Below are 60948 nucleotides of genomic sequence, written 5' to 3' on the forward strand. Positions count from 1 at the left end.
AAGTGATGTGTACTAGGTGTGTTGGAAGTCATTATATATATACTAGGTGTCCTGTAAGTGTTTGTGTAGATACTACCCGAACTTAAACCGTTGGAGGGGCTGGTGATTTTGGGTAGAGGTTGTAAGTTCAAGCATACGAATGACTCCCAAGACACCTAGGTTTAGATATATATATATATATATATATATATATATATATATATATATATATATATATATATATATATGTATATATATATGTATATATATATATGTATGTATGTATAGTCTAGATTCGTTGATATTAGGTGTAAGTTTAAGCACTTACACCAAATTTTATATCTTTAATAACTTTTTTCTACAATGCAAATGTAAAAGATTCAACCATTGAATTATGTTATATTATACTCGAGATCATGTATATCAAATTTTACATGATTTGGACTTTTCTAGATATGTTTTTCTTTCCATATATTTTAAATATCATATTATACATTAAAATAAAACAATGCGATAAACTACTAAATAATTTTAAAATTATGTAAAATTTGATACAGATGATCTTAAATATAATATTATATAATTCAACCATCCAAATATTTAAATTTGCATTACATAAACAATTATTAAAGGTGTAAAATTTAGTGTAAGTGTTTAGACTTAGAGATAAATATATAATATAAATAAATAAATATATATATATATATATATATATATATATATATATATATCAAGAGGACGCAAATCACTGCAAATTAAAGTACCTGATCTGGCTTCAAGTACAAGGCGGATGGTCACAGCATGAGCCCAGTTAATTCCCAAAGCAGCAACGAGATGAGAATCATATGTAGCAGGATTATCTTTTATTATAGAGCGGCTTTGTGCTGCTTAATAAGTACAATGATATGTGAATCTACTAGTTCACAGCTATCCATACCCTTAGGGCTAACTTAAGCAACTAAAAGAGGAAGATTTTTATTGGAAAATAAATTATTTATTACATTTTTGTATTTTCTGTGTAATTAATATTTTCTTCCCAATAATTTTTTTTCTCTTTCAGGTGCTTAAAATCAACAAATACAAAATATAATTTGTTCATCATACCTTGGAAGGAATACATGCGAGATTCATCACCAATTTGAGATCTTACTTGATTTGTTAATACAACTGGAATCCGTGAAAATTCAGCAAGTGACCTACATGCCTTCAAAATCAGTACCTCAATGAAGAAAGTTGAAGTTCTTAATCGCAAATATATCGCAAGTGCAACAGTAAAAATGGTATGTGTTACCACCACGCCATGGTAACGGTATGGTTCATACTTGATAAAAGAAACATGCCAACCCAAAGCTTGTTGTCTAGAAGCCCCACAATCACGTTCACTGAACAGAAAAATTGAACAATTCCTATGCATGAGACATTCATGACCAGGAGGATATTATAAGAATAATCACAATTTTTAAGAACATTTGAAGCGATCATCCTTGATCGTATTATTCACAATCATTGCCCATAAGTTAAGCTTACCCTAAAACTAGAGCAGCCATGCTATCAATGATGAGCAATTTCACTTGTTGCTGGAGAAGTGATACTTTAATCTGGTGCAAACTGGTAGTGTTAACACATCATTAAGTATATTAACAGGAGCTACGAGCCAATGACAGATAGCATAATCTGCAGCATTTTATATGTAATGACACTGATATTTGTAGATTGGTTAAGAATGCCATGAATCAGACGCAACCTTTAACAATATAAACCAATTGGCATATATTACAATTTACTGAAGAGATTTTAAAATTAATGATTTAAATCATATTAAGTTATTCTGTTAACATGCATTTCTTTCGGACCAGGGGCAAAAAGAGGGTCTCAATAGAGTGAGTCTGATGTATCATTAATCCATAGCAACTGGGGTAGAGGACAAAATCATATATAAGGACAATAGAAAAGAAAGGTATTGACTTAAACCGTCTAGTAGCTCTCCAGTCCTTTCTGAAGGCAAATCACGACACCACATGGATACATATGTAATCTAAAATAATTAACAACCATTGAATCCTTTATTATATCAAAATTTTTAATTTATCATGTTTTTCTTGCCATAATTTTGCTCTGTTCTTTTGAATTAAAGCTTCGATATTTTTTATGATCATTCTCTACTGCTAATAATTTTCTCTAAGCTATTGCATCATCTTGTTAGGACTGTGCAGATTTCATAGTACCTGAATAAACATTAGTAAGTTCTTAACTCTTCAACCTATTTAATACAGTACCTAATTCTGTTATAGTTCCTATATATCATTCTGTTGATTCTGTTTACCGTCCTAGCCGTTGCTGAGCATAGCTACAACTAAGTCATGTAGAGATTTGCACCTCTCAGCAAATTCAGAAAGTGATGTAGGGCGCAAAATCAGGATTCGACCAGCCATCTGCAATATGTCAAGAAAAGATAATCATCATCAAGTTCAGATGGGATAGAAAACCCAAACAAGAAAGGAAAAAAGAGAAATAACCTGCATACCTCCTGTGCCATTCCCTTCTTGAGAAATATTTCAGGAAAACTGTTTATTCCTATCTCTATTAATCTTGGGAAAAAAAAAAAAAAAAAAAAAGTAAACTCAATAGTGGAACTGGAAGATACTGTAACTTTTTCTTACACTGAAACATAATAACAGTAAACATTATCATACAATTGAAAAAAGAAATGCATTGCCAGCATGCTTCAACTACCTTTTCGACCTAAATTTGGACTCAACATCAATATATATCACACGGCCATCTAAGCCTCCACAATTAGCCGGCATTGAAGCCAGCAGTGAGAGCTTCAAGCAAAACTGCGACACAAAATTCACCCATCCTAGTTAATGGTTACTGAAAATATACTCAAACAACACCATACTCTAGATCCTAAAGGCGTCCTGGTACGAATTCAAATCTGTTAAATGAAAGCTGTTCATAAATCAAATAAATTCAAACTGAGTTGAACCGATCTATCTGTTAACTGAATTGTTTTATTTATAAAGTGAATCAGTTTGATTTTTTTAAAAATAAATTAGACTTTTTATTAAAAAAAAACAAATATTCATAAGAATTATAATGACAAAGATAGGTTCGGACCTATATTTTTTAAATTAGATCAAGTCAGTGCAGATTAATTACCCACTTTATACTATATGGATCATTTTTTTTAAAATCGAACCAATCCACTTTTAAAAAATGGATCGTTTGAGTTTTCTCTCACAACAGATTGGTTTTTATAAACCAGATGTGATCAGTTTTCGATGGACTCCGATTTTTATATACCCCTAAAATGATACAAAGCCAACATACCTGTGTTTTGCCAATTCCCGCAGGACCAACCAACTCTGTCAAAACACCAAACGGTATGCCACCACACAAGGCTTCATCCAACCCTTTCAAACGAGTGGGAAGATGACCAGCCATACACTCGTTGCGTACTCGCTGCTCCAGCAGAAGTAACGCCTACAAAGTATTACCACAAGATTCAGTAATTTTCCGACCAGATTGGGAAAAAATAACAACAAAATCTAAGAGGATAGAATGTAGAGCTTATAAATATGTACAGTTTGACATGGTGGACACACGACTTCACTAACATGCGCCATTGCGGAAGTTACTTCTTCCTTCCCAACGTCCAACAATTCCATCAACTCAAATTCAGTGTGAGATAATGCATCCTGCGATTTAAGGGGGAAAAAATAAGAAAAATGAAGTTCAGATCCACAATTCTGGTGACAAACGAAGACCCTAGCAATTTAGGTAATGCATATAATGGACAATGGCGATGGAATAGGTGAATGGTTTAAAACTTAAATTGGAAGGGATATAGCAAAGTTTGTGAGAAAAACGAAAAAGGAAGCTAAAGGGGGAGGAAGTGGTTACCTTGGCGGTGATAACGTTGCGAGCAGTGAAGATATTGGCGATGGATTTGGGCAACCCCATCTGGTTGATGAGCTTGTTCGCCATTTTTCCTCTCTTCTATTCCTGGTTGCTTCCCGCCAAAACCAGACGCTATTTTGGGGGCAACCAGCGTTGTGTTGTGTGCAGCTTGCCACTGTAATGTATATTTTGGGTTGCATTTTCGTCTCTGTTTTTTTGGGTAACATGCCCGTGTGGGTGTGAGGTACACTTCTTCCGTAAACCATCATTAAAATGTATTTTTATTTTAAAGGAAAAATTGCATTGTTATATCCGATATTTCTAACTAAATAATTAAATTACTCTCTTAAATTATATCTGGTTATCAATTTACTATCTAATTTAAACAAAACTCAAAACACACTCTAAAATTATAATTTGTCACTCATTTAAGTGTTTTTATTAAATAAATTTCATAAATTATATCCTAAATATTATGTCTATTGTGATTTAAGAAAAAGACCGAAAATTTATTATTTTTCAAAATAAAATATAAAAAAAATTGTAAAATAATTTAACAAATGAATAATAAACACGTATATAATTGATAGAATATAAATTAATTTTTATTTTTTTTCTTTTTATCATTTTAATTAATAATTTTATATCAAGAGAAATTAATGATTTTTCAAAGTTAGAGAGGAGATGTCTGTCATTTAAATAGACTTTAAAAAGGTAAGTGCAATTTTCTTTATTTTAAAACATCGTTAATTAATTAAAAAATTATTATTATGACTTTCAATTATTTTTTATAAAAATTAACAAAATTATTGTTATGTATATAATATGATTTGTAATTAAATAATAATATATTATTATTTTGCAATCTTAATATACAATTTTTTTCTTGAAAATAACAACAATAAAAAAAGTTATCCATCGATCGTGTATGAAATTTTTATATTATTATTTAATCACAGTTATAATAATTTATTTTTAATAATTATCACTAATAATACATAACTGTTAAATTTTAAAAAGTAATAGAAAAACAGTTTCAAAACTAAAAAGGTAAATCTATTATTAATGGAAATATATATATATATATATATATATATAAATGCATAAAAGAAAAAATTTTCTTACTTATATCTACTTATTTTTTTATGATGAATTTAGATGCAAATATTTTATTTTCTTTATTTATGAGAATGTTACTTGATAGTGAGAGATGGTGTACAATAACTAACCTCCTCAACCAACTAAGTTAGGCGGTGAAAAAAATTGGACTTTAATATCTTTTTAGTTAATGTAATTATAATTATTTTGGTGTTTCATCCCAATAAAAATAAATAAAAATTATAGTATGCATTACAAAAATAATGACGTTTTTGCAACTTTTTCCTTTTTATTTCTCTTGTTTATTTTTTTTTTAAATATACTCTATTTTTCATCTATTTCTTATTCTATCTATTATATATAATATTATTTCTCCTCAAAGTTTTTTATTTCTCAAATTAAATAATTAAATTTTATTTTATTATTCACTTTTTTCTGTTATCTATTTAACTCATACAAATAACTAAAAAGAAAGAAAGTAACTTTTTCAAATATTATTTTGATTGACGGATGAAAATTTTCTGTCTCTAATTCCTGTCCTTAAATTCTGTCCCTCCAATTATAAAATGCTATCATATCATTATTTTAAAAGTGTAACTATTACGGTTTTTCACACTTGTTGATTGTTTTTTACTCGCCTCGCCTCCTTCACATATTTGGTAAGGTTTCCACCATTATAGGGGAATCTTAGATTTTACATGTTAACTTGTTGCGTCATGATTATTTTCCAGTAACTGCATCAAAAATTGATGACCATAAAAGAGGAGGGAATAAGACGAAGAATAGTGCGGTGGGAAGGCGTGAGATAAAAGAAAAATTAAGATAGAGTTTGATCTGTACAAAAAAAAGTTAGGAGTTGGAGAGAGAGGAATTTAGAAAAATTAAGATAGAGGTTGATATGGTACAAGAAAGGTAGGAGTTGGAGAAAGTGAAATTTAGAAAAATTAAGATAGAGTTTGATTTGGAGAGAGAGGAATTTGATCCTTGATTGACATAGTCAAATACAATTGATTATGTTTATTATTATTATTATTATTATTATTATTATTATTATTATTATTATTATTATGTTTATTATTATTATTATGTTTATTATTATTATTATTATGTTTATTATTATTATTATTATGTTTATTATTATTATTATTATTATTATTATGTTTATTATAATTATTATTATTATTATGATTATTATTATTATTATTATTATTATTATTATGTTTATTATTATTATTATTATTATTATTATGTTTATTATTATTATTATTATTATTATTATTATGTTTATTATTATTATTATTATTATTATGTTTATTATTATTATTATTATTATTATGTTTATTATTATTATTATTATTATTATGTTTATTATTATTATTATTATTATTATGTTTATTATTATTATTATTATTATTATTATGTTTATTATTATTATTATGTTTATTATTATTATTATTATGTTTATTATTATTATTATTATTATTATGTTTATTATTATGTTTATTATTAATATTATTATTATTATTATGTTTATTATTATTATTATTATTATTATGTTTAGGGTTTAGGATTTTTTAAATCATGCCACTTGTATGAATACACCCATGAGTATGACATCCATTATATATATTTCTCTCTGACCTTCAAGTCTGGTCATCCCAAACTCTTGTTCCTCTTTCCCTCTTACAGGGGCCGTTAAAGTTGTTCTTATCTTCACTACAAAAAATGCCAAACACACCTCAAAGGAACGAGAAAGCGAGCCTTCCCCCAAGAGAGGGAAGATAAGGCTCAAATTTTTAGCTGCCTTCTGAATTCACTTGTTGGAAAATGTGGCCCTTCAGCTTCTGCATCTTCTACTCTAACCCCAAGTGGCTAACCACCTCCTCCCATGCCTCCAAGTATCATCCATTATGAGTTTGTCTTTTATTATGTTTGCAGAAAATAAAAGAACTTCAAATTAGTCATGTTAATTTTTATTATGTCCCTTTCTATTATACTCCACTCACGAATTACAATAATAGAGTGGCTAATGATGATCATAGGTTTTATTAAAGAATAAAAAATTATACATGTATGGCTATTTTTTTTTTATTAATCTATCAGAATAGATAAATGGATTACATATCTTTCGACAATTTTTTTTAACATCCGCTCAATTTTAATATAACACAACACATCGGGTAGGTGAAGGATAAAATGAGAAGAACAAAAAAATGAAAAAATTGACTAATTTTGAGAGTAAAACGCGTTTTATATTAAATTTTAATAATATAATAGTTGAATTAAATATTTTCAATAAATGTATAAGTTTATAAATTTATACAAAATTTTAAATTTATTTTATATATTAATACATTAATTAAAATTATGATATATATTCATAAACGTATATTGTAATATTAAGTGGATGTTTTCTTTTAAAAAAAACTTTGGTAAAAATTTTTATTCAATAATTTATAATTTATATTAAATTTTAAATATAGTCGTTAAATAAAAAAGTTTCAATGAATAGATCATTTCAAAATTATTTTATATTTTGTTATACTAATTCAAATTAACTTATGTTCATAAAAAATGTTATATATTAATTTGATTTTATATAATAAAAGTATCATATAATTTATAAACATTGAAAAAAATTATAAATTTAATCTATTCATTAAAAAAATTTAACTTAGTAATTTTATCTTTATAATTTAATATAAATAATGGGCTATTAAGTAAAATGAATCTATCAAAAATTACTTTTAGAATAAGTGAATATGAATAGCAATGAGATGGATATAAGTTTCGCTATCTTTATCCTCATTCTTACACCTTGTACCCATCCTTGTTCTCATACTTGACAGAAATGAAGTTTGTATTCAATTCCCGTCCACATCTCTATCAGATATCGAATATACACATACTTGTCTTGTACCACCTATAAATTAATTAAATATTTTTTAATATAAAATAAAAATTATAAATTTAAATTAATTAAGTTTCATTTTTCATAAATTTAAAATAGTCTAAGATTAATATGAATGTCAAGTAAATTTTAACAAAAAATAAATAATTTATAAAAATTTAAAGTAGAAATGAATACAAGTAGAGACGAGTTAGAGTAAATATATACTCATCATCCAATCCTTGATCTAATAAATTTGATATTACCCGCATTTGATTAAGTTAAGTATTTTTTTTATTTATCAAAATTGAGACAAATTAAAGTATAATCACGAGTACAAGTTTACTTAATATCCTATAAACAAATATTTATCTATTTTATAATACTTAACTATTTTCACTCTTCCTTTGATTCATCATAATTTATCATCTTAATAAAAAAAAAGGTAAGTTTTACTCTCTTAAAAATCAAGCGTTATTTGTATTTTACATATTAAATAAACAACCTATTATTATCTATCAATATGTAACTAAATATTAAAATAAATATATATTTTATATTCAAAATTTAAATATTATATTTTGCATTATTTTTATTCTTACTACAATATTTTCTAAATCTATTGTCTTTTTGAACATATATTTTAAAATTTATTGCAATGTTCTTTAAACATTTTTAATATATACTTTTATATTTACTGTGTTATTTAATTTCAAAAATCCCTATAGTTAAAAAAAAGATTAAATATATTTTTAATTTATATAAAATGAGTAAATTTTGAATTTAGATCTTGTTAATTTTTTTCTTTGTTTTATGTTATGTTAAAATTTGTAAATATTGTTTTTATCCTTGTAAAATTAGTTAATTTTAATTTTGATCTTTGTAAGATATTTTTTTATTATTATTTTCACCTGTCTAAAATCTAAAATTTAAAATCACTATTTTTGATATCTAATGATGATTTAAAAGTAAATAAATAATATTTATTTTAAAGATTTAAAAAATAAAAAATAAAGGTGTCACACACTAACTAATAGTTATATGGGTAATATAATATCTGAGATGATTACTTAAATTTTTTATAAATGTATAAGTAGTTAAAAATGACTATATAATAATAGAGACTAAAAATATTAACTTTAAATTTTATAAAAATGAAAAAATAACTTTTTACAAGAATCAAAATTATAATTCACTTAATTTATAAGATTAAAAGTATATTTAAATTTAAAAATAAATTTGTATCACAATATTATTTTTTATCATAAATAAAAAATATAGATAATAATTTAATTGTGTAATATACAAGCTAAATATTTATTATATAAAACTAAAATTTATAATAAATTATATATACAAATAAAAGTTATATTTTAATATATAAATTATTGTTAAATTTTATATGAAGTAAACACTTTTAAAAATATATAAATTATATAATCGATTTATGATTTATAATTTATATTATGACATGAGGTGTTTGTTGTGATTGATATTTTATTTTATTAATATTAAACTATAATATATAAAAAATATTATAAATAAAAATTAAACTAGATAATTTAAAAAAAAAACTTTTATAAATTTTCTTAATAAATAAAAATATTAAAAAATAATATTATTAAAGAAAAGTTTCTACAACCTACATCTCTTAATATAATCAATTGTATTTAATATATAAAGGTGAATTTATATGTTTAAAATCATTTATTTATTTACCCTCTAAAAAAAAGTTATTTATTTATTAATATTTTAAATTTCTCATTCTAAATTTTTATTATATAACTAAAATTTACGATATATGTTATATTTGAATATATTTATTATATTAAAAATATTTTTATATTTTTTTTTTCACTTTTTTTTTGTTGTCTTCCTCTTTTTCTATGTCCCCTTTCATATCTTTATTTCTCTTTATTTTATCTCATTATTTATTGACCTTGTCAATTTTAATAATATTATTAAAATTTATTTTATTTCTATATTTAATGATATTTGCTAATATTTTTTAAATTTTTTATTTCAATAAAATAAATTAATATATTTTTATTCTTCTTAATTATAATGTAACATTTTTTTAAAATTTTATATTTGAATAATTTTAATAACTTTATTAAGATTTGAATGAATAAATATATATAATAAATTTATTTTAATAAAAAATATTTTTATAAAAATATTTATAAATCTAATAATATATTATTATAACCAAACATAAAAGCTTTAATTCTCGAGAATCATATATAAATATTTCCAAAATCTTATTATGAGTAAACAAATATATCTTAATTATTTTTCAAAAATCATAATTTTTAAGTATAAAATTTTTTTTTCCCTACCAAATTTGTACAGTGATGGTGATAAAATACTATTTTCAATCAGTAACCTTTGAAATACTTAATTTGAAATTTATTATGAAAATTAAACACTTTTCTGAAACATTAAATTTAATTATTTCCTAAATCGAAGCTTAGTAGAGTTAGTTTGAAAGAGAGCGGTAATGTGAATTGAAAAATCCACAAATACGGTGGCACAAGCCGAGTACAAACGATGAGTCATCACCTAATTAAAAATCAAAACAAAAACAAAAACAAAAACAAAAACGTGAGGTACAAGATTGCCACAGTGACTGTGCCATGGTCCCCTTTGGGTTCGGCTTTATAAAATTCACAGACTAAATTCCTCTTCATTCAGAGTCTCAAAATTCTTCAACCACTCTTAATCCAAACCTCAGACAAAGCTTCTTCTTCTTCGTTGACGATGGATGTAACATACGCGAAGCCCAAGAGTGTGGTTCAACCGAGGAGAGGGCGAATCAAGATCATCATATTCTGGAACCTTTAAAATCGATATCTCACCTAAATAAATCATATCTAAAGTTTTTTTTTCGAGTGATTTTTTCCCAATTGGATACCCAATCTTATTGGTACATTTAATATGTTGTAAATACAATTTTGCAACTCGTTTTGCTTCTATGTTGTATATCCTTGTAAAAATAGGAGTCAGTGCTTGAATTTCCTAGTTTTTTTTTTTTTTATTGCTTTCCTTTAGAAGCTTCTTCAATGATGCAGCTTTGGTGGAATTTCACTTGTTTCTCCTGGATCTTATAATAATACATGAGATTTAAGGTTTTTAATATTCTTTCTCCTAATAGTGTAATTTATAATTCTACAATCTCGGATAAAATACGAAATTAATTCATTAAGGAAATATAAATCAAATATAATATACTATTTCAAGTGAAATTCGATGACGGAAGTCTAAATAATTTGACATCAATTAGATAAGGGAGATCTGAATTAATCCAATCCCAAAAAATCTAAGTCAAATCTTAGGATAGTATGTCAAGATATAATGTAGTATTTTTTTATATTTAAATAATTTTAATAAGATTTGAATAAGTAAATATATAAACTAAGTTTGTCTTAATAAAATATATTTTTGTAAAAAATATTTATAAACTTGATAATATATTAATATAATTAAATATGAAAATTTTTAATTCTTAAAAATTATGTATGAATATTTTTATAAATTTTTATGAGTGATCAAACATATTTTTGTTATTATCAGGAATCATGAATTCTAAGATTTGTAATTTTCAAAAATCATGACTCTTTTGTATGAAAAAATTTTCTTATCAAATGTCTTCTAAAAGTCTCATGATTGAATTAAAATGTTTAAAAATATTATTGTAAAATTAAAAATACTTTCACACGAGATAATTATTTATATTTACTATAAAGAATTAATATTTAATATGTAGAAGTAAATTTATAAACTGACATGATGAATTAAAATTGAGTTATATATGTAGTTAATAAATTTCATATTTAATATATTAAGTTTATAAAGAGATATGATAAATAAAACCTGAGTTATGTATGTACTTAAGAAAGTTCTTAAAAAAGATTGCATTAAAGAAAAACATCTAAAAACACATTAAAGAGAAGACTCCAAAAATGCTTTTGTATAGATAACCATTCATATATATATATATATTGGTTTTAATACATCATTTCGGTCTTTAAATTTTTTTAATTAAATATCTAAAATAAAAAATTATAATTAATTTAATCTTTAATATTTTAGCAATGTGATTCATAGGATTAGGAAGTTGTTTACGATGTATGAGATTTTACAAAATAAATTTGATATATACTTGTTTAGATATGTAAATATTAAAAATATTTGGTAAAATTTCATGGATAATTTATTATTTTTTAGCTATATAAATTCGATTACAAAAATATAAAAAAGATGAATGAATAATCATGATTATTTTTTAATTTAATGGCTTAATTGAAAATTTTCAAAATAATTTAAGAACTAAACGATATATTAAACCTATTCTTTTATAAGATAACTATTCAATATTTAATATATAAAAATCTATTTTAATTATATTTTTTAAAAAAAATTAGTTATATAAGATAATTACTTTGTGCAGTGCTGGTGATAAAATAATATTTTTAATTAATGAGCCTTTAAAATACTTAATTTTAAATTTAGAGGAGAGTTATAATAACACTGGTGTAATTTTTAACAAGTATTACACCACTCAATAACTTTATATTAAATGTAAATTTTGTAAATTCAATCGTTAGATTGAAAGTTTTTTACTCTTAAATTATATATACAGAATTTTATATTAATCTAAGATGATTTGATGTTTCATTCTTATAAAATAAAATTAACGTAATATATTCATTTTAAAATATATTAAAATATGAACATTTTAATTATTTTCAAGTTGTTGTTCAATTTTAATAAAAATTGATATAAACATATAAAGTAATATAAATTTTTAATTTAATAGTTAGATTTATAAAATTCACATTTAATATAAAATTATTGAATGATTTAATACTTATTAAAAATTATACCAATATTATTATAACCTTCGTCTTAAATTTATTATGAAAATTAAAACTTCTTTGAAACATTTAATTTAATTATTTCATAAATTGAAAGTTAGGAGTTACTTTGAAAAAGAGCGCCAATGTGAATCGAAAAATCCTCAAAAGACGCCACCACAAGCCACGTACAAAAGATGAGTCATCACCAAATTTAAAAAGAAAATAAAAACAAAAACAAAAAACGTGGGAGACAAGATTGCTACAGTGACTCACTGACTCTGCCTTTGGGCTTTATAAAATGGACACTGACTAAATTCCTCTTCATTCACAGTCTCAACATTCTTCAACCAATCACAATTCACACCTCAAACAAAGCTTCTTCTTCTTCTTCGTTGGCAATGGATGTAACATACGCGAAGCCCAAGAGTGGAACCATTCAAATGGTTCCACCGAGGAGAGGCCGAATCAAGATCATCATATTCTGGAGCCTCGTGGCCGCGCTCTCGTGTTCGCGTCCTTTCAAGTCCACAGACACCACTGCTCACTCCTCTCTCACCTCCTAACTAAATAATTTTATCTTTTTTTTTTTTCCCAATTGGATACCCAATCTTATTGGTTCATATAATATTTGTTCATGTTGTAAATAAAATTTTGCTGCTCATTTTGCTTCTGAGTTGTACATCCTTGTAAAAACAGGACTCAGTGCTTGAATTTCCCAGTTTTTTTATTTAATGTAATGTTAAGCCTTTTTTCTTCTTTTTTTTTCTGCTTTCCTTTAGAAGCTTCTTCAATGATGCAGCGTTGGTGGAATTTCACTTGTTTCTCCTGGATCTTATAATAATACATGAGATTTGAGATTTTTAATATTCCTTTTTCTAATAGTGTAATTTATAACAACTTAAAATAATCTCAGTTTTTCATTAACAACTTATATGAAAACTGACACCTCAATGGCTCAGTTTTATACTGCATTGAATGAGTCCACTAATCAGCGATGTCTCTGCGGAACATTGAAGAAGTAAAGAAAATAAGAAATGCCCCGAAGGTACAGGGGACTTGGGAGTTGGGACCAATGATTGTTTTTTAGCTATTAAATAAATGCCAACTGATTAAGACTCTGGATTTCTTGATGACCAAACCTTTTGACGCTCAGATTACGAATGTAGTTTATAAAGTATAAATTTCTTTTCTACGGATAATTAATTATATTTTTTAATTGTATCATATTACTATTAAAAATAAATATATTTATAATGATATAAATAAAAAATATAATTAATTATTAATGTAAAATATTTTTATATTAATAATGTATAAGTGATTAACTTATAATATTAACTTATTATTTAGTAATTTTTTTAAATTATTATTAAATTATATTTTTAAATAATATCATATAAACTCAAAATTAGAGTTTTTATTTCTCCCTCCCATGAAATTACAAGAGAGTTCCTGAGTGTTGTTCGAGGATTCAAGTGCTGATGTCGAGCGTTGATGGCATCCCCGAATAAAGAGATTAGGGATGTGAAAAAAAATAAATAAATAAAACAGTTTAAATTTAAAATCGAAACATATCATTTTAAAAAAATATAACTAATTTGAAAAAATCGAACCATATATATACATATATATATTTTTTTTACATAAATCATATTAGTAATTAGGTTCCATCTGATACACAATTTTTTAAAAATAATAAAATAATTTACTTATATTTCTCATATAATATTTCATGATTTAATGATTTATAGTATTATATAAAATCTTTAAGTATTATTTACATTCATTGTATTTTTGTTTTGGTTTTTTTACCTTTTAATAATATTAATTATCAAATGATATTTTATAATTAATTAATTTTTCATTCGATAATTATAATTTTTCAATGTTTTTGCATACTTTTTAATTTTTTTAAATAAGATAAATATTTTTTTTTATCTTTTATTATGTGTTTGTTTTGATCTCTAAATTAAGTATCTATGTAACGACCGTCTGACCGTCACACAACTCAACACCACAACACCACACAAACAAGGACATGTATATATATAAGCAGCTAAAATATATACACAAGATCTAGCCTGAGGCTTAAAAATCAAAGTATACAAAATACATCCAGCAATGCTACACTAAGCAGTCAAAACAACAAAAACATCAAAAATACATTCACTGCATCTATCGGCTACAAACCCGCTCAAGACACCAACCTAACCCTGCTCTGCTCTCATACATAATATGATCATTGTAGTTCAAACCACATGGAAACAACAAAAGGTAAGCTAGTGAAAAGAATCAGCATATATATAGATATATATAGTACAACAATTAGAAAAACTACAGCTTAACAACACATCATCTAGTTTAGCAATTATCAGCATACAACTCATCACATATACAGCTCACATCATTCAGCCAAAAATAACAGTAAACACACAATGCGTTGTCACGCATATCAGCTTGAAGATCTCCTACAACATCTCAGCCTTACGGCCTACAATAGCTCAGCCTTACGACCTACAACAATTTATATCAACATGCAACACACCACAGCACAACAAAATATAACAGCACACAACACAACTCAACCTTATACAACACAACTTAACATCTCACAGCACAACAATATTATTCAGCATCTTAAATAATATTCATCAATAACAGCTCAGCTCAGCAAACATCAACATCTATCAGCATTTTTCAACACATATCAGCATATACACAAAGATTACATCCGTGCTCGGTGCACTCATGGTTGCGCCCAGCGTGGCCTAACCAGAGAGTATCAGGGATCAAACACGCCCGACGCAATTCCAATTGCGCCCGACCTGCTAGGAGGCAGAGACTCCAAACAACCTCACACACCCGGCGTACCAAACTTGCGCTCGGCGCAAGGTAGGCACAGACCTCCCCAAGGTCTCACGCCCGGCGCAATACCAATTTTGCCCGATGCCACCTCTGGCAGAGACTCCCAAGGAGTCTCCACGCCCGGTGAGACGTAGTCACTCCCAAAGCCACACCATAATCCTAAAATGCCAAGTTACTTCTTGATATCGCGCCCAACACACTCCAACCATGCCTGGCGTGGGCCATCCAGAGTCTCACATTCTCAAGCTCGCCCGGTGCACACAATTGTGCGCCCGGCGGGCTTGCCCAATAAAGCCCTCTGATGGTCACGTGCCCGGCGCCAAGAACTACGTCTGGTGTGATACCAAACAGCAACTCTCCAAGTTTAAAAATCTTGCCCAAATCTTGCAAAAATCAACAGCCCAATCACATGCAATCGGCCCAAAACTTCACATTTTCATCAAACAACCCAAAAACTAGCTCATTTTCAATATGCAACCATCAAACAAGAAAAACCCAAATTTTTCATCAATCCCCGGAAAAACCTAAAAACCCATTTTCTTCAAAAATAGCCAACAATCATATGAAAATTCATCCGCACATGAGTTTATAAACCCATTCCAAACACAATCAACTAAAAACCTAGCTTCCCTTACTTCGGTGAAGAATTCCGAGCCCCGGGAAGAGAAGAACGAGAAGAATAAGATGAGAAAGCTCTGCACGGCTACACGTTGAGAGAACAACCCTCCTAGTTGTTCACCGCTTCAGCTAGAGATAAATGAAATCAGCAATAAGGTTCAGAGAATTTGTGGGGAAGAAGAAAGTTTGGGAGAAAGCAAGTGAAAGAGAGTGAGGGTGAAAATGGGAAAGAAAGGGGAAAGGGGTCTCACGATCTAACTAGTAAAAGATTTTTAATTTATTTTTAGAAATTATATTAATCATGACTTTATTCATAAATTTTTTTAAAAAAATGTTTTTTCTTAAACAAATCAATTTAAAATTGATTTTATTCTAAAATATTCTAAACCAAATCTAACTTATTTATAAAAGTGATTTAATTCTTAAACTAATTTATTAATTTATTTCACATGATTCATAAACTAATTTTTGTTTGTTTCCTTTTACCATTGTTCCTTAAATTTATTTAAATTTTAATTAAATTTCAAGTATTCAATCTTGATACATTTTAATTTTATTGAATTTAATATACTTTTCTTAAATAAATTAAATTTTTAGGTAGTATATAAACTTAAATATGTTTTTAATATTCTAAAATGAGTGTGTTTTGATTTTAATTTCTATAAAAAAAAATTATTTTTTTATTTCTCTAAAATTTGGAATATTTCTTTGATCCTTAAAAAAGTGACAAAATTTTGGTTTTAGTCTATAAATATTTTTCTTTGATTTCCATCCCTCTAAAACTTAAAATCACTATTTTAATTCATAATGTTAAATTTAAGATAGATAAATAATATTTATTTTAAAAATTTATAATTTTTATGTATATATTGTATCAAATACAATTGTGAGTATCACTAGAAATAATCACTTTACCATTTGAAAAATACATAAGTAATTAACAAGGGCCACATAATACTATGGACTAAAAACAACCATTTCAATTTTAGATAGGTACCAAATAAAAAATAACTAATTTTATACATTTACAACTATTTGTTATATAAAATAAAATTTAAAGTAAATTATATATACAAATACATAATATATAAATTATATTTAAAACTTATATAAATAGATATCTAAATATATAAATTATATTTTAAACTTGTGATAAATAATTATATTGCAACACAAGTTTTTTAATTTATTAAAAAATATTAAAATTTAATTAATAATTAATTATGACAAAAAAAACCGAATTATATAAGAAATTAAAAGAACCACTAATATTCCTTTTGTCAAAGAAAAAATTCTTAAAAACATTTTATGTAAGACAACCATTTATATTTAATATATAAGAATTAATCTTAACAAATATATTCTAAATTTGATTCCTCTTTCTTGGAACAGTTGATATCAATAATTTTTATTTTTTTAATTTATTTTTATATAATATACAAATTTATTTCTATATATTAAATACAAATAATAATCTTACATGACAAGTTAACAAATTTTTAGAGCTTCTGTTTAATGGAAGGATTTTTTTGAAACTTCTTTCCGATAAGAGAATTTTTACTTTTTTTTTAATAAATTATATATATAAATAAATATTATGTTTGAATATATAAGTTATATTTAAAATTTGTAGAAATAAATATTTTAGAAAATAGAAGTTGTATTATAAATTTATGATAAATAATTTATATTAAAGAAAAACATTATTCTTATTTATTGATAATTTATTTAAAATATTAATATTTAATTTAAAAATAGTTATGATAATTAAAGTCGATTTAGATAGAAAATTAAAATGAAATCTACAAACTCATTCATCAAAGAAAAGTCTTCCAAGAATATTTGTGCAAAATAACAGTTTGTATTTAATATATAGAAGTTGAATTATAAGTTAAATTTTTTATAATTAGGCTAAATTATATTTGACCTTTTATCTTTTTTGTTAAATTCATTTTGATCATTTATCTTTTAAAATGTTCATTATGATCCTTTATGTAACACCCCAAATTTTCTACTAATACAATGTTGATTATTATTTATTTTCATACATTTATTATAGTTAATTAAAAGGGTTTTTATAAAATATTGTAAAGGTTTTTAATAATTTAAATTATTTATGAAATTATGTTTCTTTAGGTTGGAACGGGCTGTTCCAAAAGTGGAACGGGCCGTTCTAAACAATGAAAATATACTGATTTTGAAGTGGTAGAACGGACCGTTCCAAAAGTGGAACGGGCCGTTCCAATGTAGTAAAAATACTCATTTTGATTTCTCCAGAACGGGCCGTTCCAGAGTAAGAAAAATGCCTAAAAAGTTAAGTTAGAAATGGGCCGTTCTCTTTATGGTCAATCTGTGTAAAAGTGAACTCCAGATCGGGCCGTTCTAATTTTAAAATGGACCGTTCTACTTTTTGGAAACGGGCCATTCCGATTTTAGAACGAGCCGTTCCAGTTGAAAATTTTGCGTATATTTGAAGGCTTCTGTTGAGATTTCCGTTGAAACACTTTTGTTAATATTTATAAATTCGTTTAATTCTATCAACGGTCTCAAACACGGCAAGTATACCGGCCGTTCAAGTAGTAAAAATATCGTATCCACGGGGATTAGAAGGTAATATAAGCATTTATTGACTATTCGTGACTAAAGAATAATTCCAATTTCATAGTTTGTGCAGTGAATGCAAAGTTGTGACTATTGGAATGAAAGCTGTAAATAAATATTGTTTTGTGAGTGAAAAAGGTCAGGAATGGTATTGTGGTATTGTGAGGTTGTGGGGGTCAGATTTCACCAAACGTAACACTAATGTATCCTTAATCTCTTGTTGAATTCATTGCTTAGTCAACCCATAAGTTTACTCAAACCTAATCCCTTAGAGAAAGAGCCTAGGTGCGGATATTGAATATCAATCCCTTGAGTACCCAATATCTACACCCGCATTACGGGCTAGGGTTTAAGACTACTAATGGGTCAAGCTCTATCCCTAGATACAATCACCACTAGGCATATGTTTCAGAACTAGTTTCAAAGGTTATTTTCCAATACCCATGGAACCTTAAATCATGCAAAGGGTGATCAATCCAAAGCAAGCATTAAGAATAGAAACAAACACAACAAAGAATAAAACAACATATATATATATCATTAAAACCGTAAAGATTACAATAGAGTACGTTGGTTACATCTAACCCCACAAAATGGGTGAAACCACTCAACAAAGAGGGCAAATACAAAATAGATATGAAAGGAGGATGAAGAACCGAAGGAAAGATCCGCACACGGACGATCCCAAGCCCTGGGAATCCCTTCCGCAGCTCCTGGAGACGCCCAATGTGAGAATGGAGGTTTCTCCCCCGAAAATGGCTTCAAATACGAGCTTGGGGAGACAGATTAGGGTTCATGCGCCCGGCGCATAAGTCTTCGCGCCCAGCGCATGGCCTTCCAAATGCCCTCTGTCTTCAGGACACGCCCGGCGCAATTCATATTGCGCCCGGCTCAATAGCTTCCAGAGGTGAGATGCTCTGTTTTTCTCGCCCGGCGCGGATCACCTTGAGCCCGGCGCATAACCTCTTCTCTGCTCCTTAGCTCCTTTTAGTTTCCAATTCCATGGATCTTCAATCCTCAAGTCCCTAGCTCAATACCTGCACAAAAAATGAGGTGTATTAAGGTATTGTTAGCTAAATTTGGGTTAGTTATATCTGCACACAAAATGAACCAAAAAGAGAACAATTACATTGCAATGGTTCAAAGGATGAGTGGAATTTGTTCAATAAGTCTCATCCAAAAAGAGGTAAAATTGAGACTTAACAGCTTCGAAACGGGCCGTTCCGAATTCAGTACCGGTCGTTCCAGGTGCGCCAGCATGCCTATAAATAGGGGCATAGGGGATGAAAAATTTATAACTTAGTGAGAAGGTGAAAATCTTAGAGAGAGAGAGAAAGAGAGAGAGAGAGAGAGAGAGAGAGAGAAGAGAGAGAAGAGAAAGAAAGAGAGGGAAATAAAAGAGGGAATCCAGAGGAGGATGTTCTGCTCTAGTTCCAGCTCCTGCTTATCCAGGTAAGGGGGGAGTGAGAAACCTCGCTCGGGGGTGTGGGGATAATTGTTGGATAGTTTGATTGTCGGATTGGCCCCCAATCCCTTGCCTGTTGTTCTGTTTTATTTTCTGTTTGCTCTATTTTGTTCCTTGTTACTTTGTTCTTTGTCACTTTGTTCTTTGTTACTTTGTTCTTTGTTACTTTGTTCCTTGAAAGTAATAAAGGAATATGTAATTAATGGTAACAATAAATGAGTTTTAATATAAATAAGAATGCTTTCTGTAGATCTCTGTAAATTCATGTGCGGACCTTATGAGGAGTATTTATGACATGACCATGTGAATATGGACAAATGACATGAGACCTAAGAATGGACTTTTGAGACAAGTTGTGATTATGAGACTATGAAAAATGATGACATGATGTACTAAATGAAATTTTGTAATAAGTCAAATATTGAGTCAATGAAATAATGAATGTATGACATGCATCATATGCATATATTATTCCAGGTGTGCCGCTGAGGCCGCAAACCAGTGATGTAACATGCTAACGAGGTGTACCTTAGGGTCACCAGTGATGTAACTTGCTAACAAGGTGTACCTTAGGGTCACCAGTGATGTAATCAGGTGTACCTTAGGGTCACCAGTGATGTAACCAGGTGTGCCTTAGGGTCACCAGTGATGATGAATTGTGAAACTTCCTATGGCGCCACATGCATGCATTTATGAGTCGAGTCCATGACATCATTGCATGATAAATGAGTGTATATGTGATATTGATTATGTATGTGTATTATTTACGTGTGACTTATATTTGTTGTGTGTGTGCTATCTAACCTTTATTTCTACACCTAAAACTGAGTGAGATGTTTCTCACTCCCTTGTTGTTCTTGTATATGTTTAAATTATGTTGCAGGTGATCATGATGTTGGTGATGAGGCTTAAGGCTTCAGTTGGACATGCTCTGATAGGATGAGACATCGGGGCTTAGCTAGCTTAGTCTAATATGTTATTGTTTTAAAAGCTGTAATTTTCTCTTCTTTTGTAATTTTGAACGTTCTTGATAAAAGACTAAAATGTACATCTTTGTCATATTATTTTTATTATATGATTTGAAAGTTAAAAAATTAATTCCTAACTAGGAGGCACTGCCACCTTTGCTGGAATTAATCTATTTTTCCTTTATATGATTTATCGAATGTGAATCTTTTACCTTATGATATTTGAGACAATTGTTTTATCCATGAAATATGTTATCAAATTATGAAAGATTTTATTTACTCAAAAAGAAGAAAAAAATTTATTGTTACATTTATTGTGTAATAATATTGGGGTAGAGGGTGTCACACTTTATCTCTTAAATTTGGATCAATTTAGTCTTTTTGAAATAATGATTATTTTCAATTTTGAAACATAATTTAAATTTTTTTCTTTTATAATTTAAGTCTTGAAGTTAGTCTTATTAAATTCATTCATATAAAAATTGTTGAGCGCAACTAAAGTTAAAAGAAAAAAATGTCATAGACACATTGAAAATTGCATAAAAATAAGTTCAAAAGGCAATTGAAAATTCAAAAGCTATAATTTCATACTATTTTTTAATTGCTTGTAAGACATATTTTCACACAATTTTTATTATGTTATAATTTTTATGGATTCAAATGTGAATTGAATTTTATAATTTTTATATAATTAAATTTATCGTTATTAGTAAAAAATTGATTAAAAAAATTATGTCGCAAAATAAAAAAGTTATTTTTGTTTTAAAAGGATCAAATGAATCCAAATATAAAAGATAAAAGATTAAAATGAACATTTTAATAAATAAATGACTAAAATAAATCTGAAAAATAAGATAAAAGATAAAAAAATATATAATTTAACCTAATAATTTAAAATAATTTTATGTCACAAATATAAATAATTTATGATAAATAAAAAATATATTATATATTTAAAAATATTTTTTTATCTAAATTTTAAATATATATATATATATTAAATATAATATTTATATATAAATTTATTATAAATTTTAATTATATATAACTAAAATTTAACATGTATATTGTAAAGACTAAAATATTATTCATTGTTAATAATAGTAAAATATAATATTTTTTAAATTTATTAAGTATTGATGTTAATAAAATTGAATTCAGAAATACCCCCATACAAGTTTACCGCTCATCGTGAGAATTGAAAAGGGAGCGGTACGCCTTTTTATTTTTATTTTTTTTAATTCCTTTGAAATCTTTCAAATTTAAAATAACACATAACTAATTAATCCTATTGTATATTAAATATTAAAATAAATACAATCCAAATTGCTTAGATGCAAGTTGATATATATATATATATATATATATATATATATATATATATATATATATATATATCTTTCAAATTTAAAATAACAAATAACTAATTAATCCTATTGTATATTAAATATTAAAATAAATACACATAACTAATTAATCCTATTGTATATTAAATATTAAAATAAATACAACCCAAATTGCTTAGATGCAAGTTGATATATATATATATATATATATATATATATATATATATATATATATATATATATATATATATTATCATTGAAGACATTAAATATGATCAGAATTTATCAGATAAAAGAATTTTCATAATTTTATCATATATCATATATTGAAATAAAGACAATCGAAATATATTGTTATCAAATGAATATAACTTTTTTTTATCATTAAATGCTGAAAATCAAAATTTTATCATCCTTAAATGCTTGACGAGATTTATTTGACATCAGAGATATCATTAAAATTTATTTATCGATTAAAGATTTGTTCTATAAAAAAATTCCCGCCAATATAACATTCACCAATATATTTATTTTTCCTTCTTCTACACCATTCATAATTATTTCTCTCCTTCTCCTCCACCATTGATAGTTCTTCTCTTTGTTTCCAAATAATTCTCGTGATAATGGTGTTGTCCCATGATGAATTGTTTGAGATATTCTCATGGCTACCAGCAAAAAGTGTTCACAAGTTCATGTCCATTGACAAGTTTTTCTCAAAACTTCCGAAAGAAACATATTTTGCATCAAAGCAGGCACAAAACGCATTATTAAGAGACGACACATGTTTCTTTCTTCAACCAGATATCACTCTAAGGTACCATAATCAAATTGAATTACACTCTTTACCTGGGGAGGAGCAATCATCCGGAGTTTCTAAGGATGTTATAAGATCTTTGTCTAATTCTGGCAAAATGTTGTGTTCTAGCAATGGCTTGATTCTTTATCGCACTACGGCTCATAACAAAGTAAATCTATCTATTTGCAATCCAGCAACAAAATCTTTGTTGTCTATTCCTACTCCTGAGCATATGCAAAATAGTATTGATGCTAATATCGACATTGGTCTTCAATGTGACTCAAATTATTTCAAGGTGTTTAATTTTTATTGTAATCCAGATGATTGGTTTTCATATTTGGATTGCTATGTTTACGTGTCCAAGGAAGGTGTGTGGAAAGCAATGGAAGAAAGATTTATCACCGGTAGTAGGAACATGAGATTTGACATGCCAGTGTATCACAATGGAGTCATCCACTTCATCTCAGATTGTTTTCCTTACATGAAAAAGAATAGTCCTTATTTTAGGCCATACATTATGTCATACAATTTGGAAGATGGAAAATCAACCATGTTGAGAGTACCTAAAGAAGCAAGAAAGGGTTCTCATGACCACAGTTGTGAGATGGGTATTTTTAAGTGGGGCAAAGTTGCTACTTCAAATCAGTCAATTTGTTTGGTGAGATTGAGAAAACGTGTGTTCACCGTATGGATTTTAACAAATTATGAATCAAGTTTGTGGAGAAGGGTTTTGAAAATTAGAGTGAAAGCAATGGAGTTGATGGAGAAGGATCCCATTATCAAAGGTTTTACTGTTTTAAACGGTGATCTCTTAGTTTTTGCTACAGAGAAAAAGGTCTACGGCTATGATTTGACTAATATGAAAATTCAAAAAGTTTGGGACCATAAGTTTGAGGGCAATTTTCTGTGTTTCACTTCGTATTCAGACACACTACGTACATGTGGTACTGAAACTTTGTCTCTTTCTTCGCAGATGTGATACTGTTGGATTATATACTATTGTTATTTTACTTTTTGGCGCATTAGAAGGATAATTTACATAGATAATGTGGCCTACTAGTTACTAGTTTGTATGCCTTGTTAATTTTACTTTTAATACTTTGCTAATTGCTACTTTACATATAAGTATAACTTTGTGATTTGTGGGTCTTTGAGGATTTATAATAAAAGTTGTGAGTTGTTTTAATTTCTCAAATTATTATTTTACGGGTATCTGTATACATTTGTCTTATTTTGATAGTTCATTTTCTAAAGTTGTCCAAAACTTTTCAGTTGTACGAGCCAGATATAATTGATGTAAATTTATTTATTAACAAGAGGTAAAACAATGTTATTGTGATGGTTATTTATTCAGATCGATAATTTATCCTCAATTCGAACTTAAACCAATACTTTGCTTTCTCGTTCATCTTACTGCTTATGCTATTTTTATCCGAGACTAATAGTGTGTTTGGATCCGCGTTCAAAAATCACGTTAACGTAGAAGTAAGAAATTTTTACTTCTTATTTTTACGTTTTTTACGTGAATTAAGTGTGGCGGACGTGAAACCAAACACGCCATAACTGACTGTGGCAAAGTGAACCAAATCGCTTCTTGATAATTGTTTTTATTACCAGTTCCTTATTATTATTATTTTTAATCAATTTTATTGAAAACTAATTTTTTTAAAATAAACTTTTAGTGATAACGGTGAGTAATTTGATATTAACTTATAATAGTAAGTTATAGGTCTAACTCAATTCTACAAAATAAACTTGTAAAATGAGAGTTATCATCCACTTATATATTCTTTAATTATTTTATTTCTAGTTGATGTGAGACTTAAATTTTTTTAATAAATAATTATCGTTAACAGTAAATTTTAATGTGATGTAAATACATTTTTAGTAACTATTATATATTAGTCATTAATATTTTTATTAGATAATAATATAAAAATAATTAATTTATTATCGTTAAATAATCGTCAATAATAATAAATTTAGTTATAGTGATTGATGAATTTGTTTAATTTAATTAGATTAAAAAGTTACACATTAACGTGTTTATTCTTACCTTAATATAAGGTTTTTTTTCTTCTATAATCCACTTAAAAAGTCTCTTTATTTATTTTTATTCACATTGAAATCGAATTCGATATAAAGAATTTATTTTTCAAGTATCCTACTTAACCAATATAATTATTTTAATTATGGTAATTATAATCAATATAATTTTTGTAATCTGAAGATTAAAATCGGTAACAAAGATATATTCTAATTTAAATTCATTGATAATATATATATAAAGAGCATCTGATCAACTCACCCACTTAATACAAGTGTTTTTGTTCTTCAAAAAGTTTCATCGTGTCTTTTTTAAATAATCTATCTATCACTAACATTTTTTTAAAATATTTTATTCAATTTTAATATAGGAATAAATTATATGTATGAGAAACACGAATTCAGGGTTTTTTTTTTATAGCCAGGGTTCTATATTTTTCAACTCTATTTTAATGTTGTCTTCGTATTATGTCCAATATTTAGTATTGAGATTTTGTTTTCCATATTGTTTGTTTACTTTCAATTATTGAAATAACACATATGAGTTAGAGATGTTTTAAATAAAAGTTCTGTTGTGATGCAACATTAACATAATTGGTCAAAGTTAAGATTTTAAATTTAATATGATTTTTCTTGTATTTTATATATTTTCATGTTGACTTATACTGAACATGAAATAGGTGATTGATAGTATTATTGAAAATCTAAAAAAAAAAAAAGATTAATTTTGATTTTACATAAAGTCAAGTCTTGTCTTAATCTAATTTTGTTGTTTAAAAAATGTTATTTCATATTATTAAAAAAAAGTTCAAAATCTCTTTTATATTTATATATATATATATATATATATATATATATATATATATATATATATATATATATATTCCTGGTATTTCTTTCTTAGCTTTTCTTTAAGTAGAATGTAAATTCCTCTTCAAGAAACACAACTACTTTACAAACATCTTCCCACACATTAGCAGTCTCGACTATGCTAGATTTAAATTCACAAATTTGGAAGGCATTTTAAAGAATTGACGTATTAATAAGGAAAAATATAAAATAAGAAGTAAATGTGAATTTTAGTAAATTTATTTTACTGTAATAATATACCAATTGATTATTTTTTTTACAAAAATCCATTGATTATCTTAAATCTAGATATATTTAATAAATATGATTTACATAATACAAGTTAAAATAAGTAATTAAATAAAAATAGTAACATTCAATTTTTTATTTAAATTTAAGTTAAACAAAAATTATATATATTTTGCTTGATAAAATTCTTATTATTCTTACTTAAAAATTTTATTAAGATAATTATTCTTTGATATATAAAATCATTAATTGGGATAGCAAATAGCGTCGAATATATATGATTAAGGATAATAATACAATCATAAATATCATATTATATTGCTGTAAGAAAAATTATATTATATTATTGTTAACTTTTTATATGGCACTAATTTTTTTTTATCATTACCATTGACATTTGCCTATTAGAGACAGCTCTAGTAGGGTGTTTTCTTTTCTTATAGTATTTTAATATATACAACCTAAAAGATAGTAGCTAGAGGACCGGTCACCACTCATCAATGTGAAGCTTGTTGAGAATATTTATGGGTAATTTGATAACTTTCACGTAATAAGTAACTTAATAGTGATTAAGAAAGATTCTAATACTTTAATATCACTTTAAAATATAAATATAAATTTAATTTAACTTTGCAAAACTCATCAGTTTTTAGCATACTATTTTACTTTGAGATTTTATATTTACATATTATTAGAAAGATAATTAACAAATAAAATGTATTGAATGCAAGTCAAGGCTCCATAATACATTAAGACATACATGTTTGATCTAGAAACTTTAAGATGAATTATTATTTTCGTAAAAGTTAAAACTCGTTATACATATTATTAAAAATAATTAATCACTATACTCACAAAATTTGCTTATCCATGCATTATACAAGTCAATAACCTAGTTAAATTAATGGGACAGCTAAGTGAGTATTAACGGAGAACACTTATAATCATAATTATAAATAATATAGGATAAATTATTAAAAAAATTTAAAAAATAATTAATTAAAAATTATTTTAAAATACTTTTACTTAAAGTGAATGATATATTTAATATTAAAATTCACAAAAAAAATTATTAAATACTCACAATTCAATAATTAGAGGATAAGTAAGCATATATAAAAGAGAGCTAACAATAAATTAATAATATAACAAAAATTTATCCTTAAATAAGTTTTAAAACTATTGATTATTGTTTTAAAAATTTAATTTATTATTTATAATTAGGGCTAGAAGTATTACTATTTTTTTAATCAACTAAAATATAAAGTATGAGTTTACTGATATTCATCATGATCCGATTGAATTTAATCAGAATGCCTTATTCATATTGTAAATATATTTTATATTGTTAACTAGTCACTAATTCTTATATATAATAAATTTATTAATTTTTATATTAATTATTTTAAAAATCAGATTATTTTTAATTAGTTAAGACTGGAAAAATTTGCATACCTCATGAAAAATAAACTCTATCAAATTATATGTTCTACTTCTACCCAGACATTTTCATTAATCAAGCCAAGGAAAGTGTATCGTGTAGACGATTAAAACGTATTTCGTGTACGAAATGGAATGTGAGAGTGACACGTGTTTCCCATGCTTCTGGGCTTTCTTCAAAGTTTCCTGACCCGAAGCCAGCCCAGCCCATTTGACCCATCAGGCCCCAAAAGCAACGAACTAGCCAAAAGCTATTGGATGTTGAGACCACAAATTACGAGGGGAAACGAAGTGGCTATTGCTCTCGATCTCGCATTCTGAAGTTGGGAAAACGAAAACCGTTGAAACTTGAAACAATGAGCTTCAATCTCTTAACCAAAGCGAGGAAGCGAACTGCGTTTCCGTATCTGCTCTCACGCGCATTTTCTCAGCGATCGGAACGGTTCGTGAATCGTGAAATTTCACATTGCTCATTCTCTTTTTGCATTGTATCATTAAACTCCTATGTTTATGGCTTCTGATACGTTAACTGTTTCAGACCTAGCAGACCTTCATTCGGCATCGCTTTCGACATTGACGGTGTCGTTTTGCTCGGAAACTCCCCCGTCGGTGGTTCTCCCGGAGCACTGAGAAGATTATACGGCGCCGATGGTAAACAAAAAAAAATGACTCTCAGCTTCCGATTTCTCCATTTCTTATTCACGGTTATCGATTCATGAATTTGTTGATCTGTTTATGTTGTCAGGTAGACTGAAAATTCCCTACGTTTTCCTCACTAACGGTGTGTTCTTCTTCTAATTTTGTTTTGTTCTGTTTACAATTGTTTATCTGTGCTGTTAGGTTTAGACGGAACTTTGTATTTTCCTTATTACATCACTGTGGTTCAATTAACGACCTTCTACGCACTAATAATATTTTGTGTGAAATAACATGCCATTTCTTTTTATGTTAATTTTAACTTTTCATGTAGGAGGTGGCTTTCCCGAAGCTAAAAGAGCTTGTGAACTAAGCCAACTGTTGGATATAAATGTCTCACCTTCGCAGGTATGCTTGAATAGTTTTGATATATCCTTTGAATGCATTAGATGACAAAGTAGATGTTTTATGAGGATTTAGAAAGAAAATGTTTGATACCTTCTGGATTTAGTAATGAGGAGGTTTTGTTATAACTTATGAGGATTTTAGAATTACTGATTTTGGAATTTGCAGTAATGTATCGTAATTGATTATTCTTTCTCTTCCCCTGTATAGTTATATATAAGGGTGTGGTTTATTTTCTGGTCGTTTTGCTGCGTGCATGTGCACGTGTCTCTGAAAAGTCATAAGTGATTGCCTTTCACATTGTTGCCCTAAATTCTATTGAAATTGCAAATGTTCTTCCCTTAACTGAATCTGATTGTTTTGCAGGTTTTACAGGGTCATTCACCATTTAAACAATTAGTCAAGAGGTATGCGTATACACATCTTTTGATCTGGTTGCACGAGTATTACATGCTGAAAACTGTAAGGTTAACATGTACTTCAGAGTCTTTGGGCCATTTAGTCGCATTATGTTTATCTTGTAGAATTTTCACCTTACAGATTTGAGAACGAACTCGTTGTTGCTGTGGGAAAAGGGGAACCTGCTGCTGTGATGTCTGAATATGGTTTTAAGTAAGGTTTTAAGATATCTGGCATGCTTGATATTTTGTGAAAACGTTGAATAAGCAATCTGATGTCATCTTCACTGTCTTGACATTATGTTCTTGTTGATTTTTGTCTTCAGATATGTTCTTTCAATTGATGAATATGCCTCGTGCTTTGAAAACATTGATCCACTGGCTCCATACAAGAAATGGACAACCAAGCTGGCTGCTACACAGAATGCAAATTTTAACGAGAGTATTTGCAGGGATGATGTCTTCTCTAAAAGGGTTCAAGCGGCATTTGTAGTTAGTGACCCTGTTGATTGGAGCAGGGACATACAGGTTACAGAGATTTTATGATTGATCTATATGAACTTTCTTTCTTTTATCTTTTCTGCATATATAGTGATGATGGATGTACTAGTTACAAAAATGCTATGACTTATTTACTTGAATCCCATGGGTTAGGAAGAGCAATAATATAATCAAACATTTTATACCATAAACATTGAAAAGTTGATGGAAAGTTTAGCCATTGTACACTAATTTTCACCTCACAAACAAAGCAGCATAACTTATACATGAAATTAAACTACACAATTAGGTAGTAAGTGGGTTTTGGTCTCTTGCTTGATGGGGAATTAAACTGCTCATGCTTTATTTGTTAGCTACCTTGTGGTTCAGGTCTCAAAATAATCCACTTTGGTGGATTTTCAGTAGAGAAAAATGAGCTAGTATTAGAATACATCCATGTTTACATTTTAGAACACTAGATATAGTGCAATGTGCTCATTGCCATTTATTGGAAAAGTAATTGAGTGGTCTGCTTTTTCGGGTTATTCATGGGCCATTGCTTTGTCTCCGCTTCCTAGCTAGATTAAAAGAAACGAAATGAAATAAAGAGGCCAACAAAAAGAAGACACTGGAAAAGTAAATGCTACAACACATACTTGCATTTTATGAGGATCCAAAATTGAGAGCATACAACTAAATTTGACACGCTAGACTTTCAAGCTGCTGACAACTTTATTAGTTTTAGTTTAATCATTTTTGAACTATATTGAGAAGTGAAAATAAATAAAAATACATTCTTTACTTTGGGCTTTTGAATTTCTTAGATTATTTTTTAATGGATCTGTGAATGACCAAGGCTTTTCATTCAGGTTCTCTGTGACATCTTAAAAACAGGAGGTCTTCCTGGAAGAAATGTTGGACCCCAACCACATATATATTTTGCAAATGATGACCTTGAGTATCAGGTTGGTTGATGTTTTCTTCGTATATAAGTCTTGCAGAAAGATACAGATTATATGGAACCCTTTTAAAATCCTATACTGCTATACTTACTGACAAGGTGCCACAAAAGGTAGACTAAATTTCCTTCTGAACGTCTGGGCATGGGAGCTTTCAGGATTGCATTAGAATCCATCTTTAATAGGTAAGACTGCTCTTATTTATCGTTTTATCTTACTGTTGTTTGGTCTACTACTCTTCTCTACTTATGGTCCTTTAAATTGAATACTTCAATACATATATACACTCGTGTACACATAAAAAGCTATTTAAGCCATGTATCCAAATTGAAACCGAATTAGTTTAATGGTGCAGATGTTGATTTAATTCATATTTGGGTTCTGAAAAAGCCTTCATCTATCTATAACCAGGAATTGCTCTATGTGCAGGATTCATCCTCATACCTTGGACTATACCTGTTTTGGCAAACCACATCCATCTGTATTCAAGAATGCTGAAATTGTGTTGCAGAAACTTGTGCCATCACTTTATGATGATTTCTATGATATAAATGATAATAACACTCCATATTTCAAATCGCTTTACATGATTGGAGATAATCCTGCAGTTGATATCAGAGGTGCACGACAGGTTTGTCTCTTGGACTTGATTTCACAAGTGTGACAGGTAAAGTTATCTGCTGACAAATGATGTTATTAATGGAAATATTGCATTTCAGACTGGGCATCCTTGGTTTTCTATTCTCACGAGAACTGGGGTCTTCAAGGGGAAGGAAAATCATGACAAATTTCCAGCAGATCTGGTAATTCCTTATGTTCCTCTAGAAAGCTCTCAAATGCTTTTTAACTTTTTTTGTTTCACATTTTAAGTTTCTTTTAACTGTGGCGGTCAAATGATGTAAGGCATTTTTTTTTTCCTTCCGCTGTTAATAGTGCCACAATGGGAACTAGTGGTAGCCTGGTCAAAACTAAAACGGGTTTGCAATCTGAGTTAGACATATAGTAAAGAACTGGGATGAACAGGATTATTATTTGTTTTGGGTCTTGGCTTTTCACCTTTTGAAATAAGGATGGAGAACTGGTGATTATGGAATACTTGCGTTATGCTACCATACCAATGAAGAGTATCTTGTTTTTAAAGGAATGTGCTCACGATTATAATGCAGCACGGATTTAATTGTCCAAACGGTAATTTGAAATTTGTTGGGAGTTGTAACCCAGGAAATACCTAGTGGTTGACATTCTGAAGTAAAAAACTTGTGATTATAAATTCATAATACAACGTCGCTTTTGCAGGTGGTTGACACTGTAGAAGAAGCCGTGGATTACATATTGGCAAAGGAAAGCGCTTCATAGATCCCGTCTGCTTTAGATGGCAAATCCCTGAGGAAAGGATTCTAAAATAAATATTAGAAAGCAATAGGTGATTCTGTGATCACTACTAAGAGTGTAATAATTTATGGCCTAATCCTTCCATTCATTTGAACTGCGGGTTAAATCGATTTTGTTTTCCATTGGCTCATGTTCGTTTGTATTTCTGATATAGATCGAGAGCTTTTAGTTTGTTTGTTGCTTTTTCTAAGCATTAGTTTAGTTAGACTTTCTTGCGCTAGTAATTTATTTTCAAGATAGGGCGAAATTTCACTATTAATATCGAGAGCATCTCAGAAGATTTGATATTTCCAAAGAAACACGTGTGCGTGTGTCATTATCTAGAAAGAGTTCTTGTAGAGTATGTAGGATAATATTTGCATTGAATTTGTGAGAGGATTGGGCCCTTTATATATAAGTTTAGGCCGAGGATTCAGCTTAGTATAACTTCAAATATTTTTTCCATCCATTTTTTTTTGCAGATTTTCTCTCAACTGACTTTTAGGTATGGCTGTTTTAGTTATTCCATACCGGCTGTTTTCCCTCTAAACACTTTCAAGCAACAATATTAAAAGGATAAAAATATTTTGGGAACCAATAGCGTGCATTATCGACGGACGACTCGGTGCGAGTTTCAGAAAAAACATTTATTTGGATGCTACTTGCATTTCACGCATTATACTAATGGGGTTCTTCAAGATGTATGAATATGATACTTCAATTTCTCACTAATAATGCAAAATTGGTACCTATCGTTGAGAGCCAATTATATCAAAATCAACCCTATTCTTTTAAAACAGTCACATAAGACGGAGAGAAATGCTAATCAAGCTACAGAATTCATGGATGTGAAACTAAAGGCCCCACGCCTTTGGCAGATTTTAGAAATATTATGTGATTGAATCATTAAAAGGTCAAAGATTAATTTCGATTTAGCACTTATTAGGAGATCAAGATGAAGTGTGATAGAGAAAATGATAATGATCGAGCCGTTTTGAAAACTAGGAGATCAAGATGTGCAGATTGACAAGAGATTGAAAAGCTAATGAACAAAAGATAAAGTTTGAAGACTCAATTTATTTAGAACTTTTGAGACATAAAGATCGAACCTGGGCAAAAAATGGCGATGTATGTTCGAATATTTGAATTTTAAAATGGTTTAGAAGTTAATTAGAATTTTATCTATAAATACATGAAGGAGTAACGAAAACATAACAGTTACTCTGAAAAAGCACAAATAAATCTCATCGAAACCTGAAAGCATCTGAACTGGGAACAAAAAGTTGTTTGAGGATGATTAAGGAAGATTAGGTGTATGTTATTGTGATTTTTTTTTATATCATTATATGTTACTCTTATTAAATAAAATTTCTCTTATTTATTTCATTTTATTTTGTTATTCTTTTACTCTTTTAGAATAATTCTTATTCCTCGCACTATAAATCTTAGATCCCTTTGAAAATGTAGTTTCCCACGCAGACTGTTTTTTCTTGGAAATACCAGAACAATTTTTCATCAAACAGAAATTAGTATAAACACCCACACATTTAGAATTTGATTACTTGCTTAGGTTGGCTCCCAAGTTTTCCCAGAGCTTTATCCAATGCTGTATTGAAATCGTCAAAGGGAGCCAATTCCATCCTGCAAACAAAGAGACCATTATATGAAATTGGTATGTAGAAATATATGAGAAACAGAAATGTGAGAATATTACCCAACCCACTTTGAAAGGTATAATAGGAAACATACTTGTATTTTAACTTCCCTTCTTGTACAAGTCTCAAAAGCCTGTCTATCATTCCTCTGCTCTCTTCAGCTTTATCTGTGCTCAACCACTTCTGCAACCAGAATCCCCTCAAGGAAAGATCCTGCAAATATGTGGTTCTAGACTATGGTTACATTTAATTAACTAAATCAAATTATCAATATGATACTCTAGTAAGAACATAGACAATATAGGCACATGGCATTTGAAAGGTTAGACAACAAATAGTTATCAAATTAAGGGAACTCAATTTCCAAGGTACATGGTCCAACATGAGTAATAATGTAATATTATTATTTTGTTCTTGCTATTTTCCAACTCATTTTCTAATTTGATTGATCAAATATTATGTTTTCGAGATGCCATTTCAAACCAAGGGTACAGGTAATCTAAAATCCTCAATTCTGTACTTTCTTTCTGATTCTATTAACAAAAAATACAGCGACTTTGTAACCACCCAAACAGGCAGGCATCTTGATATTGGGTAATCAGACTCATTTTCACTCAATCATGCAAATATTTAGGCATCTTGATATTCTATGTTTCAATAATTCTTCAATAAGAGATACCACCCAGTACAGGTTCCCAGCACAAAAGATTTTACAGAACTTCAATTATAATGAATCTACTAGGCAGAGTATTACTTCACCCAAACAAATAAAAAAGTATCCAGTGGATGAATAGCAATGTTACAAACATGACTGGTATGCCCCACTAACTCTGGAGAGAAGTTGAACACATCTAAAATTCAGTTTTTGACTTTTTACTGCTAGGTTAGATCTTGTTTGTGAAAGGCAAAGGTTTATAAGCTAAAAAAAATGGACCTATTAGAATGTTCATGAACTCACAAGTATTTTTTGAGCTTAAAGCTTCCCTAGCCCAAGGTTGATCTCAGGTAACCTCTCTAGCAAAACAGGTTAAGTGGCCTGGATTACTTTATTAGTATTATGTATACCCAACTCTAGCACATTCAAACAGAATATCATACATCATCAAATTTTCAGAGCTGTAGTTATTTCAACAACTTCTTAACTTGAAAGTTGAAACCTTAATTTGAACCACTTCCAAATTCTAACTAGTGCCCGCTCAGGTACATTAGTGGAAAATGGAAACTCCCCAGTCACCACTTTTCCCGGAAATTTAAATATGATTAAACTTTATATATCTAAGATTGATTATCTTTATGCTTCATGTCAATCATAGTTAACCAAGATTTATCAAGATTTTAACCAAAAATGGTGGTGCATAATACACTGAAGTAACCAACTATGAGACTATGAGAGGGAAGAAACTGAACAGAAACTGCTGCCTGACCTTAAATATGAAAGATGATGTTGACACAGTGACAGGTTTTTTAGACATTCCACCATAAGTCACCATAGTTCCTCCTTGTCTGCAAGGTGTGGACTTACTTAAAATATCATTGTAATAATGATATATAGTAATAGAAGAGGAAGTTTCCACTTAAACTCTTCACCAAAATCTCATGTCATACCTCAAAAATTTGAGTACTAGAGAAGCAGCATTGCCACCAACACAGTTAAATCCCAGTGCAGGTTCAGGTATACCACCCTACCATGTCAATTTGATGCAAAATAAGCCATCTGAATTCAATATATATAATAATCCTTCAAAGCAATTTTTATTGGTCAACTCCCTTAGCATCATCCCTTGAAAGCAAGTTCAGAACTTCAAACAACAAAGACAGAATCATATTCAAAATACACTTCCAAACTGCTTAACCAACGACTACCACGGACATTCATCTGAAAAATTAATATCTATCTCACAGCATAGACCAAAAAATTAACAACAAGCGAAGTTATACCAGGAGACTCTTGATATTCTTCACTTCCAATTCATTCTCAGTGAAAACTTTATCAGCACCCATATCCTTAAGCCTTTCTTTTACTTCATCAACCCCGGGCCTGGAGCAAAAGGATTTGCAATGCAAAATTAATATTATTCAATCTTCATTAATATATTATTCTGCCAGAAGTGAAACAAATGACATGTTAATTGTATTATATTTTTAAAAAATGAAGAAAAAAAAATCTACTATAATGAACAAACAAACCACAGTTAATTTTTGTTACAATGAACACTGTTAGAAGTAAATAACAAAGCCAGCAAAGAACCTTCCAATGAGCACCTGTCCCTTATAATATTAACACTATGAATGCCACGAGACTTCGCAAGTTGAATGACACACTGCCCAACCATGCTGGTAGCCCCATTTTGCACAATAGCATCTCCTGTTGACATCCAGTTTCACAAAACTTCAATCCACTAATCAACCCGAAATACAATAAAAAAAATTAGAAAATTCAGCAAAAACAAAAAGTACCTGAGTTCAAAGTAATACAGTGTTCAAGCATGAGAAGTGCAGTCAAGGGATTTACAGTAATAGTGGCAGCATATTCCATTGGCACACCCTTGTCTATCTTGTGCCAAACATTCTCATCCTTCACAATGTACGTCTGCCACGTCCCTGTGTGTACCAAAAACAAACACAAATAAATAAAAATTGGAAATATAATAACGAAAAGAGCACACCCCTTACATTCAAAAAACTTACATGTAATATCATAAATATTGTTAGTATTGTTCTCCAATGTATGCATGGTCAGGGATTCTATTATTATCAACGATTATTATTGAAAAGAAACTCTAATTCTGATCAGACCATAACACCAATAGTAACACGGCCACCTATGGTAATGTATCCAATTTTGTCTATATTTTTTGTTTTAAAAAAAAAAACCTACATACAGTACACAGGTGCTATTAGTACCGTAAGAATTGTAGTTTCACATATAAGTAATAAAGGACTTCATAAAAAAATCAATGCACAATAGTGAGCTAAAATTCCAACTCTATAGAAGAATAACACTAAGTTAGCAATGGTATACATCTAATTTTTGTCATCTTTTAAATACTCTATCAACATCTCTCATTCTTTTATATCTCTTTTTTCCTATGTATTCTTATTACCTATCACACTTATATTTTTTAATCAGTAATGTTACATCTAGGACAAAAATTGTACAACTAGTTCAACATCATTTTTATGTGTCTATCTATCGTTATGATAGTGTACAAGTTATTGTACGATTTTCGTTGTATCATTACTCTATTTTTTTCTAACAAAAAAATTGGAAAGTTGAAGAGAGAGTGAGAGAGTAAGCACCGAAAGAGGGAGGCGATGGAATAACCCAGTCACCGGGAGAGAGAGAGCTAACTGAGGAGCCAACAGAATGAACCTCTCCAACGCCTTCGTATCCACCCACTGCCGGTGGTTCTGGCCGCACCGGATAAACGCCCTGTATTCTGTTGATATCGGAGGGGTTGATAGGAGCTGCTAGCATCTTCACACACACCTCATTTTCTTTCACTTCCACCGCCGGAATCTCCACCAGCTTCGCCACCGCGTCCGGCGCCCCGTGCGCCTCGTACACGATCGCCTTCGACGGCGGCGACACGACGGCGGAGAATGCGCGCGTGATTAACGATTGGCCGTTGCAACCGTCAACTAACCTCGGCTTGAAGTTGAAGGCCAAACGCGGCGCGTGGAAACCCAAGTGTCGCAACATTGCGAATTGCGATCGCTCTCAGTATCGATTTTTCTCGCTTCAGTAGGAGGAACTCGCTCGTTCGCTCTTTGGAACTCGAACGACGTCGTTGTTGCTGTATTGCGATTTGCGAGTAGTTATTGAAAATGATGGGCCTGGATTGGGTCGTTGTTTCGTAATGGGCTTGGACCTTTTCTTTCTGTTCCAATTTTTGTAAGGTTCATGATTTATACACCTCCTTTTTTTATAGTACACCTCCTTTTAAAAAAAATAATTAAAATTTTAAAATATTTTTAATTTTTTGTTCTAAATTTTTTAATTTTATATCCACAACATTTAATTTAGTACTTTTTTCACACATCTTTCCTTCTTTTTTCAATTTTTACATGCACCCCCTTATTTTTTCTTCACCCCACCTATTTTGGTAACATGTGAAAATTGAAAGAGAAAAAAAAAAGTGTGTGAATAAGAAGAAAATAAAAAATTGAAAGTTGAAAGTATAAAATTAAATTTTTTTAAAAAAATTATAATTTTATAATTTTCTTTTTAAAAAGGCGGTGTATTTATAAAAAAAAAAGAGGTGTACTTATAAAAAAAGGAGGTGTATATATACCTCTTTTTTTTTTTTTCTAGGAGTTGCTACGGTACCCTCAAAAATTGAAGGGTTTCAATACATTTTCCTATATAAAAACTCATAAAAGATTTAAAAAAAATTAATTTATTTATAAAATGAATAATCCAACTTATACTTATAAAATAAAAAGTAAGATAAAATTATAGAGATTAAAATTATAAGATTTCAATAATATTATAAAATATTAAAAAAAAGAAAAAATTAATAAATAGTAGAAATAAAAAATTATTAAAATTACAATACAGAAATTCAAAATTTTAAGACAAAAAGACAAAAAATATACTTAAAAAATTATTAAAATTAAAATATAAAAATTCAAAAATTTTAAATGAAAAGATAAAAATATATTTAAAAAATTATTAAAATTAAACTATTTAAATATATAATAATATTATTACAAATAAATTTAAAATATATAAAATAAAAATAAAATGGATAAATAATTTAAAAATTAAAAGAATAAAATATCATAAATATTATTTAAATAAATTATTAAAAATATAAAATGTAAAAAACTGTACTGGTACCCTCTCAAATAAGATGGGTACCATAAATTTCTCTTTTTTTATAAGTACACCTCCTTCTTTTAAAAAAAATTATAAAATATTATAATTTTTTTAAAAAAATTTAATTTTATACTTTCAACTTTCAATTTACTACTTTCTTTTTCTTATTCATTCACACACTTTTTTCTTCTTTCAATTTTTAAATGCTACCAAAATAGGTGAGGTGAAGAAAAAATAAGGGAGTACATGTAAAAATTGAAAAAAGAAAGAAAGATATGTTAAAAAAAAGTACTAAATCAAATGTTGTGGATGTAAAAATAAAAAATTTAAAACAAAAAATTAAGAAAATTTTAATTATTTTTTTTAAAGGAGGTGTACTTATAAAAAAAAAGGAGGTGTATATATCATTAACCTCTTGGTTCTGTTCTGGAGAACCTTGTTTTGTTATAAATTTTTTTCTCAAATGCATGTGGGCATCCATAGACTGTGTTAGCTCCAGTTATTTATTTATTTATTTTATATAATTTATAAATTCTTTTAAATTAAAATTAGAAGAATAGAAAAACTTTAAAATTAAGGTAAAGCTACATTTTTCAGTGTTTAAGTTACTTTTATGGACCATAAATATTAACGAAAATGTGGATCCTTTGTTGGAGTTTGGAAACGAGATATTCACATGAATTTGTTAAGTGAAATTTGTAGATTCTTCCAGAAAAGCGTACGGTGTATCTTCTCGTTTTTTCTCTAGTGCTGCATTGCTTTTTGGTAATTAATAATGAGGTTCGAGTTTCTTTTCACCCCCAACTTTTAATTCGTGCCTATGGGGTCTTGAAACTTCAAAATGATGATGCTCTAGATTCCTTCCATTCATGCATGGTTATGAACTTAAATGGATCCATGCACGTGGCTACGATGAATAAATTACTAATTTTTTCCATGTGAGAGTAAGTTCAGTGATTTTTATTTTTTTTTGGTTTCTTATAAGTTATAAAGTTACACGAACCCTTGTTTAAAGACAATTTTGTTTAAGACACTATTAACACTATATATAAAGTCGTTTCACAACTGAAATTCGAAATGCCACGTATAAATTCAGTATCTATGTACATAGCAGTTATTGGCAGCTATAATGCTGTTCCTCTGGAATTGTGATGTGGGTCACCATGAATTTAATTAGGTGGCTAATATATTCCGCCGAAATATCTTAGCCAGTTGTTGAATGGTGGTGTTAAATCTATCTCATTGATCCATTTAAATGGTTTTTGCGACCGGAGCTCCACATTAAAACAAAGAATAATGTTTCTCTCTATATATATATAGAATAAATGTTTTATGTTATTTTTTTTCCTAGTAGTATATGAATCTTTCTTACTTACTAGCATCGGATTCAAATTCTGGTGAGACAATTATTGATTCATGGACATGGTTACCTACTTAGAGACAGACTATAAGATCATTTAAGTGATACCTACTTATTGATCCTATACTTGGAGCCAAACTTCCTTCGAGTTTTTAGGTCCATACACCCAACTTAGATGATAAGAAATAGGGCAGAGAGGATAAGAGAGAGGATGAGTGAAGAAACAAAACATACCTTTCTTGGAAGTATTGAAAAAAGTGATAGAAATACTCCCTCCACATGACTTAATCTTTACTTTCTCCAAAACTACATTAATGAGACATTTAATATATGTTTTCAAAAATTTTGTATTTTAGTACAAGAACAAAAATAGAATACTGTTTATAATTTATGGAACATAAATTAAATAAATTTTAATTATTTATTAAACTTAAAAAATAGTTAATAAAAATTAATGATTGAGACATAATAGATTGAATTTTATAAAAAAGACAAGATCAATTTAAAAATTTGGATCTTATAATAAATGTATAAAGAAGTAAATAAGTATTAAATTTCAGGTGAGAGACTATAAATTATTGGAGGAAGGACAGATAGTTTTTTTTTTCTACATGCTTTTAAGTAAACATAAAAAAGGGTTACAAAATTTTAATACTTTGAATAAGTTTTATTAATTGATAATAAAAAAATCATTCAAAATAATGTTTTAGATAAATCTTACAAGTAATCCAGTGAATTGGTATGATAGTTAAACATTGTACATTTACACGTTGTAAAGACAATTTATATATAATTTATATTCGATTCTAATTATGTGTAAAAATTTAAAAAGTCATTATTCAACATTAATCATAATATCGTAAATAAAATTAGTCTCTAATTCAATGAATCAAGAAATATTTGTGATAAGACAAAAAGATAAATATTACTGGCATATTTCCATTGCAATTAAAAAAAAATTTATTGGATTCCAGCAAGTGTAATGGAACTCCACACAGAGGACATAAAGGAAAGAATAATAAATAAAGTAGGTGGTCTTGAATTGAATGTGGCGGAACAGTTCCCCTTTAGGACTCTAAAAATAAGGTAAATACTCCAAACCGTTGATGGTGGTGCACAAACGCTTCTTTTAGCCCAATCCATCTTCTTCAACTTGGCCCTAGCTAGCTTCCAAGTGATGGTGGAGAATCTGTTCACTCAACATGTAAATGATGCAATGTAGCAAAATAAGTTCTGGCTTTTGTGCCCAACTAAGCACTATTCTCACTTTCTTGGAGCCATGTATATTGAATGGTGTTTACCATTTCTATTAATAAAAGAAAATTTTGTGAAACTTTTTAATAAAAGAAACCCAATTTCAACTACTAAAGGTTATTTATTTATTATTTTTTATTCATTAAAATCACAATAATAACACCAAAATTCGAATTTTAAACTATATGCATACCAATTTAATCCTACTTCTATGTTTAAAGGTTGATTTAGGTAATAAATATTTAATTCTTCTTACTAAGCCTTAAATTTTTTAGATTTTTTTGTTAGTAGACAGAAGAATTTACTAAACATATCTAACTTAATTAACAAAATAATTGTGTAAATCTATAGCCTATGTTATTATAAATTAAAAAAATACCCTTTTAATAATTTTTATTTATTTAAGCATTTTTGCCCACTCCTATTATTTATTTTCTGCAACTTCTTAAAAGTTAAAATCATCTTCTTCGGTTCTCCCATTGCTCATAAATGACTCCTCAGAAACAAACTATTTTTTAATGCAAGCACAGTGTCTTTTTCTGTTAGTATTGTTACAAAATTTTTAATATCAAATTCGATTTTTTTATTTTTATTTTTAGTTTTACTATAACTTTTCTCCTTTGAACAATGAATTGTAAACCTCAAACCTAAAGAATAAGCAATTTATTTTTCAGAATTAATATATATATATATATATATATATATGGTTAAGAATAAAAATATATATTATCTTGTTTTTGGAGAGATGAAATTCAAATTATATTAAAGACTCAATTTAAAGCTAGCATGTCCTTATATGTAACATAAAAATTTTGGAATTTTGAATTGTCTGAGACTTTGAGATCAGTATAACTAGAGGAACCAGACAAGATCCTTGCTCAATGCATAAAGTTCAAATTAATTTCTGTTACCTGTGCTCTGACATGTAATTTAATGGATTTAAATATTCTCAATGGAAGCCATTTGAACTTTGAAGTGGAGGTGCTACTGTCGATCCCTTACTCGGGAATTAGGGTGTGGGTTGGCAGAAAGTCTTAACCTACTAGAGTTACCTCTTGAGGTAGAAGGATACAAGTTACCTCTAAATTAACCTACCTCTTGGGTTCAACTTTATCTTATTACTTTTAACCTAACTGAAAGTTAATTTCAATAATTTTAGGTTTTAAAAATTAAATGAAATATGTTTTGGAAATAAGTTTAATTTATATTTCAAATTATTGGACCTAGAGCTTTGTCTTTTTTTTTTATAAATAATTTCTTATTAATTATAACAATATTGAGTCATTAATTAACTAAATTAATATCATATAAATTGACCACTCTATATTTATATTAGTACTATTTTTATATAATTTAATCTTATGATTTAGTTATAAACAATATTAATTTTCTATATTGTATATAGAAAAATCATATCAATTTTTATATGATCTTATTCATTACTAGGTCTTCGTTAAGGTTTAGATTATTTGGATTTAGATAAGGTTTGAATCCAAACAAGTCACTTTATTTATAAAAAAGAAAAAAAATTGGGTCGAGGATAAATTAAGTTAAATTCATGCCGTTTCATTATATGAAGACCTTAACTGAGAATTGATTATATATGGATGATTTTTTTATATATTAATAAATGAAATTTAAGAGAAGAGATGTACCCCAGATTATGGTCAGAAAAATATTTCAATTCAAAGAGCATTTACAAGTTATAAAAAGAAGTAATCATCCATATATTATTAGCTTAAATTTTTTTACATTTTTAATTAATTATATCTTTTAAATTATTTTATTTTACTTTTATTTAATTAAATAAATAAATGACATGATACTATTAAGAGATATAGTTAGTTGTTAGTGTAAATTTTTTTTACACTAGCAGTATATTGATGATTAACTCTTAAAAAAAATCTTACATTTATTTCACTTTTAAAAAATGAGCAGGGATACCAACTTACAACTTATCAGATACAAAATTCTACTTGCTCCACTTGATCAACACTCTAGGTTATATAGTTGTTGTTTGTTCTATATTAACAAATATTTATTTCATTAATTAATCCAAAATGAATGTTCTTCAATTTTCTTTTTCTTGGATAATTAATTAGTACTATATGATCAACTTGTGGACAAATTAAATAAAAACCAATTTTCCCTCTCCTTTGAATCCAAAAATTGGACGGATTATAAAAGTTCTGGGTTTCAGTCTTTTTATATTTTCCCATCTCGATTAAAATAGTACCAAATTGTGGAAAGAACACACTTGTTAATTTTTTTCTGTTCTTCCACTAACATTCTATTCACTTTCTTTCTTTCAATTAGAGTACAATTGCTCCCACAAAAGTGCCAAAGAAATATAAGATCTCAAACAATGGAAGTTTATTTAAGAAAATTGTATAATTCAAATAAGCATAAAATTCCATCTTTACAATACAATCAAGATAGTCACGCAACAGTCATGATGGTAGCGCATTGAATCATGTATTAAATAAAAAACACATTTTAAAAAATTAATACGAGAATTTTTTTTTTTTCAAAAATCAATTCATATTAATTTACGTACAAATTAGTTTTAATTGTTAGATAAATTTGTTTTATTTGTTATGTTCTTTTCTTAAATGTATTTGTGTAAAGTTTATCCAAATACACTCTTTACGTGTAAAACTCCTAATGCCAAAGATATTTTTCATTATTTTTACTGATATCTTAAAAAAATACTAATTAATTTTTGCTAAAGGTGTAAAGATTATCGAAATGAAATGAGTGTGAATCTACCAACTATGCTAAGGTTCATGATGTCAAAAGATAGAACGCGAAAAACAAAACTTTAGAATTCTCCATAACTGGGCACAAAAAATAATTATAAATATAACAATAACAATGACTATTAAATAGTATTGAAAGGAAAAGGCTCATTCTGCAATTCTGCACCTGCATTTATAGCAGTAGTGACCAGTGAGAATGTCTGCTTCATGATATGAATATTAGAACAGTAGCGCGGTAACACTGGAGGTTGACACAGTGCCTATGGCCCATATAAATGATAAGCTTTGCAAATTGTGAAATAGTGTTCATGTCAAACAACAAAAAGAAAAAGGCAAAAATACACTCGGTTAAAAAACAGGAAAATTATACTTTAACACCTCCTATACTATACTATACTATATTATTATACACCTAATGAAAGAGAAAGAAAATAAATAAAATATAAAATAATAATATATTGCAATAAAAAATGAGATAAAAAGATGAGAAATCATTAATACAAAAAATTAGGAGTGTTTAATATAATAAGATGTTCAAAAAATCATTTTTTTTCATATGTCAACTATAAAAGAAAATGCAGGGATAATTAGTTAACTATAATACAACCTTTCAAATGATACTAGAAGTGGACAGACTAGCGGTAAATGAAAATTATTCTGTAAGACACTTTTTTTAAGTAATAAGAATTAATAATCATCATTATATATATACAAAGATCAAAATATAAATGTTAAAAATAATCATTAATAAATTTAATATATAAAATTAGGAGGGTGCTAACCATAATACTTTAAATATACACTAATAATTTAATTAAATTAAAGTGAAGGATTACATCTGTTGAACCTCATTATAATATAGATATGTCACTAACATAGATAAAGACCACTATAACAACTTTTAAGTAATGTTAAAAATTTAAACATTAATTTAATTAATAATATTTTCTTATAAATTAACACCTTCTTATAGAAACTTTTGTTTAACTTAATATGTATAATTTCATTTTTTTTTATAGATTTGGTGTTGTCAAATGATCAATTAAAAAGTATTGCATTATTAGAGATTGAAAGATTATCACAAAGCAATAACAAAAGTGAGAGAGTTCTCCACAATACCCCAACTTGATTTTACATTGATTTCTAAAATAGGAAATAAGTTCATAATTGATGAGTGAAACTATCATAGGAAGATTTTAACTGAAGAGCATACTAAATTAATGTCCGCAATGACAATGGAACAAAGGGAAATATATGACACAATTACACAAAGGGTAAATCAAAATAAAGTTACATTTTTTTTTTAATATATGAATTTGGTGGAACTAGAAAGACTTTTATTTGGAGAGTTATGTCTGTATCATTGCATTCAAAAGGGGAAATCATTTTAACAATAACATCAAGTAAAATCACTGCTTTAATTTGTTAATACCAGGTGGAAGAACAACACAATCTAGATTTGCAATACTTATAAACGTTAATGAAAGATCAACATGTAATATCAAACAAGGTAATGTTAGCATAGTTGATTACTAAATCTAAACTTATTATTTGGGATGAAGCTTCCATGGCTCATAAATATGATTTTAAAACAGTTGATAAAAACTTTTGAGATATTCTTCATTTTGGTAACATTAGAAATTTGAGTCTACCATTTGGAGGTAAAGTTGTGGTTTTTGGAGGAGAATTTTAACAAATACTTATGATTATTCCAAAAGGCACAAGACAATAAATAGTTCAAGCCAAATTAAACTCGTCTTATCTTTCAAAATATTGTCAAGTTTTAACATTAACAACAAATATGAGATTTTTATTTGGTGGCACAAATTACAATGTTATGAGAGAAATTAATTTTCAAATTGAGTTTTAAGGGTTAGAGAAAGAATTGTTCAAGAAACCAATGATGAACTTTATAACGTCTAAAATATACATATTAATCCTAATTTTATACGTTTATAGATAATTATATCAAAAGTTTGAAGAGATTAATTTATGATAATAAAAGAGAATTTTCAAACTCACATACACAAATAACTTACAAAGATCTTTAAATATTTAAAAATATATACATAATATCTTACATTATTATTTTTAATATTTACATACATATTATTCTACTATTATTGAGAGTACACACATTACCTATTCTATATATATATCTTGTTATTTTACACTGCTACTACAATAGTAGTTACATTGGTGGTGGAAAGAAGTTCACAATAGGATTTATATGATTTGCCGGTGGTAAAAAGAAAGTCACTATAATAAGTCCATCTATGATGGTAGGATTTTCTTGCTCGGGAAAAAAAACGAATGAAGACAGTCCAATGCCTTGGAACGTGACAGAGTTGGAAATAGCATCTATTCCCCAATTACCCCCGGGAAAGACGGCAGTGATCACTACTGTGAAAGGACCTGGGATGGCCGGTAGATCCATCTATTTATAATATATTAAATTTTTCACAACAAGAAATAAGGAGTGAGAATACTTATTAAATAAATATAATTAAATAAATAACAAGATTATCTATAAAAAAATTAAATAATAAAATTTGAATCATTTTAATAGTGACTAGTCAGGATAAATGAGCATTATTGTAATATCAATCAAATATCACCAGAATATTTTACCATAAATGCTTACTTATTTAAATCCCCAAGGTCAAACCTTCAGCTATAAATAATTCAAACTTTATCTTCTATGGCCATAGAACAATATTTATTTTCATAAATCCATGAAAAATAACAACAAGACGAGTCCAAGATATCACAATTATATCATAGTTGATTATAAATATATTTATAATAAATATATTTACGTAACAAAAATATATCAAAAATATCAATGATATAAATAAATATAACAATCATTATAAAATAATTAAACAATATAAAATATGAACACATTAACAATTATTATAGATAAAAATAAACATAGGTTAAGCAAATAAATGAGGTTAGGGGCACCTCACTATATAAATGTATCAAGAAAATAACATAAATAAATAACATAGTAGTAAATAAAATTTTAAAGAAACAAAGTTCTCCTCCCCCTTACCTTGGAATGTAAAATTATCACAAGTTAACTACAAAGAAAATTTTACTACACTTTCTTTTCAATTTCACTCTAGTGCTCTCTTTCCACTATTTCTTTTCTTTTCTTCGTGCTTCTTACCGTAGTGAAAATGAGGCCTATTTACATTAATGAACATTGTTATCCTTTACCCTGAAGATTTATTGTTATCCCTTATCTTGCAGATTGCATTTATGAACATTGTTATCCTTTACCCTGAACATTGTTATCCTTAAGTACAACTAGTTAAACCACTGAACCATTTTATTTTATATGTCTATAACATCATGCAAATTTATAATAAGTTATTTTTCATAGGCGATATTTATAATATAATTAGTTAGTACACACACACACACACACACATATATATATATATATATATATATATATTTATACTAATTATTTTAATTACTTATTAAAATATATAAGTTGTAATAGATGGTTTTATATATAATCATAATATGATAAATATTTATAATATTGTTGGATGTCATCTATATATATATATATGATAAAAAAAATGTGAAATATAACTATCTAAAATAATAATAATAATACAACCAATTTTATCTATTTTAAATAAGGTAACTAAAATTTAAAAATAGATATTACTTTTAAATATATATATATATATATATTTATTTATAAGATAATATTGTATCATAAATTTAGAATATTACAAACTTATGAATGTTGTCATTCCAAATGATTTGCTTCTAAGTAGTAAAGATGATTCACTACCATTCATTGTCAATAGTACATATAATTTATTTTTAGAAAAAGTTGAATGATCTAACTCTTTAACGATAGGTTATTTTAGCTCCTATAAATGATATTGTTCACACCATCAACTAGTATACAACATCATTAATTCTAAGTGAAGAAAAAAACATATATAAGTTTGGATAATACTTTGTTTGCAAATGATTCTATTGATTTCTCAAATTTTGTGCATACTTCAAGATTTTTAGATATAATTTATGCTTCAGATCTTCCACACAACATTCTAAATCTGAAAGGTGGAGTGTTAATGATTTTATTAGGAAACATAGACCCATAATCATGATTGTGTAATGGCACAAGATTGATAATTACAAAATTAAAAAAATTTGTTGTAGAAGGAAAATTCATATCAAGTTGTCAATTTGGTGTTAATATATATATACACACCTAGTTTTGTCATTAACCCCTTCAAATATTAACAATATTACACTCAAATTTCAACAAAGACAATTATATTAATTGTTTTATTTACAATGACTATTAACAAAAATCGAGGTCAATCTTTAAAGTTTAAAGCATGTTGACATGTATCTTTCAAAAATATTTTTTTTCTCGTGGTCAACTATATATAGTAATTTCAAGAGTAACATCAAAAAATTAATTAAAAACTTTAGTTACTAATAAAAAAAATAAAAATTAAAAAATTTGTTCTAATATTGTCTAAAAAAAGGTTTTCCATTTTTTGTAACAACAAGTTAATTGTATATTTTTTTAATATTATTTTTGACTTATTATTATACTATATATATATATATATATATATTATATTGTCATTGATTTTTAATAAACCAATTAAATATCAAAACACCAAACTTACTAAAATAAATCATATATTGTACGAGTATCGATTTAGTCAGAGTAAAAGTTGTAATTGATACAAAAATTGTACAAATAAAACTGTACAATAATTAAGTCATTGCACTCAACTTTGACCTCACCCTATGCATTCTTGAGCTTTTATATTTTTCTTCTTTTTATTTGAAAAATCTTAAAAAGGATAAGTTTGTACCAAGACATGATGTAAAATTTCAGTATGGTGAAAAGTAAATGTAGTTGAAAAAAAAAATATTTTTATTTTATCCATAAAAAAATTATAACAATAACACTAAGATTTGAACATAAAATTTTATACATATTATTTAATTTCTCATTATTAGACAAATTCTAGTATTTTTTTATTTAATTGGTTTAATTTAATATTTGATTACTAAAAATTTACTTTCATCCTTTAATCTAAAATCGAATAATATTGTAAATTTGAACTAGTCTTTTAGAATTATAAACATTTTAGTATGAGACAATTTAATTTGGGGAAAATATTTAAAATATATTAAAACTGTTTTTTAATAATTGTTTCATATGTACATTTTAATTCAAATTTTATCGAGAAGAATTAGACATATATAACATTAACAAAAGAGATATTATAGTTTGTGTTTTTCACTTGTAAATTATTTTACAAATTACTTTAAAAAACTATATATTCATCATACATTTTATACAAAAGAAATAAAAATTTAAATAATATTTCGGAAGTGGCCGTGCATGTGTTGCATTTGTGATGTAACCGTCTATAATACTAGTTAGTGACATCGACCTATTTTGTGTCTATGTATATATTATTTAAATGAAAAAATAAAATATAAAAAATAACTCAATTTAATGCACTATTAAATTTTTATGTTAATAAAAAATTATATAAAAATGAAAGAAAAGGATAAACTCGTCACAATAAAGTAGAGACAAAGGATAATTGAGAATAAATATATCTCTTTTATATATTTAAAATTTTATATTATTAAAATCTTATAAAATTCTTTTAAGTTTTATAAATTCTTATTATATAAATTAGTGAGGTCGTTTTATTTTGTGTATTTTATTTAAATAAAAAATAAGATGTAAAAAAATAACTATGAAATAAGTTTAATACACTATTAAATTTTTACATTAGTTAAAAACTATATAAAAATGAGAGAAAAAGGATAAAATCCTCTCAATAAATAAAAACTAAAAATGGTTAAAAATATATATATATTTCCTTTACATATATTATAAACCATAAATAACTTATAAATTAAGGGCCAATCTGAATGAAGTAAGATTTTAAAAAAGAAATTGTTTACACCATTCTCAAAACAATCACATTATTTTTCATTTCTAACGGATTCCTGGATAATCAATATCAATCCAAACTTGAAAGATAGTTGTTAATTTAATTTTCACCTTAATTACATGTCAGCATGAATCACACAATATGGTGAGATAAAATAAAAATGGTCATCATCACAATCAACCAACTACCAATCTATTCCCCTTGTCATTTCCTCTCACCCCACCAATATAATCCAACTTTACTCTTAATAAAAAAATTATATATATCATATTATCTTAAGCAATATTGTTTGCTTTGTGGTCGTAACAAGTGTACAGGTGTGGATATAATCAAATAACTCTTCCCCATAAATAAAATCCCACTTTACTCTTAACTATCTTGTCTTTTAATAAAAAAAATTGTATTATCTTAAGCAACATTGTTTGCTTTGTTGTCCTAACAAGTGTTCTGGTGTGGATATGATCAAATAACCGTTGGCCTATTTCACTCTCATCCTTATTTTCCATTATTTGAATTTTGAAAGCATATTTAATTTGTGGTTAGCAGAACTTTCTAGATAGCCTATTCTCCTGCGATTTTTGTGCACCGATATGTCCTTCTTAACGAACATTAATTGCTTGATTGATTAGAGACACTTGCGCACGTAGTTTGGACGGCTTATGACCTACGTTGGATATGGTTCCAAATTCGAATGTTTGATTGTTTTCTGCTCAATATTTTTTGTTTAAGATTTCATTCTCATGAGACCTACATTGTTGTTCATCATATGTTTGGTTTAACAAAGAAATTAGAAAATAAAAAAATTGGTGAACAATGAGAACACGACATGATATTATTATTAGAAAAAATAAAGCTATTTTTTCCTTTTTATTTATTCATATAAAAGTAAAAGAAAGAAAGCAATTTTTGGCTTTCTCTTCAATCTATAAAAAAATTAAAAATTATGAGTCTCATCCTTTTCTTATTTTATTTCCGTTTTGCAGCTTGCTTCTCCGCGTCTTTAATCCTTTTGTAATAGTTCGCAAATGCTACAGTCTTTTCATTCCGAAAATAATTGTATATAAATTTATGTTTATCCTTTTATTTAAATAATATGTGTGATTTTTTTTTTCATAATAATTAAAGTATTTAACTCTGTCAAGAAACAACTTACAAAATAATAATAATCTATGAAGATATTTGAATATCAACTTAGAAGTATTTTAATTTTTTTATACTGAAAATAGTATTTATTTTTAGTAAAAAAATTCTCAAAATCATTTCTAATAATTAAAGATAATTTAACGAGTTTTGACCCTAATTTTCTATTCGCGTCCTAGAAAAAAAAAATCCATATATATATTTGACGTGTTTAAGGCAAACAGAATGGTTCATCAATTTTCTCTCTTTTTGGGTAGAGATAAAGTTATATTTATACGTGTACGTGTCTGATAGTTGAGTTAGTTAATGAGAAGGATAGAGATTAGATAGCAATTAAAATATAAACCTGAGTAGTTATAAGAGATTAATTGTAAACAAAGTCATTATTACATTATAATTGTGAAATGAGCTAGAGGTGAGAGAGACTTTGTAAAGTTGTGAACGTTAAAACAAACAAAAGTTAAATAATTCTTGTGCTTTACTTTAGATTAATTAATGCTGGATTTTAATTCTCGTGACATTCTGTCAAAGTCTAATACTAGAGTTACACCCAGATATTTCTTTGCCCCTGATACAAAATTTTAAATTTATACAATATGTATTTTTAAATTAATCTTAATAGAAAAATGATAAAAAGTTTCGAAAATCATTTTAAAGATTAAAATATTAAATTAAATAATTATTTTATAATATTTTATTAAAAAATATTAATAATTTAATATTCGAAGGATAATTCAGACTCTATTTTCAGAGGATGTAAAATCTTAATAAGAAAGAAATAAAAAGTTAAACCTAATCTAACCTATGATTATTCTGCCAGTATTGAAGTGCTGATAAAAGCAAAATGAGAAAAGTTACATGTTTATATGATATTTTATATAATTTTTAAATCTATTTTATGGATAAAAATATGTAATTTTGTTTTGTTTATTTTTAACTCTTAAAATTTTTTATTCAATCATTTTAATTACATTTTCAGACTCATTTATTTATTTTTATATTGTGCATTCTATCATTAATATTATACTATAAAAAATAATTCCAATTGTATAATTTTAAAATAAAATAAAATAAACATACACTTAAATATATCTAATGTTTTCTGTATGTTTATTAAATTAAAAAATAAATGAGACTAATTTCATTATTAATAAAATAAATTGAAACTTATTTCTAAGGGAAATTTGCTTAACAAGCACGAAAGCTAACCTTAGCAACCTTGGTCCTATCCTTCAGTCTAACTAACACAATGCCAAACATATGATTTCCTAAATCGATCTACGAACAATGATGTTGATGCTATTATTCTTCGATTCCTCTGGCATAATGATGAATGTTCAAAAGGTTGAACTTTAGTCAAGTGGAAAACACAAATAGGTTATAGGTATGTTACCTAAACAATCGAGTGGTCTCGCTATTTTGAGAGCTAAGTTTTATAATATATATTTACCTATTTGGTAAGCTGACATAGTCTCTTCATTCACTCTTTAAATAAGTTTTAGGTTCAGTTACCGGCCATTGGCTAATAAATACTTGCAGATAGAGTATACAAAATGTTTCTTTTTAATTTCACGATCCAATATTTTATTTTCCTTTAATATATATATATATATATATATATATATATATATATGTGAAATAAAGTGAGTTAATTTAGTATGATTTAACATATAAATAAAATCAGACCAAACTAGAAGATAAATATCTCATAAGAATTTTGGTCAAACTTAGACGAACCATTTGGCTTTAGAAATGTTATTCCAACCAATTTGACAACTATATTTGGAGAGGAAGTAAGTTTGATTTTCAAGTCTCTACCCCTGTACATGATACATTGGTAGAATTTATGTCATGAGGTTCTTTACATGAATACAAAACAGTCTTTAATTTTAATTTTTAGGGTCATCACTGATAGGAGTATACAACTTACTAAGAGAATTTTTAATGGGTTGCTTGCAGATGCTCTAACAAAATTCAAAATAAATCTTTAAATGTCAATTAATTATCTGTAATAAAAGCTTCACTCTCAAATGTCCTACCATGTGTGTTTACACCGTATCCATTGTTTTCTCTTAAAAAAAATATTTTTTGTTATATTTTTAGCATTTATTGAATATTAAGTTAATAAATTAATGATATATAATTATATATTATGTTTAGAATAAGTTATTCTATAGCATTTTTTTTAGGATATAACGTAATTCTTGTTTTTTTTCTTCATAACATATTATTAAAACTTTAAATTTGTTTAAAATGTCTGAAACAATATCCATGCCAAATCATCATTAAAAATATAAAACTAAAAAAATCAATTAGAGCATAATTACGGTTAAATAATTTATTCAAACCAGTAATATAAGTGGGTGTTTATTCAATCATTTATTTTAGTAAAATAAATATAAAAGACATGCCTAGTCATTCTTTATAAATTTTGACTTGGTCTATGCTTTAATATAATATGGTTTCAAATTTAAAATTATTTATTTTTGTTAACATATAAAATATCGTATTAAATGATATATAACTTTTAATCACATTCTAACTTTTTTTCACACCAATTACTTCCTAACTTAAAAATATAAATTTAATAATATTAAAAAACCCTATATAAAATATGTTACATACTAATGTTCTATTTATTTTATCTGTCGTTTTTTAAAATATATTTATTTATTAATCTACTTAAAAATTTAAAATAATATTAATTAATTTATCTAAATCTAATTCATGAAAATTTTCATATTAATTGTAAATGAATAAATAAATAATATTTTTCATAAAATGAAAAGCTAATTTTAATAAAATGAAAATATTTATTACAATTTTGAATCTATACATTATGATCGATTAAAAGAGTCAAGAATGAATAATGTAATAACACTAGTTAACATAAAGTGGTAGCTACTTTTTGAATTATATAATTAGATATAAAATAAATTATGTTGAGAGATAAATATTTACTACATATCTGTTCACAATTTTCAATTAAAAATAATCATGACTTTATTTATACCAAACATTTCATTTATAGGAAGTAATTATGTTTGAGTTAAGAGAATCATTATGGATGGTAAAACTCTCTATTTGAATAATTTGAATATTTAACATAATTGTATACTTAAAATTTAAGCTTAAAACTACTAATTAAGTTTAAATAATTTTTTTTATCAATTAGCTTACATATCCATCTATATAATAGTTATTGCTTTTAATTATTTTAATTTTGCAGGAAAATAAAATAAGTAAAATAGAGGAAAATTATTATAAAAAAATTAATTTGTCACATATTTTTTTAGCAAATAAAAATTTATATTATGGTAAGACATGAATTCATGTAAAATCATAATTATCTACAAATATTGTTTAGGATTCTTAATATAATTACATATTTCTTATCTATCTTAGTGCAAGTCTCCATGAAAATATATAAAATACAAAGAAATGTCAAAGATTTTTTTTTACTTTATTAATACAAAAAATTAAAATAAACACTATCTAATAAATATTATTTTCTCTTGATATAAATGTAAAGAATCTTTTTATGTGAAAAAATATTAACTAAATTTGCACTATTTAATAATGTTATCTAAAAATAACTTTTATTTGATTAAGATTATATTTTTAATACATCGTTATTTAAAATATCAAGTTTCAATATAAAAGTAGTAAAAAAATAAATTAATTTTTAATCAAAATTAATAATATCAAATTATATTAACTAATTTTCTTAATTAACACTAAAGTGAATATACAAAATGAATACAAATATTATAGGAGGATTCAAAATTCGTAAGGAAATAATTCCATGGTAGATTTGTATTTATTTTTCAAAGTCAAAAAGGCAAACTAAGAGGCGAGAAAAAGAACATGAATTAGCTGACACACATCGAACATCAAAATTCACCTACTATTAAAGTTTAATGACGATTATGCCCCTGGATCAGCGCGTTCAACCAAGACAATAAATATCCATACACGTCATACCATAAATAGGCGGGCACTGATTCAGTGTTGCCACGCTCACCTACAACCTCCCCATTCAATAAGTTCGCTCCGTTTCGGTGCTCGTGCTGGAACGCGTGGATCACCGTTGGAACAAATCAAACGCACATAAGCAGTATGAACGCATGCGCGTGCGAAACGGGTCCCACCCCACACGTCATCGTTTCGGGTAAGGCGATTGCTTCGAGACGCTGACCTTTCCTTTTACAAACATCCAACGGTGACGAGGGCGTGTAGTGGATTTACTTGCAGCGGGCGCGTCGTTCGAAAGATCTGTTTGGGAACCAGCTTGCACTTAAAACGCGCCACGTCATCGAAGCAGTGTTTGTTAATTGTCAACAGTTGAACCCCGAGTGGCGCTGTGTCACAGTGAACGCGAACTGAACTACCCAAACAGACCTTTTTAGTTTCATATTGGTAACTCTAGGAAAGGACAAAATTGCCCTTTAATTTTCTCGTGGTTTCTTTTTAATTGGTAACGTAGAACATTTTGTTTTAAGATCCGTGTACCGTGTTCACCTTGTGGAATACCCAGAATATATATATTATTGAACCCAGAAGGGGCATAACATAACATAACATTAGGATTTAGGACCTTATTTCATTTCTCTATTTTCCTCGTTTTTTCTTACACACTTCGTGACACTCTTCCATCATGTTTAGGGTCTCTGTTCTGCGCTTTTCTATGGTGTAAGAAGGAGACAAAAACATGGGTTGCTTTCGTTGCACAGGCAAATCAAGCAAAAAATCCAACAAACACATTAATCGCAGTGAGAAGACCAACAACCACACTGTTGCTGGTAAATTTCGCTTAGGGATCTTCGTTAATTAACATTCTCATGCATTTTACTAAGAATGGGATGAAACAGGTTCACCCATTGTTTGTGATCGCGTTCAATCTTTATCGCTATTTAAAAAAAAAATTAAATTTTGGACGTGGGTTTGTCCTGAATTGGTCAAGCGTCTTTCTCTTCACTGAGTTTCTTTTCATCGGTGCAAATTGATTATTTTTCCTCCCCATTTTGCAAATATCTATTAAAGTAAATTTTGTCACGTTTTGATATGTAGAGGAGAGCAATTCGAATTCGGTTTTTTGTTTGACTTTGTTTTAACATTGCAATTTCGTCCGTCGGCTGTAACGTTCTTTCGTGACAGTTTTTTTCTCTGGAAATTTAAGAATCAGTTTTGAAGGTTTAAATTGTTCGTATTAAGTAAACCAAAATATGGGACTTTTTGTTGTTGTTGTCGTTGATTGAATGGTTCGATTCATAATCAAAAATGGCGTTTGTCATTTTGTGCTTTTGTTTTTCTTTTTTAAATTTTGATTGCTGTAGTGTTTTTATTGTTTACCTTGCATGAATTTATGTGTGGTTTTGTTTGATTTCTCTCCCTCACGTGATGTTTATTTTGTTTGTATGTGTGTATTTTTCGTAGATAAGGTCAAATTTGATTTGAATGCGAAAGGCAAAAAAGAAGATAGTAGTCCTAAGCCTGATCAGCTATCTCTGGACGTGAAGAATTTGAATTTAAAAGATGTTTCCAATGAAGGAAAACTTAACGGTTACAAGGCGCGGACATTTACTTTTGATGAGCTTGTAGTTGCAACAGGGAATTTTAGGGCAAATTGCTTTCTCGGTGAAGGAGGGTTTGGCAAGGTTTATAAGGGGCTCATAGAGAAAATAAATAAGGTTCGTTAAAATTGGGTACCTAAAAGAATATAATGAAATGGAATAATCTTATTTTAGTTTTCATTTTTATGTTTGTGAGATTGAGGCTTGATATGTTTGTGTAGGATGTAGCAATAAAGCAACTAGACCCTTATGGGCATCAAGGAGTTAGGGAATTTGTTGTTGAAGTGTTGACATTGAGTTTGGCAGACCACCCTAATTTGGTCAAGCTAATTGGGTTTTGTGCTGAGGGGGAGCAGAGGCTATTGGTTTATGAGTACATGCCATTGGGATCTTTGGAGAAACATTTGCAAGGTATATGTTGTTATCCAAATATATTATTTTTCTTCAGATAGAATAGTGTAATGAAAATGGTGTTCTTTGTCCCCATGGTTAATATCTTATACTTTTCTTCAAATTTTCAGATCTTCCGCCAGGTAGAAAACCACTTGATTGGAATACTAGAATGAAAATAGCAGCGGGTGCAGCTAGAGGTTTAGAGTATTTGCATGATAAAATGAAGCCTCCTGTCATATATCGGGATCTGAAATGCTCGAATATTCTGTTAGGAGAGGGATTTCATCCCAAGTTATCTGATTTTGGCTTGGCTAAAGTAGGACCAAGTGGTGATAAAACCCACGTATCAACAAGAGTTATGGGAACATATGGGTATTGTGCCCCAGATTATGCAATGACGGGTCAATTGACGTTCAAGTCTGATATTTATAGCTTTGGAGTTGTTCTTTTGGAGATTATCACAGGCAGAAAGGCCATCGACAACTCAAAATCTGCTAAAGAACAAAATCTAGTTGCATGGGTATGTTAATGGTCTTTTAGGCAACTCTGCTACTCATATCTGTTGTCAATGTATTTTATATACTTTAATATTTCAATTAGTTAAGATTCTGGTAATAAGAAAGTCGAAAGATTTGATAATTGCATTCCTTTTCCTTTCCCCTCACTGACTATTTACATAAACCAAGTTGTTTTTGTTTGTCTTGTGTTGCAATTGAATTGGGTGGTTCTGTAGGATTTGTCAATTACTTTTTAAGTTGTATGGTTATAGACTCATAGTGCGAAGTTGTTGCAGATTTTCATAAAACAGCTTAACTTTGGTGTATGCATTGCCCTGAATTTCAAAATCTTGACATCTTTATTTGTGTACTAGCATGATATATAATCCCAAATTGTTCCTTTGAGATCGTTTATGTTGATTTCTAGTTTTCAATAACGCTGTTTATTTGCAGTGGTTATTTCTATTGTGCATTAACTGTGTACACTATACATAAAACTCAGTTAGCATTAGTACCCTCAATTCATTTAACTCATACTATATCCTTCTTAGCATCAGACACATCACTTCTAAAATGAACATGGACCTGTCACTGTTGATGATCGTGAATAGCAGTTTCTGTTTTTAAGGTTGCTGTTATATTGCCTTGTTGTCAACTTATTTAAATTGACAGAACTTGCGCTCATTTTCCTTCCAAAATCACTGCCTTATAATGCATATATATTTGTTACAGGCAAGGCCATTATTCAAAGACAGAAAAAGATTCTGTGAGATGGTTGACCCGTTGCTCGAAGGCAAGTATCCAGTGAGAGGTTTGTACCAAGCTCTTGCTATCGCTGCTATGTGTGTTCAAGAACAACCTAATATGAGGCCTGTCGTAGCCGATGTGGTTACAGCTCTAAATTACCTGGCGACCCAGAAATATGATCCCCAAATTCATTCGGTTCAAAGAAAAGGCGCATCTTCTCCAGGCGTGAGAAGCAATGGTCATGGACGTAGTCCTGGTAATGGTTCTGATCCTAGAGCAAGAAGCGATGCTCATGGACGTTCCGGTAACAGTGATTCTGAGACAGAGTGTGATCCCCAAGTTCATTCAGTACAAAGCTCTAGAAATGGTGCATCTTCTCCAAGAGTGAGAAGTAATGGTCATAGCAGTGGCTCCGAGTCAGAAAGCTCTAGAAAAGGTCTATCTTCTTCAAGACCGAGAAGTGATGGTCATAGACATTTTGCTAGTAATGGTTATGATTCAGACGGTTTTGGAGATTAGAAAAGTGAAGTGCTTTTGGATACTCATATTGTAAAATGCTTAGCATTTTTGGTTCCTCTCGCATTGGTGTACATGTGAGCTGGCTTATACACTTGAGATGGATGTCTCTCCTTGGGATTTTTTGTTTCGGTCCATCTTTTAGTATTTAGCCTCAGCTACAATAATCCACATTTTGATCTTAATCTTAACTTCAGTTCATTGGTCCCCACTAAGTATAGATTCTATACCAATTGTTTACACAGAATGATAGTTTGGGAAGATGGAAAGAAAGATCAGTTGGGAATAAAGGCACATGTGAGGGGGTGAGAGTGAGAGGCAGGTAAAACATGATAAAATTAAAGTCTGCTAATAGTATCAAAAGGGTTATGATATGAAATTACGTAAATGAAATGCTTTACAATGGAATGAGTATTCTTCTGGTGTATAATTTGTTGTCAAATGTAATGTTCTATTTTATGATATTTATATTGTTTTATCATGTTATAATGTGTATCTGTTGGAGCAGAAGGCATTCTCATACCCTATTGAGTTTGAATATACATGGAGTGTAGTTAAAGTTCAAGAACATCGAAATAGAATGCTCTAGTTGGAACCTTTTTAATACTATTATTGAATAAAATTTGTGAGTCTAAGAGTGACAATAGGCTGGATTAAGTAAATTTGGTTAATTATTTGAATTTAAAGGTTTGGCTAAACCTATTTATTTGATTTTGGCTTTTTTAAAAGATTGTTTTTGTTTTTCTAAAAGTCTTTTGATTTAAAATCTTATTTAAATATCTACCTAGTATTAAGGCGTTTAAAATAAACTAAAAGATAATATGCTCAAATCTTTCAATATGTCAATTGATGTATGTTTTCAAGGTTGTGATAAAAAATTTAAACCAATAAGCATTATATTATTTATACTTTGTTAGCAGTGGACTCCTCGACTGTTAAGTTCTAAGATATTAATGGGTGATTTGATAATAAGTTAAGGTGATAAAATAAATAATTATTACTATAATTGTTATATTCAATATTTACAAATAATTTTTTTATTATAAATAAAATTATATATTTTAAATATTTTTTAAATGTTGTTATCCAATTATATATTAATATGAATAATTAAAATAATACACTTTTAATAATTATTTAATAAATTATATTTACGATGATTTTTAATTAACTTGACTATATAAACAATATATTAAAATTAAAACTTTATTTTAAAACACATCAAATATAAATAAAATTATTTAACACTTAAGAAAACTCTTATGGTAATTATAAATCATGTTTTTTTTTAATTTGTCTTATTTATGTATGATTCATACTATTTTTAGTTAAATATAAAAGGAAAATTGATATTTTTCAAACTCGAAAGAATTGATTAAATTGAAACAAATTTCTTATTAGTTGATAAAGGTTGTTCAAAAATTATTTCAAACTAAATTAGAAAAATTAAATTGAACTAAACTATGAAAATAGTATGAATCATACATAAAAGGAAAAATTGATATTTTTCAAACTCGAAAGAATTGATTAAATTGAAACAAATTCCTTATTAGTTGATAAGGTTGTTCAAAAATTATTTCAAACTAAATTAGAAAAATTAAATTGAACTAAACTATAAAAAATTATCAACTATTTTTTTATAAAAACTAAATTGAACTTAAATTTGATTTTAAAAACTAAGTCACTACAAAAAATAGTTTCGTTCAACTCAAATCACAAGAAAATTTTAATTTAGAGTATAAAAATAGTTTAATTCAGTATAAAGTATAGTTTAAGTAGATAAAATATCGGTTCCATAGTTACTTTTTTAATGTGAACTTGAACTATTTTTCCTTAATTTTTTGTAACTAATTTTTTATAAGCGATTTTAGTTGACTTAGAAAGTTTTAATTTTTTCAAATTAAACTATATTAGACAAAATTTAGTTTATTAGAATAAGTTTGACAATAAGAGTTATTTTGAAATAATTTTTTTTATAAAGTAACTTAATTAAATTTATAATAAAAAGTTTAATTTAATTTAAATTATAATGTAGTTCA

General features: G+C 27.6%; 5 protein-coding genes across 9 annotated transcripts in view; 3 read left to right on the forward strand and 2 right to left on the reverse strand.

Annotated features, from left to right (window-relative positions):
- The window catches only part of RAD51B (DNA repair (Rad51) family protein), a 5643-nt gene extending 1502 nt beyond the window's left edge, over positions 1 to 4141 (reverse strand). Inside the window, exons 1-10 of one of the 4 annotated variants that reach the window (XM_020367623.3) lie at positions 3886 to 4139; positions 3567 to 3680; positions 3313 to 3465; positions 2713 to 2816; positions 2504 to 2567; positions 2356 to 2411; positions 1507 to 1587; positions 1302 to 1361; positions 1084 to 1175; positions 744 to 866 (exon numbers count right to left, since the gene is read on the reverse strand). In XM_020367623.3, coding sequence (XP_020223212.1) covers positions 744 to 866; positions 1084 to 1175; positions 1302 to 1361; positions 1507 to 1587; positions 2356 to 2411; positions 2504 to 2567; positions 2713 to 2816; positions 3313 to 3465; positions 3567 to 3680; positions 3886 to 3969 — 931 coding nt within the window. In that variant the 5' untranslated portion in view covers positions 3970 to 4139. Of the gene's footprint in view, positions 1 to 743; positions 867 to 1083; positions 1362 to 1506; positions 1588 to 2355; positions 2412 to 2503; positions 2568 to 2712; positions 2817 to 3312; positions 3466 to 3566; positions 3681 to 3885 lie in introns of all 4 variants that reach the window. The other 3 variants (XM_020367624.3, XM_020367622.3, XM_029272781.2) reach the window with 3 other exon arrangements.
- A 19074-nt stretch (positions 4142 to 23215) lies between these two features.
- LOC109805677 (F-box protein At5g49610) lies at positions 23216 to 24367 on the forward strand. Its single transcript, XM_020367848.1, has one exon. The coding sequence runs from the start codon at positions 23216 to 23218 to the stop codon at positions 24365 to 24367; it is 1152 nt and encodes a 383-aa protein (XP_020223437.1).
- A 3860-nt stretch (positions 24368 to 28227) lies between these two features.
- LOC109806423 (hydrolase family protein / HAD-superfamily protein) lies at positions 28228 to 32432 on the forward strand. Its single transcript, XM_020368817.3, has 12 exons — positions 28228 to 28414; positions 28511 to 28623; positions 28718 to 28753; positions 28943 to 29016; positions 29380 to 29420; positions 29554 to 29625; positions 29738 to 29939; positions 30761 to 30856; positions 30968 to 31035; positions 31280 to 31481; positions 31570 to 31653; positions 32147 to 32432. Exons 1-12 carry the CDS (start codon positions 28329 to 28331, stop codon positions 32204 to 32206), a joined length of 1134 nt encoding a protein of 377 aa, XP_020224406.1. The 5' UTR covers positions 28228 to 28328; the 3' UTR covers positions 32207 to 32432.
- A 1243-nt stretch (positions 32433 to 33675) lies between these two features.
- LOC109806424 (Polyketide synthase, enoylreductase family protein) lies at positions 33676 to 37673 on the reverse strand. 2 transcript variants are annotated; one of them, XM_029272933.2, is made up of 8 exons: positions 37177 to 37672; positions 36334 to 36477; positions 36139 to 36241; positions 35815 to 35914; positions 35482 to 35558; positions 35301 to 35379; positions 33971 to 34089; positions 33676 to 33862 (listed from the first exon to the last, which is right to left on the reverse strand). In XM_029272933.2, the coding sequence occupies exons 1-8, from the start codon at positions 37577 to 37579 to the stop codon at positions 33769 to 33771; spliced, it is 1119 nt and encodes a 372-aa protein (XP_029128766.1). In that variant the 5' UTR covers positions 37580 to 37672; the 3' UTR covers positions 33676 to 33768. The 2 variants fall into 2 exon arrangements, with proteins under 2 accessions (XP_029128766.1, XP_020224408.1); XM_020368819.3 differs by lacking the exons at positions 35301 to 35379; positions 35482 to 35558 and having other exon boundaries at positions 37177 to 37673.
- An 18026-nt stretch (positions 37674 to 55699) lies between these two features.
- LOC109805834 (putative serine/threonine-protein kinase PBL5) lies at positions 55700 to 59404 on the forward strand. The gene is made up of 5 exons (XM_020368063.3): positions 55700 to 55985; positions 56620 to 56873; positions 56978 to 57167; positions 57278 to 57669; positions 58379 to 59404. Exons 1-5 carry the CDS (start codon positions 55895 to 55897, stop codon positions 58910 to 58912), a joined length of 1461 nt encoding a protein of 486 aa, XP_020223652.1. The 5' UTR covers positions 55700 to 55894; the 3' UTR covers positions 58913 to 59404.
- The last annotated feature ends 1544 nt before the right edge of the window (positions 59405 to 60948 follow it).

The sequence above is a fragment of the Cajanus cajan genome, chromosome 10 (genome assembly GCF_000230855.2).
Source record: "Cajanus cajan strain Asha chromosome 10, NIPB_CcT2T_4, whole genome shotgun sequence".
Lineage (NCBI taxonomy): Eukaryota > Viridiplantae > Streptophyta > Magnoliopsida > Fabales > Fabaceae > Cajanus > Cajanus cajan.

Coding starts and splice junctions, on each gene's coding strand:
- LOC109805834 (XM_020368063.3), top strand. CDS start 55,895: ATGGGTTGCTTTCGTTGCACAGGCAAATCAAGCAAAAAATCCAACAAA. Junction 55,986..56,619: donor CAACAACCACACTGTTGCTG/GTAAATTTCGCT, acceptor TATTTTTCGTAG/ATAAGGTCAAATTTGATTTG. Junction 57,670..58,378: donor AACAAAATCTAGTTGCATGG/GTATGTTAATGG, acceptor TATTTGTTACAG/GCAAGGCCATTATTCAAAGA.
- LOC109805677 (XM_020367848.1), top strand. CDS start 23,216: ATGGTGTTGTCCCATGATGAATTGTTTGAGATATTCTCATGGCTACCA.
- LOC109806423 (XM_020368817.3), top strand. CDS start 28,329: ATGAGCTTCAATCTCTTAACCAAAGCGAGGAAGCGAACTGCGTTTCCG. Junction 28,415..28,510: donor TTTTCTCAGCGATCGGAACG/GTTCGTGAATCG, acceptor TAACTGTTTCAG/ACCTAGCAGACCTTCATTCG. Junction 31,036..31,279: donor TTAGAATCCATCTTTAATAG/GTAAGACTGCTC, acceptor CTCTATGTGCAG/GATTCATCCTCATACCTTGG.
- LOC109806424 (XM_029272933.2), bottom strand. CDS start 37,579: ATGTTGCGACACTTGGGTTTCCACGCGCCGCGTTTGGCCTTCAACTTC. Junction 36,478..37,176: donor TCCATCGCCTCCCTCTTTCG/GTGCTTACTCTC, acceptor TGGTACACACAG/GGACGTGGCAGACGTACATT. Junction 35,915..36,138: donor GTTAATATTATAAGGGACAG/GTGCTCATTGGA, acceptor CTTTTGCTCCAG/GCCCGGGGTTGATGAAGTAA.